Source organism: Uloborus diversus, chromosome 5 (assembly GCF_026930045.1).
Source record: "Uloborus diversus isolate 005 chromosome 5, Udiv.v.3.1, whole genome shotgun sequence".
Classification (NCBI taxonomy): domain Eukaryota; kingdom Metazoa; phylum Arthropoda; class Arachnida; order Araneae; family Uloboridae; genus Uloborus; species Uloborus diversus.
In genome coordinates, this window is record NC_072735.1 from 155,632,435 (window position 1) to 155,704,523 (window position 72,089).

The 72,089-nt window shown below is 32.0% G+C and overlaps 1 protein-coding gene across 1 annotated transcript; it reads right to left on the minus strand.

The window, feature by feature from the left end:
- Window positions 1–618: 618 nt before the first annotated feature.
- LOC129221956 (DNA-directed RNA polymerase III subunit RPC5-like) lies at window positions 619–42,750 on the minus strand. The gene is made up of 17 exons (XM_054856352.1): window positions 42,671–42,750; window positions 42,353–42,481; window positions 36,281–36,396; window positions 34,610–34,692; window positions 33,487–33,588; window positions 29,742–29,899; window positions 28,452–28,573; window positions 22,393–22,481; window positions 20,006–20,126; window positions 17,249–17,330; window positions 16,782–16,841; window positions 15,366–15,466; window positions 13,266–13,360; window positions 9,679–10,121; window positions 6,643–6,708; window positions 6,415–6,540; window positions 619–3,300 (listed from the first exon to the last, which is right to left on the minus strand). Exons 1-17 carry the CDS (start codon window positions 42,710–42,712, stop codon window positions 3,238–3,240), a joined length of 1,998 nt encoding a protein of 665 aa, XP_054712327.1. The 5' UTR covers window positions 42,713–42,750; the 3' UTR covers window positions 619–3,237.
- Between the last annotated feature and the right edge of the window lie 29,339 nt (window positions 42,751–72,089).

The following is a 72,089-nucleotide window of genomic DNA, read 5'->3' on the forward strand; positions in this document are numbered from 1 at the left end:
CACACAGAAAAAAAGATCTATGTAGTTTTACCTGTTGAAGTGAAGATAATATAGTGCAGTGTAGTTAAATTTAGAGCAACACATTCTAAAAATGCAAAATTAATTTATAAAAATAAAATAAACTGATTTTAATTAAGGATTTTGTTTAAAAAAATCACTTGATTCAAATCAATTGATTTAAATCAATGATTTTTTAAAAAAAAATCAATTGATTTAAATCATGATTTAAATCAAGCTGATTGAAATCAACGAACCCTACTTTTACGGAGTGCAAAAATGATTGAAATCTCAAAGAAAGCCCCATGCAATTTTCGCGAAGCATGTGTTTGGTGTTGGCATGTTTTCAAAACATTTAAATGTTTTTTTAAAAGTTGAAATCAAGGTAGCTGAAGATCACGGAGGAAAATAGGTAAAGCAAGGACACAGGAAATTAAGTAACAAATGAAAAACGGGAATCTTTTCAGATTTAGAGAAAAACATAGGAATTTGCAAGTGTTTGCTAAGACATAAAGAATCTTCATAAATATAGCCACAAATAGATAAATAAAAGTTAGTGATTTTACACTACTTTTTGAATGAGTTATGTTTGAAATTTTCAAAATAAAAAACATCTACTTTAAAAACAAATTTATTTCAACACTAACTTTATTACATTTTCAGCAAAATAGTATCAAAAGATTTATTGTTACACAGAAATTGTTTATCAATACTATCACAATGTAGCATACTTTCATTTAAACAGGATGATTTTACAAGTTGTATGTTTACATACTGGTTGGTTGGATTTGTATTTACTGTTTTTGTTTATTTTTTGTGAAGACAAAGCACTCTTGATTTTCTCCTTAGCAATTGTGCTTATTAGGGGTGAGTTCATAAACTTTTCAGCACCATAACTTTCAAATTTTTATTTTTATTATGTTTTAAAATATGATTTACTCCCTCAGACAGACAATTACATGAAACTATTAAGACAGTTGCTCACTTATCACATTAGGTAAACAAATATGCTTATTTCAATGAAAGCTAGTTTAGTACTCTCAGACAAGTGGTCTGTCTATAAAGAAATAAGAAAGAAATGATTTTTTTTTTTGCCACGGCTCCCAACATAGTTTAAGTTTGTCCCTAAGGCCCTTAATAACTTTTAAAGGTTAAAATTAGAGATGAATTGATTAATTGATAGTAATCGGTAGTCGACCACTTTGCCAAACTTTACAGAGCAATCGGCTGAAAAATTATTATTAAATTAAAAATAGTTTTGCCACAAATAAAGAAATATGCTGAATGAATTTCTTATCCTTGCTAACAGTTTTGAACTACTGCTATGATACCCCCCTCCCATTTGATTCAAAATTTACTAATTATCATGGTAGGGGGTGGGAATAACACATTCATATATTTTTTTCAATGTAAATATACAAGAGATTGCATGGAAAATACAAAATGAAAAAGATATTTTAAAGGAAAAAAGGGACCATATTTTGGAAAAAGATATTTAGGGACTTGAAACTTTAAAAGTGACTAGTCAGAACCCTGTTACATACTGCCCATGATAAAAAGATTAAAATTATACCGACTGACTGATGTGTCACTGACCGAAGGTATTATTCATGGAATTGTTAAAAAGTAAAACCAGAAGCACTGAAATATCCATTTCGGATTATTAGTTTAAAAATAAGAAAAAAGGAATTCTGGTTAACCAGAATACAATCACCCGTTTCCAACAAAATCAAACAAAATATCTATAACAAAGTGCTAAAATAAAAAGAATGATAATAATGCAAATGATTTTAAGGCCTCTTTTGATTCATACTGAAGCATGTAGGAACTAAAGTTATGAAGATGTGATGAAAAATCAAAATGTGATAAAGCCTCAAGGAGCATCTAAAGCAGCAATATTCAACCTTTTTCTTCTTCAGGACATGACATATTTCGTATGGGACACAACAGAGAAATTAATATGCCAATCTTTTCTAATGCTATGAAATTCATAGATTGTTTTATTTAAGTCCAAGGGAAGAAAATATAGTTTTCAAAGTGTACCCGCACAAAACAGTTGTCAACTGAGGCAATGAGAAGCAAAGGGGTGTAAGTGGACCTGTTCAAGTTTTGAGTAACATGCATTTAAAGATAGGGTCCTAGGTAGGCTTTCATGGAATTTTTTTCCAAAAGCATGCTGTATAGCAGTACTTACCAGATCTACTAGTACTATTTCTTGCCCCAAGACAGAGGAGAAGTTCATCTACCATTTGTACTGGTTATTTCCAAATTTTTAATTTTGTCACTTATGTCTCTTTGCTTCTCACTGCTTCAACTTTACCAGGATACTAGTAAACGCTTAATGGGTCTCGGGTTGAGTATCAGCGATTGAATGAAGGGAAATTCGTAACTTCACTAGTTTGATGTTGCATTAACTGTTTAAGTATTTTCTTTGTAAATCATTAATGATTTTTTTCCAGTTTTACACTATTCATTACTAAATAGTTGTCCAACAAAATCTTTTATCGATCACTTTGCAATAGGATCATTTATTTCAAATAATAAATATGGAAAACGAGGCATGTGAGTCAGCAAAACAAACAACTGACAGGACAGGAGCATTAAATAAAGAGGATACATGTGGGAAAAAGGCAGGAGAAAGAATGATTTATTGAAATTCTACTGTAAAAATTATAACATAACGTGCAGGAGCATATATAGGAATTTATTTTGAGAGGGGCCCAAGTCAAATAATGTGAGAACTTTCCAAATTTAAGTTAAAATATTTTAAATGCCATATTTGCAATGAGTAGCTTTTATTTCAAGAGGGCCCTGTGCTTCTCTGGAAGAGTTGACTCCTGGTTGAGAGACTTGATTCCGTATTTATAATTTAAAAAAAAAAAATGGACATAAAAAATGACATGGTTTTTTCATTTAAAAATACTTTTTATAAAAAACAACATAAAATTTCGCACTTAGTTACCTTACATAAAATTCAACTAAACTCGAAATTTGTCTCACTTTTTCTTGCTTAATAATTTTAATAAAAATCTCAGGAGTGGCGGTCGGCACTCCACACAAGTGTACCCTTGAGACAAAGCATTTAAAATTATTGAGGGGAAAAAAAATTATACCAAAGCAGTTGCTGATATGTCATAATCCTAATCCTAATATTTAATATTTTTTTGTCGAAAAATAAAAGAACATTTTAATTAATAAATAAATTTAATTAATTATATAAATAAGAGCAATGACTCAGTGCTACGTGTCAGTGGATACTGTTCCTTTCAAATAATAAAATCCTGATTTATAGATGCAGTAGTCCTAGAAAGCAAGAACAAAAGTTTGATTATTAGATACTTTTGCAACAAATTGTGAACAAAACAAATAATATAGTAAAACAGATATTGTTAAGGAGTACATACTGTATATGCTTTAACATATAATACTGTTGCAAGCAAAATATCGACACAGTAAGTAAAATTTATAAGCCTAAATGAAAATTAAGTAAAATTTAAAAAATGGCATACGTGAGGATGATTATTTGTACGCAGTATGCTTTTCTCAGATATTACTATTCACGCAATTTTAGCTAACTTATCACAGGGGTGTCCACCCCCCTAAGGGCAAGGGCGCATCCCTCTCAATACCATGGAGACACCCCTCCCCCTTAAAAAAAGAGAAATATACTTCTCAGCGACGCAGTCTACGCCATGACCCCCCCTTAGGTGGGTACCCCTGCTTATCAAACACAGAATCCATATTGTTACTGAAAGCTTTAAGAAAATGAATAACATTAAACTTACAAAAAAAGAAAAAGAAAGAAAGAATGTACACTGATAACTGCACCAAGAAAGCAACAGGCTAAAACAGTGATTTTAGGTTAATTACATCTTACCCGTTGAAGCTGTTATAAGTTTGGAAGACTTCATGAGATGTAACACAAATATGATTTGAACTCTAGAAACCAGCGTTTCCACTACTGTTGCATTTTTTGCAAAATGCGGAAACACAATCTAAATTACAACAAGAAGTTCCGTCTAGAACTAGACGAGCCTACTTTCCCGTATACCCATACTACTTTCTAGTACCTGATCAGAATTCTCAAAAATAGCTAAAATCGAAAAAATTTTCAAACATATTTTTTTTAATATTTTAAGCTGATTTCTAGGAATAAAATATTCCTTACTTTTCTTCAAAAAAACGAACAAATAAAATAGCAGCACCTTTTAAACAAAGCAGCTAATACACTTCTTTCCATTAAAATTTTTTTTAACAGCTTTCAAAACGAAAAAATAATAATAAGTTCATTAAAATAAATACATCATATAAAAAAAATCGTTTCTTTTTCCCCTGTTGCCAAAAATAATTTTTTAAACGAATTAATGCACTTACCAAAATAAAAAAAAAACAATAAAATGTCAACATAAAGAAATAATTTTCATTGTCAAAAAAAAAAAAAAATCGTCTGCGCATATTTTTCGAGTTTATTCACCGAAAACTAAATACCTAAATTAAAACTTTAGCGTGAAAATAAAAACAAATCATATCAACAATAATTATTTCACAGTTAAAACCACAGCAGCGGAGTCGGAGTCGGAGTCAATCTCATTTTGGGATAAAAGAGTCGGAGTCGAATATCCAAGAATCGGAGTCAGTCATTTGTCCTCCGTGTATAAATGTTTGCCAAAGCTACGAAGTCAGAGTCGAAGTCGGGGAGTCGGAGTCCGATTAATTGTCGGGAACAGGAGTCAGAGTCGGTGTCAGGTGCCCCTAAATTCTCGGAGTCGGAGTCGGGAGTAGGTCGTCAAGAGCTATTTCCAACAAAGTTTGTTTGAAGTAAATCCGCCTTTAAGTTCGGAATCTATATTGACTTTCAGTTTCCCCTTAGGCGCTAATGTTAAGAGATTTGAACTGTTCAAAATTGAACGAAAACTTGTTCAAATCAAAAAGATATTTTCGATACATGTTTTTTATCAAAAGTTTTTCCCTACAAAGTTTGTTTGAAGCCACTTCGCTTCTAAGTTCAAGATTTATTTTTGATTTGAATTTCCCCGTAGGCGCTAATGTTAAGTTTTTTTGAACTGTTCAAAATTGAACGAAAAATTGCTCAAATCAAAAAATGAATTATGGGAATGAGATGTCCTCGCCGAGATCTTTCTAACAAAAAAAAATTTGTTCGAATCGGACTATTCATTCAAAAGTTATTAGAGGGGGACAGACAGACAGACCGACAGACAGACCGACAGACAGACAGACCGACAGACAGACAGACCGACAGACATTTTCCCCCATGTCAATACCCTACTTTCCAATTTTTAATTTTTCAATATTTATCTAACTATTTTATTTATTTTTGACTTTTTTTTTGTTTTTCGGGATATGTTTAAGATGTATTAAGCCTTCTTTCATGCTTTTTTCTTCTTTCTCTGATTTTTACTGGGAAAGTAGGCTAAAAATGAAACAAGGTATTTTCGCTTTTATGCTCCAAAAAAAAAAAATAATACGCAATCTGAGAGCAAGCAAACATGGCCATATTGAACTTATTTTTTTAATAAATCTTAAATGATATGTTTAAATTATCATTAAGTTCAACAATACTTTGTCTTAATTGGCATTATGTTTCTCCCCAATGATTGCATTATGGACGTTTCAAATTTCAAACTTGCATCCTCTTAGTGCTGAGTATGATTCTGAATTTTTTATTTTCAATTTTTAAAAAAATATTAGTCAATGTGTATTTATTTCTTTCAAGACTTCATGGTCGAATTTTGAACTATGCTTTCAACTGGAGATGAAATATATAAAATCAGTGAAAAAGATATATAAACATATACATTAATCTTCAACATTTTAACATTTTGCTAAAGTTTTTTTTTTAAACCAATTTTAGCTTTTTCACTAAAGAATGTTTGAACTCGGCTTAAACCCTGCTAGAAACTGATTTAGTACTTAAAGGGTAAATGATCCTAATGTACTAAATGATAGTTGAAATCATGTTCATGTCAAATAAATATGAATGACATGTTTAAATAAAAATTTAACCAGTTTTTCTAAATTGTAAACGGCAAAAACTGCATGCAGGGTTTTTTTCCTTTATTTTATTTTTTTCAACAACAAATAAAATTAACCAGTCACTTTTTCTTTTTTTACAAATGAAAATTAAATAAGTGTTTGGTTTACATTCTATACTAAATAAAACCTTGGGAATTTTTTGTTTCCTGATAATGAAAAGTGCAGCCAGTTTGTTTGATATTTAATTATTATAACTTAGTTTATACATATAACTTAAAAGCAAAAAATAACTTTTCTCTTGCAAAATGGCTTCCAAAATTCATCTTAAAGTTGACACTGTAATCCTGATTATGTTCTTCTAGCTTCCAGTTAAAAAGGTTTAATTGCACAAACAAGGGGGGGGGGGATTAAAAGATATTTTACCTCAAACATTTGCCTGCAGTCTGCATCAGATAAAATTTCTCTTAGTTCATCTTCAACTTTCTTTACAAAAAAATTAGTTCTTGCCCTAGCTGTTGTTGAAAACAAATCCAACAAGGCATTCCTGTACTAAAATGACAAAAATAAATAGAAAATAATTCAATATGTATTTATAGTTAAAGTGCTAAAACAGAATAAAATTTTTGAAATTAATTGTTAAATGAAACTTACACGATCTGTTTTGTTTCCAAATTTAGTAAAAGCATATAGTGGTTCAGGAGTGGTATTCTGGGGCCACTAAAATACAAAATTAATTAAAAAAATAAGTGTCTTGAGAAAAAGTCACAAGACACAAACAATGAATGCAGAAATACTAAAATTATTTTCATTAAAGATGTTTCAAACTCAGAGGAAAACAAACAACATAGAGTTACAAAATTGCGCTGAAATTTGATTGCATTGCAATAAATGTTAGAAACAGTTCTGAAACAAATAAAAAAGCATCATTTCAGATGATACAATACATATTATTGTAGCATCTGAAACCTCCATATTGTCTTTTCAGATAATATAATAGATAATCAATCCATTGTACAGATCAATTATAATTTAGTACAAACATAGGGGTCTGTGTAAAGTTTCTTTCCTTTTCAATTCTATCAAGGAACTTTCTTTGTGGATGGTGTCTTTGTTCTTTCATAAATAAGAGATTGTTTTAAAGAAAACAAAAATATTATAATGACACTCACTAAAGACCATACATGCAAAGGAAATCAAATTAATTCACACAAGCCCGCAACAGCTTTGGCTATCAAAACAACAAACCTCAAGCTCTAGTAGTATTGTTCCATTTCACACTGAATCTCCTTTAAACTGAACTCTATTCCCTCGAGCACTTTTTATCAGTAGCCCAAGATCATGCAATTTGCCTGTGCTTAAAGTCAAATGCCATTTTTAAATTTCACAGATTTTAAATTATAAAGTTAGTAAATTGCATTAAATTACATTATATTTCAAATTCAATACCATACATACATTGAACTCATATTTTAATAGTGTTTCTTTATCTATTGGCATAATATTAAAGAAAAAATGTAAAGTATTGTCAAGTTGTTCAAAATTAAGAAATAATAACTCTAAAAACTGTCCTGAATGAATTATTAACCTGGTGCAATGCAATCCTGCCACTTAGACTAGCTTCGAACCATGTGAGAAATGTGTTGTAAATTTATTGATGGTGTCTCTCGTTCATGGACAATGCAAAGTAGAAGGGAAAAAGAAATGAATACATAGGATAAAATTTTCAAAATACATAAAAAGTCTCATATGGGGTCAAAAGAGCTGAAAACTGCAGCTGCCATCTTTGATACTTCGGGGCTGTAAAAGACTTCCTAGAGTAGGTCCTCAAGCTGCAGCATGCTAAGTCTTAGGATGCTAATGGTGATGAAAAATAAATTTTTTAATAAAAGTGGCGTAACTTTGAACTATATTTATTTTCTTTTAAATGTTTAAAAACTCTCGAATTTTATTTTATAGCATCACAAGATTTCTATAACTTATCTCACTGCATAGAATTCTACTGTGGGAAGGTAAAACGCAGAAACTATAAAAGTTTTATTTATTTATTTATTTTTTTGCAATTTTGTCAGCTGAATTTCACAAGCTTGCTCATTTGGTTTTCACTGAAAATAAAGCACAAGAAAATAAGTTTCTTTGAATTTCCACCACACAGAACATTATGATGTATGCAGAAATATTTCTACAACTTAACAAAAGTACCGTAAAGTGTTGCCAACTTATTTTGCAAATTCAAAAGTAGAAAACTCATATAACCTTGGTAGCAGAGTGCAGCATTGGGAATTCCGACAATTTACTTTGAAGTTAAATATGCTAAAGATATGGGTTTACTCACATGCACACCTTCTGTTTTTGAAAAAAGCAGAAATAGTAGATTTTGCTTTGAAAAAGAGTAGATTTTGCTTTGAAACTACGCTTTTACGTTGAAAATATTTGATGATTCATCTTTTTTATTTAAATTCTATTTGGTTCAGCATTTAACTTCATGATCACAGAACTTTGTTTGAACATTTCCGAATGAAGGTTTTCATGAAAATAAACATAAATTTATTTTCTAGGCTTTTAACAAAAAGTAATAATATTGAATGAAATTCTAAACACAATTGAAAAAATATTGCATTTCTCATGAGAAGTATAAAAATAGAAAATAAAAAGATTTTCTTAATGACTAAATTGATGTTAGAATTGTATTTTAATCTGGCCATGGTGAATAAACGATATAAGTAATTGCCAACACGATCGTTAGAATTTTATGATAAATTAAAAAATAATGGACCAAAAAATTTGGCTTGAAAATTTTTATAATGCTTATCTCTTGAGCGCTTTTAGAGGCTTTTAAAAATAATTTTTCTAAATTATTTTAAAGTTAGAAAAAAAATCAAATTTTAGAGGGAAAATGGAAGACATTTTAAAAAGCAGACAGCTCTTGTGACAAACAGTAGAATATGCATACACAGACACATACAAGTATGCACATGGTTCAAAGTTAACCTGAGTTGCTTGTACTTAAAATGGAAGGAGTTATCTAGATTTTGAAGAACTAGGGTTGCCCTGGCCAGTGTCAAAATGAGCTAAAAATTCTTCCTATTTATTGGATTTTCCACCCATCTAGAATTTTGCTGACTAACAATTTTCCTGTTACATGCACATCATAATTTTTGTGCACAATTTCTGCTCCAAAAAAATCAACTGAAAATTGTCAGTAAAAGTCTAGATGAATCACAATCTATAAGTCTGGAAAATATTTATGCTATTGTTACATTTTGCCTCTAATGCTTAAAAAAGCATTATTTAACATGACAAAATCAATTTTTCTTTCAAATGATTTCAGAGGAAATTTTAAAATCTTTTTTTCTAGGTATTTTAAATTATGAAAAAAAAATTAAGAAAAACTAAACGTGTAACTAAAGATTTTTTTAAACAAATAATACTTCTAATAAGTATTAATCCAGTTAATGTAAAACATATATTAAAATCATCTCAACAAAAACTCTACAATGAAAATCTAAAACAAAATACTATTTTAACATAACTGTATACATTACATATGTAGGTGTGTGAATTATTAGTAGAGACTTCAATGTAAAAACTACTACTAAATATTCAGGACTTTCTTTCTTGAATGCAAGTTATAGTAAAGAATTTCAAATACAAATAGCCAGGAAACAGAGAGAAAAAAGTAGCAAATACCTTATTTTTAATTTTTTGTGCACCACTTCTTAAGAGTGCTTCTTCCACCAATTTTTCGAAATCAGATCTCCCAACAAGTGAATTCAGAGGACTTTCAGAAACCAATTCCTTAAGATCGCCAAGCCTCATTATACATTGATTTTTGATGGCCTCACCAACAAGTTCACACAATTCAGCCTTTACATCGTCAGGTGGAGTAGTTTCCAAAAATGTTGGCGAAACATCAAGAGTAGCGATATGATATGGTTTCGCTTTTGCACCCGGTTTCGAAGGACTGACGTTTGAACGTTTTTTAGGACCGCTTGATCTCTTGGTTTTGCTTTCTTTGGAGCCAGATGCACTGTCTGTGCCACTCTCTTCCCCATCTTCGCTTAGTGAACTGCGAGAATGACGCTTCTGCTTCTGTCTTGCAGCAATTAGATGAAGCTGTTTTTGGAAGTCCCCTGTTAAGAGGTTAAAGTATTAGCACATATACATAAAAGTATTGTTTATATGCATCCAATCAATCCTACAGATGAAAATAGGCGATATATTAGCTAGATCTGAAAGGATTTCCAAGTTGTCGGGGTTCTGTTATTGTGAAGAAGAGGAACCGTATTGAACGCTTGTAGAAAAATATTACCAACCAAATAAACAAGTGCACATTACTTTTGAAAAGACCTTGTGTGAACTGGGGGTTTTTTTGAATAATTTTCTTCCTTCTATGAAAAAAAGTTGCAGTTCCACATTACAGTAATCTCCAATTATTTGAATTGCTTCAGAATTTCAAAAAAAAAAAAGACAGATTTAAAAAAAGATTTCATTATGAAGCTAATTAGGGTGCAGCACGAACATTATTGGGAGGATGAGTCATCACTTTATAGAGCAGTTTTATTATTGGCTTCTAATTTACAGCAATTGTAAGTATGTTTAACACGCAGGGTTGGCTTTCTGCCGGCAGAAACTAGTTTTTGCCATGCCAGTGGCAGAAACTGGTTTTAACCGGTTAAAACTGGCAGAAACTGGCAAAAACTTAAAATTGTCTTAAAAAATTAAGGTAATTACTAAATGATATTTGTTTAGGTAAACTAAAAAATTAAACTTCATTTCATCATTGTAAAAAATAAAATGTTATGCTAGTGCCCTTGATTTAGTTCAGAAAGGGAACTTTTCAATTGCTGATGCTCATAATATTTGGATCAATCTAACAAAGGACGAAAATCATGGGTGCTTTGGATAGAGGAGTGACATACAGAGTTAAACTGGCATTACTGTTTGTAATTTGCTGGCAAATAAGCTTCATTTACATTGCTTGTGATTGAAATTATCATGTGCTTCAACAAGAAAGTGTCAAATTTTACTTGCCAATATTAATCTAGATTTTGTAACTAATATCATAGCTTTGCAAAACAAATTGGCCCCACTTCTCGAAACTCATTTTTCTAGTCGAATTTTTACCACTACCCTAATTACTACATGATGGACCAGTTTAAAAAAATATACAATTTGAAAGTTTCATGAATATTGCTTGTTCCTTGATGCATTGCCTGCTAGCTTTTCTGTTGCAAGAATATTCTAAAGTTTCTCATTCGTGCATATTAAATTGAGAAACTATTTAGATTTTTGGAACCACCTTTTCCAAGACCACCTTTTCCCAACTGCTGGGTCCAAACAATGTAACATTTGATTCTGAATTGTGATAATATTGTGAATTAAACTGTGCTTTGGTTAACAATTAATTATTTTTTCCATGCATTTTTTACTGTCTGTCAATAGTTTTTTTTTTTTTGTCATTTTGAGAGTTTTTGCCAGTTTCTGCCGAAAATATGGCAGAAAGTGGTTTTTGCCATGCCGGTTTTAACCGGTTTCTACCAGCGGTTTTAACCGCCCCGGCAGAAACTTGCCAGCCCTGTAACACGTAAAAGTGTTGACTTTCCATTCAATTAATTACAAGCTCTATTTCTTTAAAAATAGTGTTTTTCTCCAGTTTCTAACTCACATACAGTGATTAATTAAAATAGATTCCTTAATTAAAAATCCAATTATCTGAATTTTTGATAACCAGAATGGGGTCTGGTCCCAATTGATTTGGGTAATTGGAGTCCCATTGTAATTAAATTTCAAACGAGCAAAAATATAAACTAAGCTATGTATAAAACCAAAAATGAACTTCTTGACCATGGTTTTTATTATTTTCTTCTATATCTAATATATAGAAGAAAGTATTGGATTCGTGCAAATTTTCGAATTTCGAAGGATTCGAACTTTTTGAGGTGTGCTGAGTCCATTTCGACTATTTCTGGAAAATATCTGTCTGTGTGTGTGTGTGTGTGTGTATGTGTGTCACGTCTGTGTGTGACCAGTTTTTTGTGGTCGCTTTACAGCAAAAACTACCGCATGAAATCGAACGAAATTCGGTACACATATGTGCCCCTATGTGAACTTGTGCCCATTGGTTTTTGGCACGAATTCCTCCAAGGAGGGTGGAGCAATGGGACGTTTTTTGAGTTACGCGTGATTGCTATTCCTCAGGAAGTAACTGGCGGAATCAAACAAAATTTGGTCCATATGTTGCCAGTAACAGGAACAGGTGCTGAATCAATTTTGGTGTCAATAACTCAAATGGGGGTTGAGCTATAGAACGTTTTTTGTCGTCAATTGTGACTGCTGTATCTCAAGAAATAATGAACGGAATGAAAGAAAAATTTATCGGCAAGTAGCCCTTAGTGGGTATAAAAGCTGATTTTATTTTGGTGCCAACAGCTGAAAAGGGGGTAGCGCAATCGCCCGTTCTTTTTTTCCATTGTGAGTGCCCTATCTCAAGAAGTAATGCTACATTCTGGTTGAAATTTATAATATATGTGAATCCATATATAAACAGGCTTCGGTTCAATTTTGACGCCAATCGCTCCAAGAGGTGTTGATTTTTCTCTCTTTTTTTTTTTTTGTGAATAAAAATAGCTTTATTAATGCAACAATAAGAAAGATAAATCGTAATAGATTGTCGTCTGCGTATTTCTCGTGATTTTAATTGTATGGAAATTATCGGAAATATTATCTCAATGATTTAAAATTTTTAACTGTTGCCATCTTATGTTTGTTAACAAATAAAATATTTGTAATTAATTCAAGCAAGGCTTTTAAAATAACTTTCAATTTTCGCTCTTTGCTTTGCTTTTGCAATAATTCAGACATTGGGATGGTCGTCAAGTTTTTGCATGTGTAATTTTGTTTTTGTTGGGAATATTGCTTCCTCGTCAAGCCTGGGGAGGGATCAGAAAAAAAAGAAAAATATAAAAGAAAGTTTCGTGATGGCCACAACATACTAGTTTTAACAAATGGAATTACTCCCCCTTTTTTTTTCGTGGCTTTTCTTACAATGAAACAAAAAGTAGTCTCAGTTGATAGAAACCAAGATTTTTATGAAGTGAGACTGCTAAAACAGTTAATTTTTGCAAGCAACTTTGGCAATTTTACTGTTCCATAAAAGATTGTTACTTTCTTGAAATAAATGTTAATATAAAAAATATATTCTGGAATATATACATATTTCTTCAATAAAATTATTTACGCTATAATATGATATCATAAGAATAAGACTTTAATACCTTCAGAATTGGATAATCCTAAGCTAAGTTCCTTCACAAGTTTCTTATACCTAAGATCCCACTTTATTTCCTGACTCTGTTCTATTGCTGGATGACTGAAAAAGAGAAAACATGAAATAATTTTTCAACTGCATGGGAATCAAAAACATTAAAAAGTTAACATATAACAGGAAGAAATTTGAAATTTTTCTGTAAGTTTCATGAGGAAATAGAGAATTGTAAAAGAATTGAAATTTACACAGAAAAACATATTTTGCAAATACATGCCTCACATGATAGAGGGTATTGTGTTAATAACTAGCATCAATGGTGTAGTCAAAGAAGATAGGGGTTATAACACCCCATGAAAAACTAAAACATAAATGAGCACATGTATGTATTTATGCATGTGTATATGTTATACCCTCGCGTCTCTTTATAGAACATTTGTAAAAAGCAAATTTACGGTTATAACACAATAGCTTCAATTCCCTATCACATTTTACAATGTGTAAATAAACTTTCTATGACAAAATTATGTCTGTGTTATAATGTTGGCATGCTTCCAAAAATTTATTTATTTATTGCTTATGAAAATAATGCATAAAATAAGTTAATAAGAGATAACATGTAACAAAACAATTAACAATTGTCAAAAATATCAATACATTTACAAGATGCAAAAGGATTGAAATCTGAAACAGAGGAAGTATTTTTCTCGACACATGTTTTGAGCACATCATACCCATCAGTCTTTCTTTTTTCTTTTTCAATGAATAGCACAATATTTGAAAAAAGTCGCCTAAACTTGTAATAAGTCACCAAATTTTTGTTTAATTGTTGCTTTTAGGCCTTTATTGATCAAAAAAGTCGCCATATTCGCCTACGGCCATAAATAGTCACAAAAATCACCTCTTTAGTCGCCAGTGGGAAACCTAAACTGGTAAATTATTACACAGGACTCTTTTTTTTTTAATACAATTTTGTTCATATGGCTTGATGAGGAATAGGATTCTACATACGATGTTCTAATAATAGGAAAGCTGCAAATTCTGGACTTACGCTAGTCTGGCTCTGAGTTATAGAACTCTTTCAAAGAAATTATTTTTTGATTTACCAAACATTTAAAATTAGAATTTTACAATGCAAGGTAATGATGAAGTACACATTGTATTAACCCTTACTTTGGTGTGGGTATCATAATCCAAAAGCTTCCAGCACTAAGAAAAAAGGAATGCATTTGATACCTCTTAATTTACTCATTAGAAAAGAAAAAGTGTCTAAATACTTCTAAGCATCATACATAGCCCTGGTCTTAAAAATGTAATATAAAATTCAAAGAAAAAAATAAATATATATTTGACCTAACTGGGCAATAGAAAAGAGGAGGAGGGGGGCATAAAACAGGAGAAAAGCTTTGCTCGGATAAGGAGTTGAGAATACCTATAGAAATGTTCTTGAAACATCATATGACTTCACAGCTTAATGCACTAGTAACTTAAAACTTTTAACCCAATGCTGTTAAACAGATGCAAAATATTTTCTTGCCCTTCCTTAATGAAGCTACAAGGGCGGGAGCCTTCATTTGATTAACCTGATCTTGTCTTAGTAAGAAAACATATTTTTGATTTGTTATGTGCATTACATAGTTCTGTTTCAAGGGCTAAAACATTTTTAAAAAAATAAATTTAAAGAATGTAAATTTGAGATTTCAAATTTATAATGCAATATTAATGAAAACTATTTTAGGAGAATAAATGCACTTAAAATGAACAAATCAAAATTTAGCCCTTTGCTCTACTTTAAGAGCAAAAAAGTATAGACATAAATGTATAATCTGTGGCTGAAAAATATGCAATTTTATATAACTAAGTCTAAATCATTTTGGGACAGGTAAAAATTGAGAAGCAAATTTTGAAACTTGCTTCAAACATTTCAGCCTACTTTTGAATTGGTCTAAGAAGAAATGTATAAAATAGGATTTTAGTGCACATAAATGTTCCTATTTTTTTGCTCTTGAAACTGTCAACCCAAATAGGATTAAAATGCTTATAAAATAAATATAAATTAATGCTTAATGTTTTCCATAATTAAAAATATTAATGAATGTATTCCATTTACCTTTCCAGGAAGTCTGCATCCATTGGATATTTAAACTCCCATCCTCTGCCAGACTGCACAGCAATCTGACTTAAAATGTTTTTAAGATCTTCATTTGGTATCTTGAAGGAGAAAAATAAAGTTTCAACATCAAATATACTTTTTATCTCCTCTCTTTTTACAGCATATTTAATTCTTGCCAATTGATTGCTAATTTATGCAATTTCAAACCAAAGAGGATTAAATGAAAACTGATCAAATAAGTTCTGGTCTAAAATATGACTGAAGAGAAAAACCAACATAAATAAAGCACAGTTTTCTTTTCTTGACAATTTGAGCTTTATTTACGTAGGTTTTTCACTTCAATCACAAAAAAGATTTGCATGCTGGTGAGACAACAGCAGTTAAAGTGCATAATACTCTGAGACGAACAACAAAAGAATGATAAGCATACAAATAGCATTAAAAATATTCACAACTTGACATAGGATAACGTTCTTTGCTGAAACATACTTTGGCCAACATATTCTTACAAATCTGACTAGATTACAGTTCTGATGGTCAGGCATTGATTCTTTTTAAAAAATAAACTTTGCTACAAAAACACCTGAAATAATGAAAAGAGTGTTCAAAAATTACTTTACACCAAACTTTTTAATTTTTAAAAATGTTTACTTTAAGTAGAAAATCTTATATTTGGATAAACCTTGCTATTAATAAGTACTGCTTACTGTGTGATTGTTGTTTACCGAATCCTTATTAAAGTTGTTCCAGTACAACTGGTTTATATCAAGCAGTTTTGAAGGTTATTTAGGTTTGCAACATGCTGTTTTCCAAGTCATTCTAAAATTAATCTCTGCAAAAGTTTAAAGAAATTGTTTTATCGGACAATTCTATTTAAAACAAACTAATTCTACAGAAGAAATCATAAATTATGGCTTTCCAATCTAATGGCTGTATAAACAGCACAACAGTCATGCAAATGGATTTTGAAATAGCAGAATAAGAACAAAAAGAGAGTGTTGATATCATTCAAAAATTAAGACAATGCAACTGTTTCCTTTTGAAGTTAGGAATTTCTTCCCACTGATTGAATTGTTGATAAAGAATAATTTTTAGATGTCTTGTGGTGTTTGTATTATAGTATTATGTTTTTATAAATGACCTGAATTCTTTGGAACAAAATTGTGCTATAAAATGATGTGCAATGAAAATAATGTCATTGTTCCAGCAATGATCCGGAATGAAAATTTAAAATTATATACATCTTGCATATAAGTATGCAACTATGTTTCAAGTGAAAATCCTCCCATGGAAAATTTCTTGCTAGGCTAATGGCATAGCATACAAAAAAAAAGGACACTCCTACCAAAATATTATTAAGCATATTACCATTAAAGTCAATTTTCAAAAACAGAAGTACTTAAAGAAACTTACATAAACGGACGCCAATACTTCATTCCGAGTAACAATTCTTGACTTTGTAAAAAGCCATACCTAAAAATAAAAAAAAAGAAAGAAAAACGTCATAATGTAAACATTAATAGTACATAAGATAAAGACGAGAATCAAATTGTGCAATTATCAGTCAATCATGTATGAAATAAAATGGAGTTTGAAGTACTAAGTGTGATATTTTAGTGAAATTTTATAAAGAATACAATTTACTCTCCTGGTTTAAAATAAGGTAATAAAATGGAAAAAACTTTTGCTTCAAACTTAAAAATTAAAGAAAGTAATTGTTTCCAGAGCACAGAATTTCCAGCAATTCATTGCATATGTCAAGTTAAATACTTCATAAAAGTGCAAAGCAGACAATACATAATTGAACTAGTTAACATTTATTCCAACATATTTAATGAAATGAAGGAAAATGCATAATAAAAAGAAAACTTGCAACTTACTATGTAATCACGAGCACTAATAAGCATTTTCGCATTCAAACCAGTTGCCGCACTAACAGAATCTTCATCATATAGGAGTTCACTGGAAAATAATGAATGACAACATAAAGGTTATGATTGATTAGTGAATGAATAGTAGATCTAAAGCAACCAAAGAATGGATAAAATGAAAATGTATTTCATAACAAAGGGTACACAATTGTCAAGTAAATATTTCATTTTATAGATAATCATAAATATTTTTACAATATAAGTTTCTAAAAGTAATTCTGCTCTCTTGAGTACTTGTTTACTTTTGATTGTATTAAATGAAAATAATGCACTTTGAATCTGTGCTTGAATATTTATATTACACGAGAAAATAAATGGGTTGAAGAAAACAACAGTAGTATTAAACCTTTATTAAAACAAACCAGCTTTTATTTTGAATGAAGCCTAAGGTAAACCTCTTTTAATTGCTTTCACAACACATATACCATTAACATGTTTATGATTTTAGTGTCAAATTCTTTCAATACAAATGTTCTTCAAAGTATACAGTTCTAAAATCAACAGGTCTTTTTTATTTTATTCAAACATAAAATAACTCCTAAAACCACACAAATGCATAATTTTATTTTCAAAACAACCATTTTTGGGGTGCAAACGATTCTTCAATATAGTTTTAACAGTTATTTCAACGACGCCTAATCGGTTTGTCTTCATGCTGTAAAATTTTGTTTTGGTCACTTAACAACTTTTCCATGTCAACTCTTTGATTATTTTTTATAATAAGCAAAAAATAATATTAAATTGAAAACCAATGGCCTAGATTGCCCACCTCATATTAAGATTAACTTTGCAGGTCAGAACACATATTAAATTTGAATTCATTTAAAAGTTTCTGGACGACATGGGAGACACAGAAAAGAGAAAGCTAATCACAACAAGTAAAATTTGCCAGCTGCAAAAGCAGAATCAAGAGAAAATATTGATAAAATCTTTTAAAAGCCTCTCTTATATGTTGAAGTTTGTACTTAATTTTATAAATAGAATGAAGGAGTTTTGAAGGAGTACAATGAGATTTTGAGGAGTACTAATGGGCCGTCCTTAAATGATGTCACACTTTTTTAAACATTCGGCCCCTTCCCCTTTGTCACAAAGTGTCACGCTTCACCTTACTACTCCTGGTGCCACATCATTTTTTCATTAACATATTCTTATAATAATGACTGTGATGTCACTTTTTGTCACCCTCCCTCTTCCCCTTGTCATAATTTCATGAACCTGTCTTCCACTCAAGGCATGACATCACTTGTGGATGTGGATGACCCATTTTACACTATCATAACTGCAATTTACTAAACAATTGTTTTTTTTTAACACAATCACTTAATATAGTACATCTAATTATGTATTTTTAAATCTTTAAATAATAATTGGACAAACTGGTTTTGCTGCTGAGAGTGTGGTGGAGAGAAAAGCAATAATCATAAAACTTAAAAAAAAAATAGCCAAGCACCATTTGATTTAAGCATGTTTTACTTCATTTATAAAATGTCTTAGTCATCAAATAATATTTTCACCTTCAACTTTTACGACTTCTATGATCAATTTGTAAAGCACATCTTTATGAAAAAAATAAATAGACGAAATTACTACATCAAAATCCTCCTTATACCTTTGCCCTTGTGCCAATGTTAAGTTATCGTTCGAAGTATTTTAAGTAACTGTCATAGAGGAAAATTATGCAGTCTTGAACTAAAAAAGAAGGAGTTTTGAAGGAGTTAAAACCAAATTAAGGAGTTTGAAGGGACCTTCAAAAAAATTTCCTGAATGAAGGAGTATTGAGGAGTTTTGAAGGAGCGTACAAACCTTGAAAATATAAATATTTTATTTGTTTTTAAATAGATACTGGCAACAGTTTAAAGTTTTAAATCATTGAGCTTTCCTCCGTTGTTGAACAACAATGACAGTTACCAATCGCATGAATAAAGCACATAATTCTAAGTGTAATACTAAAATGCTTAGAATTATACTTAAAATTTACCAAAAAAGGTTATGTAATTTCAGTTCTATGTAATTTAAAAGTTCCAAACAAATTCCATCAGATGCAAAAGAATTTTTTCGGTACAAAAACTTTATGGAAGTAAGATTTTACAGCTAAAATGCGATAAAGTGGTAACTTTTATGGTTTTTAATTAATATTTTCAGTAATTAAAATCCAACAAAGACAAGATCAAGTTAAGAAAACTCTTCATTGAGTTCTTGTTCTCCTTCTAAACAAAAAAAGAATTATCAAAATCAGTTCATTCGTTTAAGAGCTATGGTGCCACAGTCAGGTACAGATATCGTAGACACTTCAAACTTATAATCCCTTCCCTTAGTGCATTGGAGGTAAAAATATCAGAGGAAAAACAGAAATTTTGAAAGTCCAAAATGAAAACAGTGAGAGACATCTTAACAGATCCTCTCAACAGCTGACTCTTGCAGTCAATGTGCTGAAAAGTTGTCCCTGGAATATATTTTATTTATGTATTTCATGATGCTCTGAATGATGAGTAACTAATGGTTTCAATAAGTCAATTTAGAGCAAGTGACAATCAAATGAAGTACATCATTTGTTATACCTAATTTTTATCACACATTTTCTAAGGAAAAGTAGTCATATTTGAAAGTAAATTATTCTTTAAATAAACAAATGAAACAGCAGTTGGACAAATTAAATGATAAACTGAAATTATTTAATTTTAAAAAATCCAATTAAAAAATATTTACCTTTTAACAACCCAGCAACCTTGAACTAGCACAGCAAATTGTTGAACTAATCTTTCCACACTTACAGGATCTACTTTGGCTGCCAACTTTTCAAGTAGTTGTGAAAAGTTTAATACATGTGCTACAAAAAAGGAAGATCAAAGTTTTTTTTTAATTAGTTAAAATAATACCCACAAAATATTAAGCAATGTCACTATGATATTTATAGTATCCCTTGTAGTATGCAGAAGAGGGTCTCATTGAATTGATTTTGTTAAAAAATGGCACAAAGTATAATTAGCACCGAGTATGCAACTTGATTGCAAATGCATTTATTTTTTTTTTAACCAGAAAAATCATATTTGTTTCAAGTTTCATTGTAACTAATAGTAGTCAATGCATTTCTGATGAATTTCCTTATCAATCTTAGACTTTTCATATAAGCATGTTCACTGAACCATATTTTAAATCAATGAAATGATTTTTGAAAAAGCATGAAAAATAAATGGTAGAAATTATAATATTTGTCAGCTACAGGTGTTACATTGGTTTGGAGGTTTAACTTATCCTCTTTGAGTTTATCTAGCATTCAACAAATATTTTGTGAATCATTGAGCAATTCTTTTACTCCTAAAATGGCAAAACAGAAATTATATTTAACAGTTTAAGAACACATGTGATAAATAAATGAGTCATTTTCAAATGAGATAACATTTTTCTTATTCTTAGAAAAAATAAAAGCGATAGAAATACTATTACATTTATAAAAGACTATGTTTAAAAGATATATGCTCACACACACACACATATCATTGTATCAAAGTTTATTACTACCAATGCGTTGAGTGAGTTGTGTAATAGAATATGGCTGTTTGGATATTTTCGGAACATATTTGTTTGGAGTGAATCAAGAACTTTACTATTCTAAAACTTATTTAATAGTAATTTTAAGGAAAATGTAATGAAGAAAATGCTTCAAAGTTAATTCTAATAGTCTCCCTGTCCTATATATAATGTAGAACACATTAGATTAATTAAAATTCATTAAACCTATACATTTTTTTAAAATAATTTAAATCTTAGTTTTGTTTAACAGCACAATTTGTCTGCCTTGAGAGCAGTTAATCAGAATGCTTTCAAGGTGAGTACTTTATCCAGAGGTGCCCATACCAAACAGGTTAAGAAGGATACAATTAGGAATAGTGATGTAAAATACCCGGGTAGTTATTTTTAGGGGTAAATACCCAGGGTATATACCCGGGTAAATACCCAAAATGGGTATTTACCCAGGTATTTATTTCAAAAATTTATGTTCAACTAAAATACTTTTCAGTATGTATATTCCACTATATATAACCAACCATATACAAAACAATAAATTTTTGCTAAAAAATTGTATTTTGATTACATATTTAAAGAATTATTGCGTGAAACAACTTAGCAATCTAATATGATATTCACATTAAATGTGCTGGATATGCCCATTCAATGTTGATAGCCAAATTTCAGATATAAAAAGCCATTCTATAAAAAATAAAAAGCTTAACTGGTTACAAAAAAAAAAAAAAAAAAGCAAATATCAAATTTTTAAGGTCCTAGTCTTTTATAGCCTGGTAATATGTCCCCCCATGACATCAAAAATATAACGAAATGTCAATAAAAATAGTTTGAATAAATTTTCATCATGAAGTACCAGGGAGCAAATGCAAATGAGCAAGGCAACAGAAAACAATATTTTGTTTTTATTTATTTATTTATTTTTGCTTATTAATGTGAAAACTGTTTCTATATTTGCCTGGTTATCACTTAAACAGCAATAAATTAAATTAATAACATCATAGTCTTAATAACTTCTCAGTTTATTCTTCCAAACATCCCTCATGCTTCCTTTTTTTTTTCCATTTTGAATATGACTAACCTAGATTGTGATTTTGAAATCCTGAAGTTCATCATTGAATTGCTTATACTTCTCCAATTATGACATTGAAAAGAAAGATTCTTTGGTTCACGATATGTTTTTTTTATAATTTTATCAAGTCTTTCAATAAAAAAATATTATGAACTATGTAATACATATGTATGTATCAGTTTTACCAATTATTTCATATTAAGATTTGTTTTTAAAAAAATCCCATTCACTTTTTGCATTTTTTTTTTTTTTTTTTGTAAAATACCCAGTTTTTGGGTATTTACCCAGGCCTTGGGTAAATACCCAAAAAATATTTACCTACCCGCTGGGTATTTACCTGATCCATATCACTAATTAGGAAGAAAAAACTTCAACAGTAATTTATTCCTAAAGAATAAATGAATTCAGTTTTAAAGCAAATTATCTATTAATTTTTTTAAAATTAATCTTGATTGATTGTACAGATGTATTTATTTGTAATGAAAAAATAAAAGCTTACCATTAATTAGTAAATGTTTAATTTGATCAGATAAAGGTTTGTCTGCAAGAACAGCTAATTCTTCAGCTTTAGCAGCATGAAATCCTGACCTATAAAAAAGCAATAATACACAAATGGATACTTCAATTTTGAACATACATATCTTTTTTCATAAAATGAGAAAAAGTGAATTTTTGTAACAAAATAAATGCCTTTAGCTCTTCTTTTGCTCCATGCAAAAAACAAGGCTATTAGTGATGATACAAAAAGAAGCGGTTGGTTTCTTGCATGTAAAACCAATATATATTTGTGTATAGAAGTTAAATATATTTTAAGGATATTGACCATACAAATTTAGAGAGAAATATCAGGGATGTGCAATTTTACAACTGTCTTAGTTTTTAGTATCCAAGTAAAAAAAATAATACAACGGTAGAACTGGTTTGACATATGATAAAATCTCCATAAATAGTCTTTCAAGAGACCAAGAAATTATTATATCTGACTGAAAATGACAAAGTATCAAGTGCCATCAGCTTCAATATGCATTGTAATAAAAATCATATACATTTTAAGTACAGTACAACTACCTTTATCCGGACTAGAACTGTTTACAAGACATTAGAAAATGCAAAAATAATTTTTCACATCATTTCTTAGCAAAGTATTTGTTCATTGTGTTCTGTTTCAAACAGGTGTGATGCTTGAATGAAGTGTCATGCAAACGCTTTATCATTAATGGGCAGAAGTGAAAAGCGGATGTTTAATGTACTTATACTTACCACATTCTTGTTACCATAACCTAAAATTATCAACGTAAACATAAATTTTTCTTCCGGAAATTCGGATAATTACAGTAGTATCCTTATATATATATATATATATATATATATAATGATCAAAGTTGATGTAAAATATTCTACATTTAAACAGCGCAATGTTGCAGCTAAAGTAGTTAAATGTATTGAAAATATAGTAAAGTGTGTTACACACTTTACTATATATATATATATATATATATGTTACGGCCAAAGCCCGAAGTCCGGCCAGTTCGCGAACTGGCTGGCCAATTCGCGAATTGGCCAAGAGGTTTGGCCAAAGCCCGAAATACTTGCAATTAATATTGCATTTTCTACTTTGGCTAGCCATTTCGCGAAGTGGCCAGAAATTCTTGGCCAAAGTCCGAAATGATTACGAAATATTTTAGATTAACAGGTAAACGACGCATGTGTCGCTTCCAGTGTGACGGCGCGGCGTGCAAGTGGTAGAAACTAGAAAATAAGGGTTGGTTCAGGGCCCTCGAGAGCCAAATCGAGTCCCTTGTCAGTTTCGCCACCAGACCCGCCTCCCTCTATAAAACCAGTCAAATTTATAGTACTTTAATACAGAGTCGGATCCCTAGTTTCCCACTAGGCTGATATGATGTCATCTCGTTGGGCTTGGAGGGTGCAACCATGTCCCTGTGAAGGTCGTGACAATAGATATTCTAAACTTCGACCTCGTTTTTCTTGGTGTTAGTTCTTCGACTGAGCTATGAGTATGTATTTCTGATATTTTCACTTCTATATGTGAATACTTTCAGTTGAAATTACATGCGATCGCTAATAAAGTGTCATTCAAGTATTGTGTAGGCATTATGTTATTCATTTTGTACCTCCCCCCCCCCCCACCCTGTGAGAAAAAATAAGCATGCGCTATACTCCTTCCCTTTTTGCTTATACAGTCGGACCTCCATATATCGAAGTAGCAAATTGCCGGAAAAAATTTCGATATATAGAAATTTCGATATATAGAAACAATCTTATTTTATCATAAAAATATCCTAAAACATTAAAATTAAAACTAATTTTCGTGCATGAAACCCAACTGCTAATTTAAACGAGCATCGGATTAAATGAAAGTTAATAATTAAAAATTTAACAGAAATTACATTTTTGCTCCTTCATACACCTTCATTCTTCGGAAATTCAACTTGAACCGCCACAATAGGGGATTTTCGTTTTAACAATGTAATCGAGAGAAAAGTAAAAAATCAATCTACTTAACTTGAATGATTTTTACTGAAGCTAAAAATACTAGGAATGATAATCAACAGACAAAAGGGATAACTTGAAACTGATTTTAGTGTTACTGGTTGCAACTAAGATTTGAAATAAACTTGAGGGAATGTAAAAACTCCAGAACGGAACAACGACCCTATCTACATACCCCTGAACCCCATATTCCTTATGAGTTTCGTAACAACCTTTAGTGACTATAGTTTTCTCCGCTAACCTTCATTTTTCATAAGACAAACAGTCTAAAGTGGAAAAAAACCTACGAATGTCTCGAAAAAAATTTCGATATATAGAGATTTTTTCGATATATAGAAACAATTTTTCTATGTAGTGAACATAGAAATTTGCTGGGATTTCGATATATAGAAAATTTCGATATGTGGAAGTTCGATATACGGAGGTCCGACTGTATAAGATTTTATGCCATATTGTGCGTCACAGGATGCTCTTTTCCCACGTTTTTTGTTTTTCATTATTTAATGCTTACCCAAGAATTTTTGTGACCCCACTTCCCTTGTCAGAGAAAATAAGCAGCCCTTAGTCTCCCCTTTCTGCCTACATAATACTTGACCGGTCCCAGCTAAGGTTAAGCCTAAGGCTGTGTTTCTCAACCTTTCAGTGTGTGTGACACAAATTTTAAATATAATTTTCATTCTGAAACCAAACCTAATCACAAGTAAGGAATTTAGCGTGTGCTCCCCTCCCCAGAATTCCATTTAAAATCGGTTCTATTTAAAATCCCTCTGAATCCCGAATTTCTACAAAACCACATCTCAGAGAAAATCTCCAAGCCAAAATCAGTCATGACTAAAAAATTAGCTATAAAGTAGTGATGAAAATCCAAATATAGCAACTTAATCTTCGGCAACACACGTTTTGGAAAGGACTTATTGCACGAATAATATGAACTTGTTTCCATTTAGAAATTAATTAAATAATTATGTCTGATTTTTTTTTTCTTGAAATATGCTTTATTGGAAGTAGAATGTTTAAAATTTGAGAAGCTGCAAATGTTTTTTTTTCTTTCTGCTTTCATTTGTGTAGAATTGACAATTAAAAAACGAGATAGCAAAGATGGGAAATTTAGCACGTTTTGCGCTGAGTCCATGCGATTAGTCTGTACTCACGGTCTATTCACACCGTTGCGTTGGTGCGACAAGCCATTTCGAAAAGTATGAGAGTACTTTTATTAATTACAAGCTATACCCGCATGACGATTCCCGTGCTTAGAATTTAAAGGAAGGTTCTTAAATAAATCAAAATCCCCCCCACCCTCCCATCTCTGATGCAAAATAATCATTTTCTTATACTGAAATGCGTATACTCTTTAAGAAAATCTATTTTAAAAAAAATCTGCAATTGTAAAATATTTTGCTACATGAAAAAGACATTAAAGTACATAAAAAGTTGCTTTAAAATGTAAAATAATTAATAGAATGTAGTTTTTTCTCCAAACTCGCCAAGTTACCACGCTTCGTTATCCAATCGATTTGCAAGCGAAGCGAACTCCGGTCGATTAGCGATATAACCTTTCTTACAAAAGCGTTTAAAGGATAATCCCGCTCTCTCGCCTTCCTCGCAGAGAAGGTAAATAAAAACACATTGTATCTAGAACCAAAGGAAAATCTCGCTTATCCATCCCCCGTAGAAGAAAAAAGAATTTAGCTCAAATATACGCAACGTAAATTATATAAATGAATTCCGCATCCTCAAGAAGTAAAAGTTTTGAATTAAAACTTCGCATTGCAAATACAGCAAGACGAAGAGAAAACCAACTAAAATACACGCAATCAATTCAGCCTTAAAATAAATGCAGTAAAACATGCGTGAAAACGTTCGAAAAAAAAAAAAGAATTAAAATAAATACTATGACAGTAAGAACAACCTTTCCTAAATGTAAGGAAAATATGCTTAATTTTCTAGATTGCTTTCTCTTCCGAAATATTGATTCAACAAAATTTGGACTGTTTTATAAAGGAAAAAACAATGCTAAGAGAAAATTAAAATAAATATAATGACATTTATGTATAAAGTATTAATAAGGACATGTTGTAGGGGAAGTTTGACAAAAAGCGGCATTAAAGAAATGTCCTTAAATAACATTAACAACACAACTATTTTCGCTTTTTATTTGTTTTAATGAGCCCTTATTATGGAGGCTTTCCAAAATAATTTAAAATTTTTTGAAGCGATATTTTTTGGTACAATGTGATCCAGGATCTTAAAAATTAAGTCTACGGAGCAGAAAAAGACTGTCGATCGTCCTTAATTTCATTTACCTTTGCATTCGCACACTTTACACAACGCATTTATTTAAGATATAATTCGCTCACTTGAAAGGCGCAAATGTACTTCTTTACGCTATCACGTTGTTACATCATGTACTTTCACTGAATAATATCTATCATGGCTTAAATACGAGAAGAATAACACGAGATATTTTTATGCATTTCAAGCTTTTCAACAAAGAGGTATCACATATATTTGAACTCGTTTTTGAAGCAAGTGTACTTTAGAAAAAAATAGTACATCGAAGTACTCATTTCAAAATACTTCATTTTTTAAATTGTGTAAAACAGTCTGCTCCTCATTTCTTTTTTCGTACTTTGGCCGATCGTCCATAGCCACTTCGCGAATTGGCCGGCCAAAGCCCGAAATGAAGAAAATTTCGAGCTTTGGCCGGTAAGTTTTCAGCAATGTTGGCCAGTTCGCGAATTGGCTGGCCAATTCGCGAACTGGCCGATTTCGGGCTTTGGCCGTAACATATATAAAATAACCAAAATCACTGATTGAGTAAAGCTCTGACATCACCAATAATAAAACTCATGATAAAATGGATGTACTTATGTCTGTCAATTCCTACTTCATTAGAAAACCACAGGTTATAATTGATCGGCGTGAGGGCATTATTTCATTGTTAGAGCACCTAAAATTGTGTAATTTCGCTTTAAAAAGGTAGAATCCCTGAAAACTAATAGACGTGTACATTTCTTGACCAGTTCTATAAGAGCGTAAGTACCAACCTTCGGATGCAGTAAACTAACGTTTTCACTCTCTCCTGAAACATAGTGTAAATGTGACTTACGTTAGTCTTGCTTTGAGGTACAGATATTTACTAAAACAAGTCAAATTTGAAGACACTCTCTCTGATAAAAAGGCAATTTGCCCCCATCATACCATGATGGGTTATTTTCTAGTATTTAAATATTCATTATGTACTAGGCTCATCCCAGTGCCATTGGGTATACATTTCTTTCTACATACAAACAAGGAGACTTTACAAACAAAAAACAGTTACTGTTCATTTCCAAAAGCAAAGACTAGCACTCGTGATGGATGCCATTTTAAAAAGGGGCGATAGGTTGAGAATGGACACTTTCTGATCACACTTTCTATCTCTGTCTTTTTCAAAGCTACTTTGGAAGAACTGCTGAACACGTTATTTTGCACCTTTTACTTCCTGGTTTCCCTCCCTATTTTTTTAAAATCAGAGCAGACCTGACGCATGCCGCATGCACAATATGGCACGAGGTCTCAACTAAGGAAGACAGACAGTACATACACATCTGAGGAATAATGCAAGTGAAAGCAGTCATTTAAATCAAATGAATCCTGCAGTAGGAAAAACTAAAGTATAGTAAAACTTACTATGCCAAATAAAGCTTGATTTTTTCATTCATTTGTTTATTTAATTTACAAATTCAAATGAAGTTAATTGAACCAAGATGAAACTAGGGATATTGTAAGAGGATCAAGGGATAGGCTGAAGTTTGCTGATACATTTACTAACTTTACTATTACTTTACTGTAACTTATTAAACTATTGCTTTAGTTAAATTATCTCTTCATGCATACAAAAATTTGATCTTTTGTAATTTTAGAGTTGATCAATATATTTTTAAATAACAGCAGACACAGACTCATTAGCAAGTGAAAAATGTGTCATTTATGATTTTAATTCTTATATTTCAAAACAAACTTCATGTTATCTGTTGTAAATAAAAAGGCAACAAAAAGACTTACTGACGAAGAGCTTCAGGAACTAATACTTTCATATACTCTTCAGAAGAAACACAACTGGATGTCACATCCTGATACATACATGAACAAGAGAGCATTTCATATTCCATCTTAGAGCGAGAAGACTGAAAAAGAATTTTTTTAATTAGAAAAAAAGCAGAGCATCTCACTATGATCGATTTTTAAATAGCAGCATTATCAACACATTGACTGAATTTTAGAATTTAGAACGGTTCCTCGGCAGTTTAATGTATTAAATAGTTGGGTGATATACATCAACAATAAAAGTTGTGTCAAGTGACTCATGTTCAACAATCAGACTTACATAAAAGAGGAAAAAATAGGGAGAAATTTCCCATCAACATGTAGAAAAGAGCATTTTTATGACTTAAAATTCAAATTTACACGTCTTTGTTGGAGTCTTTTTTGATTTAAAAAAAGTCATATTGGCATACACATTCTGTTTCACTGATTATCTGGTGAAAAACTGATTATGCAAACTGATTGTTTAGAATTAAACGTATATTATGGCAGCATTTTACAAAATGAAACACTTTATTAATATCCCATTTCCTAAGAAGCAAATTCTTTCCTACAACTAAAGAAAGCAGATCAAATATAAAAAAGTGATGATCTGAGAAATAGAGTATTTTATGCACATCTGTTCTGCTACAGCTAAAATAAATAAATAAATAAATAAATAAAAAGTTTCAAGAAAAAGAAGTTAGCTTTTTGAGCCTTTTGACCTTGATCTGTTGTTTGTGTTAAAAGGTATGCTTGCAAAAACATTTCTTGAAAATTTGATCATATTTCAGGATAAAAGCCCACACAAAAAAACAAAACCATTTTTCTAAAGCTTAACTTATAATAATCTTTCTCTGCAAATAATATATAAACTGAACATGAGTAAAAAGTAAATATTTTTCAGGGGAATATGAATTTTTACCTACAGTACTTTTATTTCACAAAAATAAGATCTTGATAAAGCAATTTTTAGTATGGAGAAAACTTTGAAAACCTATAAGAGTTAATTGCACAAATCTCTCTGTTCTTGGTGTACCTTTCACAGTGAGACACGCAATCCACTCAGCCCTCTTTTATTCTTCCAATCATGCCTCATTTTAATGCTAAATTACAGCCAATAAAAAAATATTTGAATAGAAGAAAACAAATTCGTGAGAAATAAATATGCAATATTAATTGCATCCAGCTAATATTGAGAAATTTCATGTTTTACTAGAAAATGAAATTAAGTTTTTTTGCACTAATACCATCTAAAAACATTCAACTTACCCCTAAAGGATGGTAATTTACATTAATCCAAGGTTCTGTAGCATTTTTCTGTTGCTGGTATTTAAAAGATTTTTGCCTCATCTGCCTTTCTCTTTCAGCATTAGGTCCTTCAAACCTCACAGTGACGGCAACAGCTTCTTCTTCCTCTTCCTCCTCTTCTAAACAAGAAAATGCATTCTTCATTTTTTAAAAATTAAAATCAAGCAGTAGTAAGCAAAAATTTATCATCACTTTTGAATATTTATCATTGTTTTACTTAAATGTGAGTTGTTAAAAAGGGATGCTATTTATTTAGCATTCATTAGGACGTGGGTTTCTGCAGAGAATGTAAGCTTTTGGCTGCACTAAAAGCTTTGTGGACCAAAAGATTCCTCCCTACTATATTTCGATTTATGAAATGTATGGAATTCTTTACCAACTTCAAGTTGACACAGATTCCCACAGGACATGCAAAATTTAAAAAGTTATATCTTTAAATTTAATTTGTAAAATCACCGTATTTGTTTTTGTGGACAGAAAGCTGAAACTAGAACAGGTTTAATTGTTTCGTAATAATTATTCAGGTCCAAGAGACATGGCCATTTAGTTTATCTTCATTTGTTGAGAGCTTTAATAACCTTAAAATGTTTCGTAATTTTATTTGTCATTTAAATTTGAAAGCTGCGTATTTATCTTGTTTGTTAACTTTCTTGAAAGTTTGTGTTTTCGTTATGTTGTTTTCATATATGCGTGCTGATACTTTGTGGTTTGTCACTGTTGGATCTAGTTTTGAAAACAATAAAAAATTTATTTCCGCAAATATGCTTGCTACTTAAATTTGTAACCTGTATATTTCTTCTTCTGTCATCTTTTTAACTGTTTTTGTTTTTACAATATTGCAAACATTATGTGTGCTGTTTACCACTTACATCGGTAAGACTAATGATATACTGTGTGGAGCATGAGGAGTTGGGGTCAAATGACATCAAGGTACGAAAAGAACTTTTGAAAACTATGGAGAAAGTGGAAAACTGAAAGCTTAAAATAATTTGAACTTATTTAGTTGTTGAGACCCATGAAATGCTCTTATTAACTCCATCCCCAGTAGCAGAAAGAGTATGACTCTGCCCCGTATTTTGCAGATTCTTGAGAAAGTCAACAGACTATTTATCAGTTAGAGCCAGGAGGAAAAAAAAAATAAGATACCAGCAACAAAAATTTGCATCATTTCCAGGAATATAATCTACAGGTAGCATGTACGTATAGTTTTAAGAGTTTAGCGTGTTATTTTTACTCATCTCTCATTGCTGATTTAACTTTTATGAATAATCTAATGTTGGTTACCTTGCAATTTTGGGCTTTTTTTAATCTTTGTCGCTGACTAAAGAAATGAATTCTGCTGCTGGGGCTAAAGCTTTAGACTAAAACTTACACATCAATCATAAACTGTATTTTCCTCAACTACTCGCATGAACAGAATTTAACTTTTTGGGGGAGGGGCAATCGTAATAGTCGTTACATTTCTATGATATACTGTGCGGTCAAGGCTAAGCATAAAAGTAATATTACAAAAATAGCACAACAGTAGCCAAACTTAAAACAAGAAACTGCTTTTTAAAGTATTACACTTCCATATATTTCATTCAGATTCCACTTTTTCAGAAATTTTTATATAATATTTGCCATTCACAAATGACCATAAAACACGTTATAAAGAACCACCAAGTGATTATTTTTATAAAAGGTGCAGATACAACTGAATTGATTATTACAGAAAGGGCATAAATGCCATTTCTTACAAAATTGAGTTAGGTGTGGTTTTACCATATTTTTATGTAGAAACATAGACTAGTATAGACTAGTATAGAAGGGAAGTGAATAGTGAAACAACAAAGCACTAGGGCCACAATTTTTGATTAGTGCAGAAAGGGCATAAAGACCAGGACTTATGCTGTTTCTGTTCTCAAAGCGCAAGCAAGATGCACGCAATGTGAATATGGCATGATCATAGAAGAGCAAGATTTTTCGGCCTTTAGTAAAAGGCGAAAGATTAGCACAAGTTTTAAAAGGAAACTAGAGCATAGATTTTTTTTTCTTTTTTGGCAGTAAAAACATATATAATACCTTTACTCCAGCATTTATTATGGTAGAGGCAGGGTCATTATTTAGGGGGTCAGGTGATTTTAAAGTTAATTATTATTCGTTAAGTGGGCATGGTTTTCATTGCTTTCAAATAAAATTTGCTTTGAGTACACACTTCTTACCTTCTTCCCCTCCCTCTCCCTGAAGAAATTTAAAATTTTGGGCCTGGGTAGAGGTAAAGGAGGAAAGTATTGGAAGAAAATTTGCGGATTTCTCGGGGATTTTATCAACATCACTCTAGCAACTGTAAAAAAATAGTACTTTTTCAGTGAGGTATACGCTGGTAGAACAACACTGTAGGAGACTTTTTCTACAAAAAAACACTGAATAAATTTAACAGGATAGCTCATAACTTTCCTCTGAGAAGACATTTGTTTGCCCTTAGCGACCGGATTTTGTGACAGTAAATACAATGTTCAACAGATATGACAAATTATTGCCATGTGAAATCTCATCTCTTATGAGTAACATTCTGAAATTACATGAAGGTTCACCATCAAATCTGTTGAAATGAATGAAATTTGCAACTGATAAAGTCAAGAGGACTTATCTCTCCAATTGAATTTCAGAAAAATGGTTCTACGGGATGAAAAATTTTCAATTCTCAACATTAATGCTGTTTAAATATTCGATAGAACAACAAAGAAACGGTTTCAGGCTCGCTATTTTATTGACGGTTTTTAAGAGCATACTGCAAAGCAACACTTGCAAAGTAATGCTTGTCAGCTGAACTATGCCAATATTGAGTACAAAGGGAAATTTTTCAATGTAGGAAGAAATAACTGATACCAAGATGACTACTCAGTGCAAATTTGAACACAATCAGATTAATATGTACATCGAACTCGGTCCACAAAACTAGACAAGAGTTAGAATAGTTTTGCACACATATGAAACTTTTGCTTTTTTCTCAGTTTGCTAGTTTTTATTTTTCACTATTATTTTTTCTCCAGATTTCATTACTTTACAAAGACAAGATGAGAGAAAGATAAAAATACAAGATGTATTTTCCTAAAATAATGATTTGATGCTTATGGACTTCACCAATTATTTTTGTCACTTTGTTATATAATTTTCAAATATCATAAATCTGTTTAAACTAAATCTGTTTCACTATATTTACATTTTCATCACTCTAAACTAGACTTTCAGGTTGTTGATTGCAGAAAGGGTATAAGTCAAAATTTAAAAAAAAAATTAATTTCAGTGACAAAATGAAACGTAATAATCATATATTTAGTTAGATCCCAAAAAATCTTGTAAAATTTAGTTCATTTATGAATGAAATAAACACTTTTTATTGAATCCTGAAAAGTTTCATTTTTGGACTTATGCCCTTTCTGAAATAATCGATTCAACTTTTGAGCTTAGCACGTGACTATACTATGATTGGCAAAATGGCTTAAAACCAAGGGTCATGGGAGTTGATCGCTGAAAACCTCTCTCTTGCTGCATCTCTGTTTTCATATTACACCACTATAAATATAAATCTTATCAGAAGGTAGATCTACATACTCCATTGAAATGAATATTGTAAACAGCTTTTGGTTGTTTTTAAGAATCATTTGACAACAAAGAATACATAAAACTTTCACAAATTCTTAGTTTACAAAGATATATGTACCTTGTGCAAAAGATTTCTTAACCAATGCATCTATTTTATCCATGTATGTAAAACCAGACTTTAAATCCACAATTGAATGCACAGGCGTGATATGAAGACCATCTGGAAGGAAAAAAAAACTTAATTATCGCAACAGTAATTTATGTATGAATGCATATACATATAGTGATAACAAAACAAACAAATACTGATGACAGAATAAGTACTAAAAGAGAAAAATGAATAAAGAAATGGAACAAAAGGATAAAACTCGACTCAACAACAGAACAAAACTAGACTCACCAGGAAGATTCCACAAATGGTTGTGAAACAAACTCCTCTCACCCCAAAAGTTTTCTCTGGTTATGTCACTGATACACAGCAGAGAAATTGAATATATCTAATAATAATACAGGATTCCAAAACTTTTTCTTTCCCATTGCTTTTCTTTTTTGAAGTGATATTAAAATATCCTTTTAAGAAAAGACCGTTTTTACATGAAACAGTAATCAATTCAACATATATATAAGCAGTTATCATGCCTTTGAAATTATTGCACTCAAATAGGTAATTTTAAAACTTTTTATACCTGTTCCAACCCCACATTCCTCATAGAAATTGTTCTACTTAATGTTAGTACATGGAAAAGTAGTTTTGTTTAGTTTTAGACAGAACTTTACATAATGTGTTTGTCAATGCATTGCAGGAGTAAATTTATTCCAGAATCCAGATATTCCTGAATGTCTACAGAAAGTACTAACATAGATGTCTACAAAAGAAGTGAGAAAAGCTACAATTTTAGCAGAAATTTTCAACAAATTTAGCCTGAGTAGAAAATTAGGAGATTTTTTTTATGAAAGAAATATTATCTTCAAGAAAACATGCCACCTCCCCCCCCCCCCCTTCCTCACCCTGAAAAAAAAATAACATGAATTAATTTAATTTCCTATGAGCTTGAGTAGGCATAAGAGCATTTAAAATACATTTTTACACAAGACATTAAGTAAGAATTTCACAATTTATCTTAAAAATGATGTGGGTTGGACACATTTTTCACTCCTTCTTTCTCAATCTCCACCATTTGCAAGAAAACTCCTTCAGCTATGAGAAAACTGCATTTTGTTACTGTTATGAATAAACTAACCTTTTCTCAGTAAGCCAACAGCATATCTATCTGCAGGTGAACCAGCTTTTTTGGCAGTAAGAATACATTTATCCATATAGGAACTGAAATTAAAAAGAAAAAATATAAATAAAAATGCAGCAATCATTATATACCATAATGTGAACAAAGAAAATTTTCAAATTAAGCTAACAATAAGATGATATGGACGTGTTTTCTAGAAAGAAATTTGAAACATGGTTTTCAATATATCAAGGGTGATGAATTCAGTTGTAGAGGTTTAGTTTTTGCAACTTTCACGTTTTCAAGAAATACGAAATTGAAATATAGCATATCAAGGTATATTTCAATGCAACAAGTCACAGTAGTTAGCTATGTGACGCTTATGAGAGTTTTACTAGTCATTGGTCATTCATTTGTTTTTAATTCCTCTTTTAAATTCAGTGCCCATGTATGAAGAAGACCCAATTTAATTCTAATATTTAAAAGATGCTAGAAACTTGACCGAATCCTGTCCAAGACGCCGAGATGTATGACATTGAAACATACCATTATACGCTATATTTCAATCACATATGTCTCAAAAATAAGAAAGAAGCAAAAAATAGATCTCTATCATTGGGTTCAGAGCCCTCGATATATATAAAAACCAATTTCCAAATTACTTTTTGGGAAATAAGTTCATGCCATCCCCTTGTAAGTAATTCTTTGTTTTAACAGATACTTATATTTGCTGAAATCTCTTGTAAATCATATGCAAATAAGAGCAAAATTTAATTTGCCTAAGAATTTTTATGTTTGCAAAGTGGAATAAAGGGTTTTTTTAACTGCAAAACCTATTGTTTACATCTAAAAAGTTGTGTGGTTTATAGAGAATTGCATTATATAGGTCGGCATTATAAAGGTATTCTACTGTAATAGTATTTATTTTGTAGTAGCAACTACTCCCTTTTTGCCTCATACCTTAACTCGCCTGAAGATGCCCAGGCAAGAGGTTTCCAAACTTTTCTGATTTACGGCACCGCTTGTGGAATTGGGAGTTTTTTTCACGGCACCTTTATCTATCTCTATTATATACAAATACAAGGTGTATGATTTTGAAATGCTTTAATTTATTTAAACTTCTGGTCCAAGTGACTTCATATTTTACTAAAACAGTTATGACAAAATAGAATTTTGTTTGGAAACAAAAAAAAAGGGGGGATGCGATTGCTGCCGCTGCCTCAGTTTACATTGCAGCTTTGGAGTCATGTAATTATTAAGAAGTTACATATTCATTGCAGACGTAGCTGTGATAGAAAAAAGTAGCAAATAGCTTCTGATTTTTAAATGAAATTTTACTTCAAAAAATAAGTAAAAGATTTGTTCTATTGCTAGTTCGCATTTAATCAAATTTATTATAGCAACATGGCCATCTTGATTGGAACATTTTTTTTTCTTCTTTTGCCAAACCAAATTCCATTGCTGAACTCTTATTCTAGTGAAATATTCATTCTGACCATCATTTTATAAGTTGGAGTGTTTTGAAATCCTAACTTTAAAAGATAACCATTCTGTATATTGCTACTATGGGCCCTTTGCGACAGACACCCTTGCCTTCTTTTGCAGCATTCAGTTAGGAAAAGCCTATCCTAGATCATTATACCATCAGTCAACATTACATGAATAGAAATTACAACATTAAACTCATACCTCTTAAAATAAGTATCACCCGTAGGATTCAAGCCATCAACATTGATTGCCATTTGTTCGCCTCTACTTCTATCATAATTGGATGAATGAGTATTTATGGCTATTTCCATTTCAAGCTAAAAAGAAGAATCAATGATTAATTACATGAAATTGCTTTAAAATATGTTAGCCACTATTACTGCTATTTAGAATGTAATATTCAAGTAAAAACAGTATGTATCATTAGAATGTATTATTCAGTTTCAAATCGTTTTTCTCAGAACCAAATTCCTGAAAAACCATCAATATTTGTAGACATCATTAATTTAAATTACCACAGTTGACTCTCGAAAATGAGTCTCATGTCCATTTAAATCTAGGAGTTTTATTTACATTTTGAAGTAGGGGAAAAGGAGGCACATGTGAACATTTTTTTTTTTCATTTCTTAATTTCTTAGAAAATATTTTGAATTTCTCACAGAAAAAGGGTCTCCATAATTGAATAGTCTTTTCTTTGTGCCATGAAATTTTTCAGATTTTTAAAAATATTATATCTATACTTTATGGAATTTTTAAAAAATGTCCCCAATAGTTCATATGCCCCTATGGGAGGACAGATGTGAACAAGCTTGGGGCACATGTTAACACGAATGAAAAATGAAGGAGGAGCATCATATTTAAACGAAAAACTCGTTATATTGAAGCATATACGTATATACTAATTACATTCAAGAGTTCGTAACCTATACTGTGACAGTTTGAATTGTACAGTAGCTGTCGTTGTGAAAATATTTTTTCCGAATTATAGAACTCTGCTGAATGTCAAATTTTAAAGTTTGATAGCAATGGCTCAACAAGAAAAAATCTTATAAGACTAAACAATACAAAGAATATTTTATTATGCAAAGTATATTCTTGTCTAGTGCATTTAAGATTCATACAGAATATGATGATGAATTTTAAAATTTTTCTAAACTTCAGCTTTTAGTTAAAGGAAAATATTTTGTCTTTATTTTCCTTGCAAATAATATATACCACTAAATTTTTAGCCAACTATTTGTAATTAAACGAATTAAAAAATAATAATAATAAAATAAATAATTAGTAATTATGTAATAATAATTAACAATAAATTTACAAAATGATAGCAGCAAAATAATAATTATAAACTCTTCCTCACTTTTAACACTTATAATAAGCCAAAACTAATATTTATACTTGTGGAGAGGATATGGGAGCTGTTCACATGTGCCCCAACATGTTGCACTCCTAGTAAAACATGCCATGTTCCCATGTGCCCCGTGCTCACATGTGCCCCCTTTTCCCCTATATGTTAAAAAACTAAAAAAAAAAATGTGCATTAAAATTTGAAATATTTTGCTACTGTAACACTTTTTTACCCATATTCAAGAATGTAAGAAACAGGTAATGAGAAGTCGATAACAACAACACTTGCCAAGTAGCATGAAATATTCAATGACAACCGGAAAATTTTTCTGGGAGGGGTTTTCAAAATCGAAAATTGATTGCTTTCTTTTCTGTTCATTTACAATGCGTAATTATTCAATATCAAAGAATTTCTACAGATTAGTAATTATTCATTCAAAGAAATTGCGTAAAAACAATTAATTTGTATTGATATCACTATGAAACGAAGAAAGTGGGAAAATGCACAGAATATTTATTGTTAGTTTTACTTTAATCTTATATCCCCCTTTTTTTTTGTGTTCTTCGCAAGATCATTTAAAACTTCCTCCTCAAATACATTCATGTCTTTATGAATGTCAAATGCTAGCTAATAACGGTTTCAATCTTTCGATGAGAATCGGTTAAGAGCTTCAGAAAATCCGGTGCGGTAGGCATCCTCTCTCTAGATGTCCCTAAAAAGGATTTGTGCAGTGATGGAAGTGCTGAGGGACCATGATACTCTGTAGAGCTTGATTGACACCTTTTTAGCTATCTTATACCAGGGTGGGTTGCTCATCATGAAATACAACTTTCAATAAATTTTGGCCCCCTCTGCAACAAAATGTGTAGGGGCTCTAGAGGCCAACAGTGTATATTTGTAACATTAATAAGAATTAGTGCTATCTTTTTAAAAAATTTTCTTTAAATTCTTGACTTGTTGGGCCCTTTAAGGACCTGGGTCCCACTGCACTGCAGGGTTTGCGGGTACGCAGATCCAGGCCTGTTAACTACTAGAGATAGATTAAGAGATGCTTTGGAGACAGTGGCATAGATAAGGGGAGGGTCGACTGGACCCTCTCTGAAAATACTCTCTGAAAACAAAGAAGTTCATTTCTTCACACATATATTTCCTATTCGTATGCTTGTATGCATAAGAAAACTTGAATTTGAGTACATGCAAATTTCACTGGATCCCCTTTGGAATGAAATCCTGGATACACAACTGTTGGAGACAATAACTTGATGGGCGAGTCTTGAAAAAATGTCCCATGCGTAACGTTAATTTTTTTTCAAGCTAACCAAAGTTTTCAAAAAATAATGCTGTTGGGGAATAATACATGCTTTAATATACTATCAAAGCATAACAGTTAATTCCATATTCAATTAATAGTTACTTGAGTAAAATAAAAAACTTAACATTTTTTCGAGATTGCTATTGAGATTGCGAGATTGAAAAAAAGGGCATAAAATGGACATTGTTCTGCCACAGAAAACAAACAAACAGCATTTTTGTAATTTTAAACTTTTTGTATTATGCTACAGTCTACCACAAAAAGCTGTATTTAAGTACTTACATACATATGCACATATATGCATACAAATGTTATGACGAAACTCATCAAAATAATGGATTCAGGGAGTCAAAAGGTAGTTTTTGGTTCCTCTAGAGATAAAGTGGAAATTTTGGGTTGAAATTCGAGTAGTAGATTTTTTGCAAAGACAATATATCCTTTTCATTTTACAAGGAAATAAAAGGTGCACTTATGCTGTCAGAATGATGCATCATTTTAATCGCTAAATACTTATAAAATTATTCAAGTTTTCGGTAATCTGAGATAGCATGAGCCCTAATTATCTCCGATTTTTGTGACTCTACTGTACTTTTTTTTTTAAATGCAAAAAACATAAGATACTTGTTACATGTTTTGTTTAAAGTATCATCAAATTAAAGCTCAAAACTCGCGGTCGCCAGTCGCCAAATGCGACCAATTTTCAAATTTTGGCGACCATTATTTTCACTTCAGTCGCCAATGTGGCTACCATTCGCCAATGCAACCTTCCTGACCTATAGTCTTGACATATGACCTTTCCCAAATTCTTTTGTCCACTAAAAGTTCGGCTATCGTATCGCCGGGGTGAAGGAGGGAAGGGGGGGGGTGGGAGTATTGTCCAAGTGTGGCTAATTGTGCTATGTGTTCTTGTTCTGAATAGAAAACAAAAATCGCAATCACGACAAATTCGTTACAAAACTTCTATTTCGAAAACTCGGCTTTCTTTACACGCGATCGTAAAAATAGACAAATTTCATACACCAATTTAGTAAATTATGCTTTTTTGATCTTAAATTCATTTTTCAACTTTATTTCTCCTTAAGAAATGGCTATTTCTTCGTTTTGAAGTATTTTTAAACTACGCGTTTTCAAAATGGCGTCGCGTTGTTATTGTTCATTTTTACCAGTTAAGACGAAAATGTCCTTTCCGAAATAAAAAGAATTGAAAAGAATTAATCTTGTACATTTGGTTTACATATGATTAAACAAAAATGGCACCTTTGAGTCAAAATTCACCGAGACAAGGTAAAAACGATATCGCTAAAAAAAATTTTCTTTTCGAAGATTTTTGATTTTTTGTTTTAATCATATTGTTTGTTTTTCCTTTTTTTTTCTTTTTAAAATATAAAACCTACTGGAGGAGAGGATATATCCGTTTATTTACTTTATTTCTCCTTAAAAAAGTTGTTATTTTTAAGTTTCGCGGTAAATTTTCAAAATGGCGTCCCGCGTTTTCAAAATGGCGCGGCGTTGTAGATTGTCCATTTTCACCAGTTAGAAGAGGAAAATGTGTGTTCAAAAATAAATAAAGAGAAGTACAATCGTATTTATTAAACACATAAATAATAATAAAAAAATGGCACCCTTGCGTCTAGAGAAGGTGGAAAGAAGACGGCTGAAACCCTTTTTTTCTTCTGCTGGATCTTTTATTTCATTTTTTGTTTTGTTTTTTTCGTTTTGTTTTATATTGTTTACCTTTTATTTATTCATTTTTTTGACACCCAGGCTTCCATTTTTATAAAATTCTGCATGCATTTGCAAAAACAAAAAAAAAAAATATTTTTGTAGAATCGCAAATGGTTTAGGTTTTACATTCTGTTCAAGTTTTTGGTATTTTGTTGTTTTCTTTATCAAGGAACTAACTCGTGTTTTGGTTGAAAGCTGTGATGTTTCTAGAAGTTTTGAAAGCTGAAAAAAATTAATAATAATAATAATCTTTTTTATTTATTTATTTTTTTATCGTGATGTGTTTTGCTTAAAGATAAATTAATGCAGATTATAGTTTGTAAAAGATGTGTTAAATAATATCTGGGTAGGGGTGCCCGTTCTCCCCAAGTTCAATTCCCCCCTTCCTCCAAAACTTTTCCTCAACCCTCTTTTTCTTTTTTATTTTTAGCTCGCTTTTTATTTTATTTATTTTTTTTAATATTTTTTATTTACTTATTTATTTTTAATTATTATTTTATAAGAAACGTTCTTTGCTACGCCAATGACATATACACTCATACTAAATAAATAAACGGAATAAAATAAATTAAATAATTTAAATTAAAATAAAGTTTGGCTATCATTTTTTGAGATTTGGCTACCATTTTGTGAGGATCTGGTAGCCATTGGCTACCAATTCAAAATTTGAGTTTTGAGGTATACATCAAATATCAATGTATTTATTTGCTGGTTTGACCATAATCAACATCAAAGAACAAAACAAATGCAGACTGCCCAGGCTGCTAGTAACAAAGCCTTTGTATTGCTAGTAACAAAGTCAACAAAATGCTTGGGTTCATCAATAGATCTATTTCAAACAAATCTAAGAAAGTTCTTCTGCCTTTATATAGGAGTTTAGTAAGACCTCATTTGGAATATGCTGTTCAGTTTTGGTCGCCTTATCTGAAGAAAGATATTTTTGTATTGGAAAGGGTTCAAAGAAGGGTAACTAAATTAGTAAGGGGACTCTCAGAGTTAGATTATGATACCAGACTTAATAGGCTTAACATGTATAGCCTGGAGCAAAGGAGAGTCAGAGGGGACATGATTCAGTTATTTAAATTTATCAAAATGAAAGATGTAAATGGGTTAAATTTTTGTGGGGAAAGCAGGACAAGGGATCATTGTTTTAAGCTATTTAAATCTCAGGCTAACTTGGAAATCAGGAAAAACTACTACTTTAGTAGGGTCTAGGGCACTTGGAATAGCTTACCGGAAGAGGCGGTAATGAGCAAGGGAGTGGATAGCTTTAAGAGGGCCATTGATCTTCATTGGGGACTAATTAATTGACTACGACCAGCCTAGCTGGGCCCAGAGCCTGTTGCTGGTCGTCACATTTGTATTTGTATTTTTGGACAAATGCTTCAATTTATAAATACCAGAGCATTTCACAACACTAGGTGGCATGGATCCCTCTCAGTTTAAAGTGGGTTCCTAGAGGTTCATGCATCATTTTGGGAATCATTGTATTAGACCAATAAAGACTGCAACACACATCAACACATTGGTCCCAATGGACTGTCAGTGCACTTAGAGTGTAAACAAAGGCCAAAAAGTATGAGGATAAAACTGATCTATAAATATTCACCTTTTTACAGGTTCCATTATACAAGTTTTATCACCACATGAAGATAATAAATATAACATGAAAAAGTAATTTGTTTGACTTAAAAGAATGAAAGAATTAGCAATAATCTCCTCACTACTTACTTACATATTTTAAACAAATTATCTGACAACAATAGATAAACATCGGAGCACATTATAAAAACATCAAATACCAATAAAATAAGCATCGGATTTTAAAGCCATAACAGTTTGAAAGTGGTATGAATAAAGAAAAGTGAACAAATGAAAAATATGAAACCTTTTGCTGCTTGGGTTTGATTCTAGCTGATAGGCATTCCACATCATCATTTGGAATATTAGAACTTTTATGAGGGTAATGAAACACATAAAGAGTTTCTGCCAAGCGCTTTGAGAGGAACACATCAACCTTTAATTTAAAAAAAAAAAAAAAAAACATGAGTAAAATGTAAACACACAAGCAATCTTACGACGCAAGTAAAATAATCATCTACGTTTTCTGAAACATATCATATCTTGGCTCAAGATTGAAACGAGATTTTATAAAGCTAAATTATTTGCGATCGAAAAAATCAAATTAAAGGACTAATTATAGTACCTCCGAAACGACTTCGTCATCATCTGCATCAGTCTCCATCATTTTACATGTGCTCGAAAGATTTTGTGTACATCAACAACAAACTTAGAGACAAACGGTTAAATACAGCCATGGATATCAGTCGCCGAAAATTGTTCGAAATTCATCATTAATGCTGCCATCTAGTAGATAGTTTTGCAAGTAGTTTAATTATGAAGAAATAAATAAATCATGCACCAAAAATATTATTCCAGTGGAAAAATTCGTAATATAATAGTGAACAAACAATATTTATTATGAAAATGGTTAGCAACATTTTAGGTAGCGCTGAGTCTAAATCTGAGTATAAATGAATAATCTGAGGCTTTGATGCCTGAAATTTTCTGCATATTGACACAGCAGGGGTGCCCATACCCCCTCCCGCCCCATGGATGATGGAAAAACTCTCGAATATGCTACGGATCCCCCCTAAAGGACAAGACCACCACCACCCGCAAAAAAGGAAAAAAAAAAGATACATTTACTCCTCTCACCCCTAAAACAATTTCAATGGCGCTTGGGGTGCCCCTGTTCACAGAGCTATTAGCGATGTAGCGAATGAAAAAAAAAGGTTTTATTATTTTGCTGTTGATGTGGGACGCGTGGTTGAAGGTTTACCGGGCAGGATGCATATTGTGAAGGAAAACATTAACAAAAAAGCATAAACCGGAAACTTTGCATCAGACTGTCCCAGTAAGCAAAATATCTTGCCTCAGTATTGCATAAAGGTTGACATGCAAGAAAAATCATCTTGCATTAATACTGCCTCAATGTTGTTATGTTACTCCCTTTATGCTGTCAGCAGGCTGCCACAATATTGACTGACAAGGTGTATGCAGCATAATATCAGGAAAATATCAAGGTAGGCTGCTTTTGTAACATTGCATACGTATTGATATGACAGGATAATATCAAGATGTTGTCATGACAGCATGAAATCAAGGTCTAGGCAAGATGATCTTGCTTTTGTAATCTTGCATACGTATTGATATGACAGGATAATATCAAGATGTTGTCATGACAGCATGAAATCAAGGTCTAGGCAAGATGATCTTGCTTTTGTAATATTGCATACGTATTGGTATGACAGGAAAATATCAGGATACATTGACATGACAGTATGAAATCAGCACGTTTGCAAGGTGTTTTATCCATTTATTTATTTGTATTATTTTCACTTCAAACTCGAGAATTAAATTTCATTCTTTAATTATTTCTGTTATTCTTCAAGATAGTTTTCTAGTCTGAGAATATTTTCTTAAAGCTGACATCTGATCGGAAATTCATATAAAGATATTAATAGTACTCGCAATTTAATTTAAAAAAATGAAAGTTTCTTCGTTTTGCGTAATACTTGACTTATTTTTTAAATTCTTGCTTCTAATTGTATTATAAAGACATAAAATGCCTATTTAGAAATAATTGCGGAAGTTTTTATAGCACATTTAAGAGTAAAGGTAGCAAAATAATAAATAAATACAATAAAGTACATTTTCAAATGGATGTCAGCATTGAAAATATCCCATGGACAAAACATATGAATTTATCTCAAAGAATAACATAATAACCATTGAATAAAATTAATCTTACTTGTGAGATTGAAGTGATAATACGAAATTCTGGACTTCATGTCCTTTGTTATTTTCGGCCATTTCTAACATTGATCGCACATCGTCTGCGATATGACTTGTTTAGTACTATATTAATAAACAAATGCAAATATCAGTTATTCATAAGTTATTCCTAAAACAATACTATTCCACACTAATAACTAAGCAACCAACTTAACGAAGCCTAAAAAATGCAAAGCCACGTGCAACTCCTCTGAACCGACTGAATCAATGTGCCAGCAATGCGAGGGACGCTGGGTAGAAAGAACTGTGCGCATGCGCAAGTATCAACGAAGGTCCACCTGCTCTATTGTGTACTAATTACCTTGACGGCGACAGCATGAAATCAATATCATCTTGACGGCATCAACATGTATGCAATGTTGTTATTTTAAGGTAATATCAATATTGATATTTTAAGATGAATGCAATGTTGCATACGTGTTGTTATAGTAATATTGCTTTTTAATCTTTATGCAAGCTTTATGCAGTATGAAACACGTCAATATTGACGCCGTCAGTATAATATCAAGATCTGTCAAGGTTGATGCAAGAAATTTTGCTAGTAGGGGTCCCATAGGCAGCTGGTGCACCAAAATGGTGAGAGTCAAGGGAAATTGCAGTTAGCCTCTCTAAACTGACCTTTCTTTTGTTTTTCGAAAAAGAGACAATATTGGACTTTGACTACCTTGATTAAATGATTTTATCAAAAAAAGTTAAAAGACGGCCTCAAAAATAGCGGGATGAGCGGTTACAGAGTAGACTCTCTACAACAAATTCAAAGTTCCATTTTAGTTGAAATGATAGTATAAGAAAAAATATAAACCGCGCTTTTAAGAAGTTCAATTCTTCGTTTTTTAATCACATGGAATCGACCAACTCTACCATTTTTTGATCGAATGTTAATTTTTGAACTTAAAGTGGAGGGACAAAGCCCTTTCTTTTGAAAGTAGGGGGACAGTTGCCCCCCCCCTCCCATGCCCCCATCCAGGTCCTGATTGCCCAAAAGGTTCAGGAAGCTTGAGCCTCACCTCAGAAGTTTTAGGGGGCCAAAATATCACTGCAAAACTGCTCCAGTTTCTGCTTTTAACTGCATTTTTTGAGGCTAAGAGCTAGATTTTCAAATTTAGGATTTGATTTAACTCTGTTACAATGCACTTTCATGACATTTAATTTCCTTTGTAAAGATTCAAATTTAATTCAGCGTATTCTTCCCATATTTGCTGAGAATTCAAATGCAATATATGTAATAAACAAAAGCTCTGACAGTCGATAAGGTGGAATTAACTTAAATATGAATTCTGCTGGGCCACTTTGCATCAGTCAGTGCTGTATCAATATGCATAGAATGTTTCGAAAATTTTCCTCAAACAAAATGTGGGGGGCCCCAAAATGAGACCAACCTTCCCCTAATTTAAAAGTTTAATCGGGTCTGCTCCCATCCCCCGTATGAGTCATTTACGAGACTGAGTATTCAACATGTAGTTAACAAAAAATGTGTTAATATCATAATGTGTGTGTAATATATAATTCCACCATGTGGGACTGTACATATATTTCGAGAAAATGAAAAGTTTAGATATTTCTAAATAATAATCATAAGCATTTTAAAGATTATAGTAAAAAAAATTTTTTTTGCAGCAACGAATGAGAACAACGCAAGCGAAGAGAATGCATAGGAGAAGGATAGGCATACCGAACAAATGCAGATGTACAAATGGATTTTTAACGAACAAAATTTCAAAGTATATGAACACTATAATTTAAAAACAGAAACGTTGAAAATTTTCTGAAATATAAGAAAATGTTTGGAGATGTAATTTTATTTGCATTTATTCAGTGCATAAGAAAAGTACACTCTACATACAAATTAGCACAAATTATGTTAATAAACATAAAAGTGAGAGTTATAAGGAAAGTGGATGAATACGTCCACGACAGTTCTGCATTACTGCATAGGCATGTAATCCCTATAGGGGGTTGTAAGGCCTGTAGGTTGGGTTACATGCCCAGGGTCTACAGTAGATAGGGAAACCCACATTTATAAATTGTAACTGTTGACTTTGCTTTGTTCAAAGAAAACACGTTAAGAAAGACTTGAAACAAAAGAATGTGTCGATCCCAGGAAAAGTTTTTTCTAGATCAACATTTCAGTTTTTTTTTCTTTCCACTTTTTTTTTGAACAAAAAAATATCTTTGAATAGAGTAGAGCGTCGAAATTCAGTGGGACTATAGGCAGTTAGGATTTTCAAATTGTTCTGATTTTCGAAAATAACCAAGAAAATATATACTGTTTAGGAAAATAGTATGTCATTTTATTAAATAATATTTTTATACTTTATGTATTTACATAACATACAATACAGTACATAATGTTACAATATGTAAATACATTTTTAAACTAATTTAAAAAAAAATCTGCTATTATTGTTTACTGAACCTAAAGGCTAAAAGAAAAATATTTACAGAATTGTATGCACTCAGTGAGGAGCTATTACAAATAAATTAAGAAAAGAAAATTGAATGAACTTCTAAAAAAACATTGCGTTTATGTGAGCTTGAGATTCACAGAAAGAAAGTTGAAATAATTTCTGTAAGGAAAATTCGACTTGAACTCATTTTTAAACGAGCTGATGTGTGCCTCACATGACTTCCTTTTACTCCAATTTAATGTCATTTTCCCATTATTGGTAATTTTAATGTGATTCAACATTTTACTCTATAAATCACCAACAAGGGCCAAATTAAAACCAGATTTAAAAAAAAATCGCCAAATTTGTCGCCAAATCGGCAAAAAAAAAACTTGGCGACCAAAAGATTAGCGATATATCGCCAAGTGTCCGCCAAATTGTAACACCACTTGAGTTTATATCGAAATTAACAATGATTTCCCCCCAAAAATGGACAAAAGACCCCCTTAGAAACATCCGAATGCAACCAAAAGAGAAGGTGCACAACTAGACCCCACTAGGAGTCTACGCACCAAATTTCAACTTTCTAGGATATACCGTTCTTGAGTTATGCGACATACATATGCACATACTCACATCCGCAGATACGCACATCTGCACATACGTACATACAGATGTCATGAGAAAACTCGTTGTAACTAACTCGGGAATCGTCAAAATGGGTATTTCGCGTGTCTATACTTTCTTAGGCACTTATCCACGTGTGGTCGAGTTGAAAAACAAACTCAACATTCATTCAGGGGTGAGCAAAATGGAAATTAAGGTCGATTTTTGAGTGAAAATTTTTTCGCGAATACAATACTTCCTTTTTTGTAAAAAGGAAGTAAAAAGCACTGATTTTCGGCTGAGAGAGCTTTGAAATTCTTTTCAACTTCTTGTAAGTGCATTCGGATTTTTGACATTCGGATTCCTCACTTTCTGATTTTTGACATTCTGTTGTAGATAAAAATTAAAATTTGGTTCTCAGTTTGCTGTGTTGTTTTACTATGTACTAGTGCCAGATTTTTGCTCAACATTTTCGCAATATAATTTTGTATATGGGCTTGAATTTTTTTCTCTAGTTATCAAAAGAATGTGTGAGACGGGGAGAGGAGGGCTGGATAAAATGTCTGCCCCATTCCGGATCTCATTTAAACACAAGTTTCGGGGTTGCAAGGAAGCCCTTTTTCAACCCAAAATAAGTGATGGATAAAATGAAGGTATGGATAAAAAGAAGCTTTTGTTGGATGTTTTTTCGTTCCCATGCTCACTTTCTATGACAATATTTCGGGGCTAAATGACCCCCCCCCCCCATTTTTCAATGCATAAGAAGTGAACTTACTGGCGAAAAGATATCTAACAGAAACTTCTTTTTATCCGTAAACTCACTTGTACGTTGAAGAAGATATTCCTCTTAACCACAAAACACGTGTCTGCAGTTCCTTGCAAATTTGTGCAATTTGACATTGTGATGTTACCTTTTACATATTTTGTTTTTTTATTTGCAGGATCGGAAAAGCTAGCAAACTAGCAAAAATAATAAATGGTAAGCGGTGAAAATACATAAGCATGAATGGATAATTTAATGAAGATAAGCAATAAATGTTATGATTTTCAAAATGTTTAATATAAAGTTATAAAATCCAACACGTCTAAATTCAGTACTGATATTAAAAGGTGTTCGAAATTAAATAAAATTACAGTAACACAAACGAGAATCCGGGCATTCAAGGATAACAAGCAATATCAATCAGCTCATTAAGGATTTTTACCCTTATTTGGGATCATCAGTCTGGAATAGTCACAATTGAGCTGGAGACAATTAACCTATACTGTATAAGCTGATATTATCTTTATATCCGAATGAAACTCCAAATTTTACCGAGTGATGAAATATGAACATGAACACATACCTACCTAACATAATGAGAAAACAAGTTAAGCATAAAAAAAAGACAAAATTTGCCGAATAAGGATATTTTTGGCAGGTCACAGTGACCTCCCGTGACTTCTCAATAGGGAACCCCTGTTTATAGTATTTTGATGATTTAAAATGAAATTAAACAAAAAATTACAGCTAAAAAAAGTCTATATTAATTTTTGAGTGTATAGACTTAGACATTGACACATTAAATCACTGAATTAATTTATGATAGCGCAACATATATGCATCTAAAAACTGAACTAGAAACAACTAGTTCCTTAAGTAAGCAAATAAAGCAATTGTTTTAAACCTCAAATAGAACTTCATACATTTTTATTACTTCCTTTTACAAAAAAGGAATTATTTTATTCGCGAAAAAAATTTCACTCAAAATTCGGCCTTAATTTCCATTTTGCTCACCCCCGAATTAATGTTGAGTTTTTTTTTTTTTTTTTCAACCCGACCACACGCGGATAAGTGCCTAAGAACGTATAAACACTCGAAATATCCATTTTGACATTCCCCGAGTTAATTACAACGACTTTTCTCGTGACGTCCGTATGTACGTATGTATGTAATGTATGTATGTGCGGATATGCGGAAGTGCGTATGTACGTATATATGTCGCAAAACTCAAGAACGGTGTGTCTTAGAAAGTTGAAATTTGGTACGTAGACTTCTAGTGGGGTCTAGTTGTGCACCTCCCCTTTTGGTTGCATTCGGGTGTTTCTAAAGGAGTCTTTTGCTCCTTTTTGGGGGGAAATCATTGTTAATTTCGATGTAAACTCAAGTGGTGTTATAATTTGGCGGACACTTGGCGCTACATCGCCAGTCTTTTGGTCGCCAAGTTTTTTCGCCAACTTGGCGACAAATTTGGCGATTTTTTTTATTTTTAAATTGGTTTAAATTTGCCCACTGTTGGTGATATTTAGAGAGTTAACATTTGAATCACATTAAAATTGCCAATAATGGGAAAATGACATAAAATTGGAGTAAAAGGAAATCATATGATGCACACATCAGCTCGTTTTAAAATAAATACTGTAAAATGTTTTTAGTTCAATTTTGCTCATGTGTGGAACAAACTTTCTACGCTACATTGTACTTGAAAATTGTTCAGTAATAATAATGTTTATTGTTTCACTAATTAACAAAAGTGAATGTTTGAAATTGTCAAAACAAATCATTCTTCTCCTAAAGGGAAACTAAATATGAATTCGAGATTCCGAATTTGAGTCATATATTTAACAAGGTGGAACGTTATTTCAGAGAGAATTTTAAAGAAAACATGGTCACTAATTGGTAAGATTTTTCAATTCACCCAGAAACAAATTTGGACGTAGTTCTCAAAACATCTTTTTATCTCTGATTCGGCCCAACTAGTGGGAAAGACACTAAAGAAAAATTTCAGGGTAGTAAGAGTCAAAGGGTTACACTCAATGCATATTTATTATATCGAAAAGTAACAAAACCAACTCCCAAATGTAAGGGAAAACATTGATTTCCCAAATTCAGGGGTGGGAGAGGGGTATTGCCCTTTTCTGACCCCGAAATGACGGGCCTCCTCCAACAGTTCAACATCACCTCTGATTTTATTTTTTATTTATTTCAGCATCTCTCATCTTTTAGCTGCTTACAAGATTTGACGTCAATGAGTAGGAAACGCGGCGGAATTTAACCGTTCGAAGGGTGACCACAACAGCGAAAAATAACACTGCCAATAAATAGTTCAATAATAATGACTATAATAAAGGCTTAACTGGGCAGAAAACATACACAAAATCAAGAGAAAAATGATTCACTGTTCTGGAACACCTTGTGGTGATTTAAGAAACTTACCAAAGAGGTAAAACATTTTAATCTTGCGCCGACAAATTAGATGCGTCATTATGCGGGTGTAAGTGCGGATCAGTTTTTATTTTACCTCTTTCAGAAGCCATTGCCCAGAGATTGCAGGCTTTCTAAAAATTTATTTGAATTGCGAATGAAGGAAACAAAGCAGAACGATTACTTGAATTCGTTTCTGATAACTTTAAGTTTTTTCAATCAAGGATTGTAGCCAGTTGATTACTTTGTGTTTCTATAAGTTATAACTTTACATAAACATCAATTCCTTGACAGATTTTTAAATGTCAAACAAAAGGAACACTAATGAATCATAATATTATAAAAGTTGGCGGAATTGCAGTAACGCGTGTCCGTAACAATATTTTGAAAAACTTGGATATTTTGAAAATCTAGCAAAAAAATTTCATTTAAATATGAAAATTCCACCAAAAATGAATTAAACCGCAAAAATTTCTAGAAATCTTTTAAAAATCAAAATACACCTCCATATTAAAAAGAATCGTTAAATTAAACTATAAATTCCATTAAAATGTAAAACAAATCAGTCAACTCTTTTCCCTACCTCAAATCTGCCAGGACTCCACGTTACTGTAACTCAGTCTCATTCATAATTACCGTATCTAAGCATAGATGTAGTTTTACATAATACTACATCTATGTATCTAAGCGTCTAAAATTACATAAAATTGCATTATTTTAAAAGATTTAAATTTTTTAAGCAACTGAAAAACAAACTGAGACATGTTCGTAAAACTTTCATGTGTTGATAGAACGAAATTATGCAAATTTGTTGAACTATTTTTTATTTTTGAATTGTTAACCGGTGAAAAGATATTATAGGCAACATTTTACCTTTTCCTTATGACGTTACAGGAGTGGCGTTTTTTCTTACGTTAAATGTTGAAAGATAGCTAATTTTTTCAAAATTTTCTTTACAGAATGATTAAGAAAAGTGTTTATGTCAAAAAAATAAAGCTGATTTATCGATGAATTTAAGCAAAGTTGTGCGATTTTTTTTTTTTTTTTTTTTTTGGTGGAAGTTACTGAATGAAAATAAAAAGGATCACTTGGTTAGTATCTATCAAGCACAGAGACGACAGATTAAGTGACATATGTACCGGACGATCAATAAGCAATCTCAAATAAATAAATTTGTTTCTGATGTATTAAAAATTTCGCAATCAATGACTGCAGCAAGTTTACATTTTTTGAAAATTCTCCATCCCCTTTCTTTTCGAATTCCAATGTCTCTAAAACTTATGATTTAGGATAAAAATCTGTCTATCTTTTAGATTTTTTATTCATACTGAACATGATCCAAAAATCTTAATGTTTCAGAAGTTTTACCATAAAACTTTGAGCAAATCATCACAAGATAATTTATCAATGCTGTAAGAAAAGGAAGCTGCTGTAACATAAAAAGTTTTGAAAAATTGTTAAAAAACGGCGATGTTAAATTAAAAAATATTCTAAAGTGGACATAACGAAAATGAAAAGGACAACATTATGTCGTATTCGTATAAATATCCTTAGAGTAATGTGTTTTCATAAAACCGATTCAATTTAAAGAATAATCATTCATAATCACTGTAGGTACCTAATAAGTTAAGTACCTTAAAAGTTAAATTATATTCCAAAACTAAAATCACCTAACAATAAAAAAAAAAGAGTGTAAGAAATAGCCAATCCGAAATAAATTGCGAATTGAAATAAATAAATAAATATAAAAGGGGAGGTTAGATGGGAAGGGGAAATAAAGACGCTTTATTCACGTTCGAAAAAGCAAGCGACTATCTTTTATATGAGAAGTGAATTGTGAAAATATTTTTTCAAGCAATTTCAGTGCACATAGAACGTACAGATGTTGCTTTTTTTGCATTGACACTACGCTAGCGGGGAAACAACTTTTACAGAATTCATTTGGTTTTATGAAGCAAGTACAGGCAAATTTTTAACATTTATCCAAAATGGAAAGTTCGGATGGCAACCAGGGGCGGACTAAGCCGCTGCCCCCTTTTTTTTTTCTCTCCCAAGGTTGGCACCCTCTCGAGGGATTCAGTCCGCCCCTGATGGCAACTGCATAGGGGTGGCAAATTAAGCCCGCAAAAACTTGTACCGATGCTTCGCGATATTTTTCGTTCTTTTAATTTTTACTTCCTTTTACAAAAAAGGAAGTATTGTATTCGCGAAAAAATTTTCACTCAAAAATCGACCTTAATTTCCATTTTGCTCACCCCCAGTTTTTTTTTTTCGACTCAACCACACGCGGATATATGCCTAAGAACGTACAGACACGCGAAATATCCATTTTGACAATTCTCGAGTTAGTTACAACGAGTTTTCTCGGGACGTCTGTATGTACGTATGTATGTGCGGATGTGCGTATGTGCGGATGTGAGTATGTATGTCGCATAACTCAAGAACGGTATGTCCTAGAAAGTTGAAATTTGATACGTAGTTTCCTAGTGGGGTCTAGTTTTGCATCTCGTCTTTTGGTTGCATTCGGATGTTTTTAAGGGGAGGGGGTCTTTTGCACCTTTTGGGGGGAAATCATTGTTAATTTCGATGTATACTCAAGTGGTGTTACAATTTGGCGGACACTTGGCGATCTATCGCCTGTCATTTGGTCGCCAACTTGGAGACAAATTTGGCGATTTTTTTTTAAATCTGGTTTCAATTTGGCCATTGTTGGTGATATTTAGAGAGTAAACTATTGAATCACATTAAAATTACCAATAATGAGAAAATGTCATTAAAATGGAGTAAAAGGAAGTATGTGAGGCAAACATCAGCTCGTTTAAAAATATTTTTCTGCTTCAATATTTCGATAGAATGCTGATCAGTCATTTGGATAAAGGAATGAACGCATTGAAGGAAATGTTGACTCCTAAAGCTGTTGCAGGTTTAGCATTAAAATAGAGACACAAAAATTTTAAAAGGACATAAAATGCGGAACCAATGCAATTTTAGAACTGAAAGAAGAATTGTTATTATGGAAGTAAAATCAATATTGAAGCCAGAATTTCCAATAAGGGATTCAATATCATATAAGTTCGTAGTCATGCAAGCAAATGCAAGTTTTTTTTCTCATATAAGTATCTTCCCTTTTGGGCCCAATAATTATTTACCCTTTTGTCTAACGAGAAGACATAGAATTAAGCGCTCTGTTAAAAAAAAAAAGACCTATATTCAAAGTCTAATGATGGATGGATAGCATTTGTAGATTGTCCAATATGGGTTCATTAACACTTGTGCTGTAGTGAATAGTGACAATGACAAAACAATTCTTTTTTGCGAAAACAGTGCACACGATTGAAGTGCTATGCTTTCTTCGATAGATCCATTAAAGTGTAACGTAACAAAATATTCAACTCCTCAACTAAAACTAGGGAGCTCCACACGCTGTCCTCTTCGCTCGTCAACCCTTTCATCACCAGCTGTGGTTCAATGCCTGCTGCGATGGGTGGCAATTGTTGATTTTAATGCTTTGATCCCTGGATGTTTTGTACCCAACAGTACCAATATTGACGTGGTAGACATTAGTAATCTGGAGGACATATGTATACGGACACACTGTTATGCAGACGCGCACAGGTTTTAATAGCACAGGTAAATTTAAGATATCGTAAACGCGAGCTACTTTGGCCCACATTTCGGAACTTTCTTCATCTTTTCATAATAATTTAGTAACTATTCATATTCCCGAGCTGTGGAAACCTTTTTCTAAACTATAGAGTTATCTTAAGATATTTTTGAGTATTGATCGCTTTGTTTCAAAGTATTATTTGGATGTATCCAATAAATATTTTTTATGTACATGAGTATACTACGTATAAATTTAGCGTTCAATTTTCAATGCTTTTATTTTAAGTGCCTTCTGTTTCATATTTAATTTTTTTTCTGCTTATTGAACATAAAGTATTCCATTCCGCCCCACATTCTCCTATATGTCACGGGTAAATATCATTCAAAAGTATTGGGTGGCTTGAATTGCGTCTTCAGAATGAAAATGTAAGATATTTTGGAAAAAGTAATGATATAATTTTAAAAAAAGATAGTTAAAAACAAAAATTACTAGAAATATTATCAACGGGAGAAACAAAACCCAAGTGTTCCATGCCTCAAAAAATATACAGGTAAGGAATTGGAGCAGCTTAGACAATAGTTGTCTAAGTATAATTATTAGAAAAGTTCATACTACTATTTGCTTACATGTTAAATGCAATTAATTCAAAATGTTATCTTGGGAGAATAAATTATTTATGAGTTTTTAAGGATTAAAATATGAATGGTATCTGTATGGAAGAATAGTGATTTATATTTATTCTGTTGCGTTAGTAATTACATTTTTAATTTTTTGTATATGGTTAGCAAAATTAATCATAAATCTTTTTTTTCACAGGACCGAAAGTTGGGAAAAACGGAGTTTAAATTTTCGCGATAACGAAGGGCTACCGAAAATATTGAAAATTGAAGCCTCGTTAAAATAAGTGCACTTACAGTGTACTATTTTGCAGCGAATATAGGTGTTGTTTTCTTTGCATTGACACTGCGTTTGTCAGAAAACAACTTTTATAGAATTCATTCGTGTAGCTTGCAAAAGTCTTGGCGACAAAGTTGGTCTCCAAGCCAGTGGCATAAAGGGAAAGAAGAGAAGGAGGGAAAGAAGAGAAGGAGAAAGCGAGAAGGAGAAGCGGTATCATTACCTTTATTCCTGGTTTTAAAAATAAAATATGTTTACGAATGCGGGTTTGTTTGTTTTTTTTTTTAGGAAATGATTAATCCCGTGGTTCTTAAACTTTTCCGACTCGGGGCACCCTTTGAAGAATTAGAATTTTTTCACGGCACCCTAGTCCATCTTCATTTTTTTGAAATGAGTGCGTAAGGGTGCCAAATAAGGCTACCCTATGTTTCAAAAACTAATATCTAGCTCCTTTACGATTGAATTGCTGCTGCTTTTGCATATTCATCAAATGACTCATAAAACCTAAGAAAAAACATATAAAACCTAGTGAAAATTTTAGTTTCAAATATGTCTTTTTCAACAGTTTTAGCAAAGAAAAGCGATTTGGCCTTATTAGCAACAATGGTCCTAAAAAAGAAAACTCTGGGCTTCACGCAGAATGGAAGACAAAAATGCCAAATAGTATTATCAAAAACGAATTGAAAGTCTTTAAAACAATATACTATGTATAAAACCACATTTCATAACAAACATTACAAAAAAAATCATGTTTACGTCCCTGAAAAATAGAAAGATCAATCGTCACATTCGGGGCAGCTGATAATTCGTTACTTTTTTAAAATCTTATTTTGTTATTATTTTTTTTTTTTTTTTAATTTTACACATTTTTTATGTTAATTTTACACATGGTATTTTTATTGAATATTTACACCAGGGCTACAAATTTCAAGCACCTGGCTCAGTTAGTTTTTTATTATTTACTTAAAATAAAATCTTTTGCTGAATACTGGTACTGAGGAGATTTTTTTTTTTTTAAATCTGATTCTCCTTCACCTTACCCTTATTTTTATGTTTTAGCCGTAAAGCTTTTAAGGGATTAATAGAGATAGTTTAAACAATTATATATGTCTTGCTGACGTATAAGAATTACATACAAATTTAACAATGTACTCATAAATACTGAAGTAATAAACTGACACTGAGTTTGACTGAAACCCAAGAAATCTCTTAGTGATGTCGAACTTTCCCAGTTCGTGATGAATATGCAAATATAATATAAACACGCTATGTACAGAAATACTTTGGGACTGACTTATGTGGAAGCAAGCACAGGAAAAGGGATTAAGCAAACAGCATCCGCGCATCCCTGGGATGGCAAACCCTCTAAAGGCTGTCATTAGGTTCTCCGGCAGCGCTGTAAGAGAATGTCTGCAATCTTCCCGAAACTATTCAAGATTATCCTTGCCCCCCAGTATTATCCGTTGCCATTCTCTCTCCTCCCCCCCTCTCTCTGTTCGGAATCGAAGGCATTTCAGGCTTAGCAATGGAGCGAAGGGGGTGACCTCGAACAGAAAGGGTCAGTCGCTGCTGCAGAGGAGAGAGACAAAGATTCTGTCCAGTCATCCATCTTCGCGACAAGAGAAAACTATCGATCTGTGCCCGCATGGAACAGGGTTGCCAGCAGAAGGGCAAATGCTGCCAAATTGGCGAGGAATTTGTGGGGCCGATAGTTGAGTTTTGATGTTTACAGGTTGATAGATAGAAATTTGTTTGCAGGGTTCTAATTTGGAAAATTTTCGGTATCGAATATCTTGAAATTTCGCTGATAAGTTTCGAAATAGTTCTGAGTATAACAACTGGAAGAAATACGAAGAAATGAAATAATTTTCATAATAAGACACAGGTATATCTTAAGAAAGAGTAATAAGTGACTGATAACTAAGATGGCAAAAAGAGAAAATCATATAAACCCAGTAGGATTTCCGAAAAAGGAGGGGATAAGTTTTTTTTTCCTTCAAATAAATGTCTTATGCTTCACAAATCTTTTTCCAATTAATTTTTAAGATAATTAACTGAAAATAAATAAATTCATGTAAAAATGTCTAATCTAAGCCATTAATAATAAAATAAAGAAATAGCTTTAATATATTGTTTCAGGTCTTCTATTAAATTATAGTGATGATATTACCGTAAAACAATGTTTTGGAAACATTGCATACAAATAAAATTACTATACTTTTGACTATCTTTCTTCTTCTACAGAATTTGGTACTTTTTCGTCGTTTTCAGATTAAATTATCATACTTATTAATAAATATTTTTTAAAAACCTTGGTAAATAATGTTAACATCTATTTTATTATTAATAGTGCTTCATAAATAACACTAACATCAAAAGAAAATGACTACACTTTCAAAGACCTTTGTCTCTCTACATTATTCGAGGAGAATTCTTTGGATCACTAAAAAAAATGTAAAAAAAATCTGCAACGTTCCAGGAAATAATGGACATTTAATTTGCCTAATTTCTGCCAGTAACATAATAACATAAATCCATAACTAAAATCCATAAACAAAAAAACCCAGGCATGAAACAGGAAAGTTTCCTTTTAAAAGTCAGTAGCCTTCTTGACATAAACCTGGAACCTTTCTTTAAAAAATCAGAAATGTTTCCAATAAAAGTCAGTGATGTTTCAGCAATAATTTGGGAAATTTCAGTGAAAACTTAGAAATGTTTATAGTAATAGCTTGACACTATCTTGAATTACTAGGAAAGTTGCTGAAGCAAATATGGCCAAAGCAAAAGAGGAATTGTACGAAAATACCGAACAGCAAATTTGCTTGCAATTCCTGCAATATTCAGAGACTGACATTTCATCCTAGTTTGCAAAATTTGGGAGGCTTGCATTTTAGCTGAAGGTGAAACATCTTATAAAGAAACTGAACAAATTTTCTAACTGGTAGTTTAAAATGTTTTTCACAGCAATGTGATATTGGCATTCATGAAACTTGTAGCAGTTAAGAAAACAATTCCCTCCAAATATTTGTTTTTCATTTAAAAAAAAAAGAAAAAAAAAAAAAAAAAAAAACTTCCGTAAAACCTATGAAATCCCGGAAAACTAATTAGAAATAATCAGTGACATTTTGGATTTTTTTTTTGAAACTGTGGTGACTCCAGATTATTTAATCAACCTTAATTATGAATGTTTTTAAAGCTCTTGGTAAATACTAATAAATAAACGCAGCTTCGAACGTCTTTGTCAATCTACAAAACTCGATATTACGTTGGAGTGACTTCAGATTAATTTATCAACCTTACTTATTAATATTTTTCAGCTCCTGTTAACTAATGTTAACATATGTGGAATGACTACACTTTCAAATGTCTTTGTGTTTTTTCAGAATTCGATATTTCGTTACATTGACTTCAGATTAAGTTACTTAAAATTAATATAACAAAAATAATTGTATCAGACAATGTTGCAAAATATTCCCCATAAAATTTGAAGAATTTTTCAAATTGCACTGTTAAGGAGAAAAAATGGAAGCGGTTGATTAAGTATAATATTTTCTTGTAAATTCAAAGAACTAGAAAAATGTCATTTTCCGTAAATTGATAGTTAAATATACAGAACATTAATTAATTACTTTTTTTTAAAACTATTTCACACTACAGAAAAATTCATTTACAACAGCATGACTGTACGTAGAAAGAGGAAAAAAAATAAAGTAGCAATTAAAAAGGAAGCATTTAAAAAGTACAAGCATTTAGTTTTAAATTTAATAAAAACCGTATAAAAATTTTCTGACATTTGTTAAAAAATTAATAAAATTCACGTGAACAAAATAAAAATCTTTTTATTTAGGAGGAAAACTAACATCAAAGTACAAAATTTCTGATAAATATTCCAAGTAAAAGAAAAAAAATTAACGTGTTTTCAATAAAAAATGTTAAATGAAACAAATTTGAGATTAACGTCTAATTATTTTTGGAGCAGAAATCTATTTAAAAAGCATTTCAGTGGCGCCGCCTGTTGGGGTAAATATCCTGAAATTGAAAGATGTATTAAAAATATTCCCCTCCCTCCCTTTTTTTTTTTTCTTGCATTCCCAAACATTCTTGAATATCGCTCGTTAAAACAGGGATAGCATTTATTTTTAAAAATATTCCGTAAAGGTAATGAAATCTTAATCAATGCTGGAAAAATGAACTATTGAAATTTAAGTATTCATTTGGAAAAGAAAAATATGGGCTAAATATGCAAACATAGAGAAACTGCTTTTGGGTGCTATTCTCCGAAGGATAAATTGCATTATTTATTTTCATAATATTTTTCAGAAACATATGTAATTCAGTGATAGCAGATCTTAGTAGGAAAGAATAGACTAAGGTTAGTTAGTATCTTCAAATTTTTCTCAATAAAGTTATTTTCAAGTTAAAAACAAGGTGAGTATGGGGAATGGGTTGTGTCAAAATAAACGCAGCTGATTTATTCTTAAAAGAGTGGTTTACTGCAAAATATTACTTACTATATTATTACACTGCATTTTTTAAATTATTTTTACGAAGGCTGCTTTTCTGTGACTTCGTTTAGGTATAGTCATTCAAGGAAACTGTGAGCCGCTCCGGTTGATTTTGTGCGACTTCTTTTCTCCTTTTTTTCCCCAGCTTTATTAAATTGAAAAGAAACGAGTTGATGTGTGCATCACATGACTTCCTTTTACTCCACTTTAATGTCATTTCCCCATTACTGGCAATTTTAATGTGATTCAATAGTTTACTCTCTAAACATCACCAACAATGGTCAAAGTAAAACATTTTTTTTTAAAAAAATCGCCAAATTTGTCGCCGAATTGGCGACCAAAAGACTGGCGATATATCGCCAAATGTCCACCAAATTATAACACCACTTGAGTTTACATCGAAATTAACAATGATTTCCCCCCAAAAAGGAGCAAAAGACCCCTTTAGAAACACCCGAATGCAACCATAAAGGGAGGTGCACAACTAAACTCCACTAGAAGTCTACGTACCAAATTTTAACTTTCTAGGACTTACCGTTCTTGAGTTATGCGACATACATCCGCACATACGCACACCCGCACATACGCACACCCGCACATACGCACATACATACGTACATACAGAGGTCACGAGAAAATTCGTTGTAATTAGCTAGAGAATCATCATAATAGATATTTCACGTGTCTATACGTTCTTAGGCACTTATCCACGTGTGGTCGAGTCGAAAAAAAAACTTAATATTCATTCGTGGGTGAGTAAAATGGAAATTAAAGTCGATTTTTGAGTGAAATTTTTTTTCGCGAATACAACACTTCCTTTTCTGTAAAAGGAAGTAAAAAGATTGAGAAGGCACTGCTGTGTTCTGATTACAAAATTACTAAATCAGTTTTCGTCTCTTTGTTTTAGAAAATAAATTCACAACATTACTCTCAGTAACTTGCAAATTACAGCGAATCTCAAGTTACTATTTGGAAGCTCTGTTGGAAAGCGAATTTGGAGTTTCTGAAATCCTTCAAACCTTTTAAAGTAATTAACATTAGACTCATTTATTAAGCATTTTATTTCCTTCATATGGTGAATTTTTCAGTATTTAGTAAGTTTTTTTTAGAAATATTTAATAAATAAAAGGCCAAAAACGGAGACCTTGTGATTTTACTCCATTTTACAGGGCAACATTGTGCCGGATCTAAGTTAGGCTTAGCTTTGATGTTTACTTATTATGGAGACACTCCACATAAAAATTGAAATGCTAACTTTATTGGCATTTGTTTCTCAAAACGTACTTTCTTTACTTCGTTTTACAGCTGACAAACTCAGTCAAAAGATTTTCAAAACTGCAAATTTAAGTTCACAAAAATTTTTTTTTACCGTTGTCATAGTGTAACATAAGCGATAAATATTCTTAGATAAATAAATACCGTAGAATAGAACTGTCAGGCAATAGGATTCAACATTGAATATGGGACATGCTTATTCTTTTCTTCCCTTTTTTATCAACTTTATCTACATAATTCTGTAAAAAGAGGTGAAATTTTTACTTTAATAATTGAAAATTGTTTTCCTCTGAATTTTTACTTCTTACACAAGTATGAAAAAGTTTTTAAATACTGATGCTTTTTTTCTTCCACTCTTTCTACATGTAATATTTTATGCAGTAAGTTACATTATAAAGAGCTTGTGCGATGCTGAAGAGGAAAATATGGAGGTTTTTTAAATGCCTCTTAGTTTTACATTTATGATTTAAAATCGCACAACTATGATACTTTCTTTGCATAAAAATTTATTTTGCATCGCATTTCTAATGCTACTCAAAGCTATCCTAAGTGTAAGGCTAACTTTGAACTAGGATAATACACTAGTTCATTTTAAATGGAATTAATAATTGGTATTTTATAATTTTCCAAAATTATAGAATATTTTAAGATTTTTTTTTTTTTGTTTAGGCCTCTAAATGCAAGCTGATTATCAAAATAAGAGTGTGGTTGTCAAAAGTAGAGAAATTGTGGCTCAAAGTTCTCCCGATCGACGGTTCGTAATTAAACTTTTTGCATGCCAAAACATCTTATGAAATCACGTGCTAATAAAAACGTAACAAAATATACATTTATAGAATCGATTTTTAATGGGGTTGTTTCCAAAATTTTGAAAGTATTTTTTTCTCAAAGAGCATGCTTAAAAACATAGGATCTGGCCATTTTTTAAATAATTTGTTTAAGTTTAATATTTAAAAAAATACTTAAATCGGTGCAATTTCATTGTTTACATTTCTTGCCGATGACATCACAAATGGTGAAATGCTATTCTGTGTTGCCATTCACAGAGCAAGATATTTAATTTGCATCTTTACTCGCGTGTTTTGGCAACGATAAGGCTGACAGCAAGCGTAGAGTGCAATTTTAATTCGCTTCTAATTATCATAGCGTGGAAACGCAGTAGAAAGAAGCGCCAAAGAGCATCATTTGTGACGTCATCAAGATCACACCTTGTTTGAAATTTCGGACATTTAAAAACTAGTATGTTGTGGCCATCACGAAACTTTCTTCTATATTTTTCTTTTTCTTTTTTTTTTCTGATCCCTCCCCATGCTTGACGAGGAAGCAATATTCCCAACAAAAACAAAATTACACATGCAAAAACTTGACCCAATGTCTGAATTATTGCAAAAGCAAAGCAAAGAGCGAAAATTGAAAGTTATTTTAAAAGCCTTGCTTGAATGAATTACAAATATTTTATTTGTTAACAAACATAAGATGGCAACAGTTCAAAATTTTAAATCATTGAGATAATATTTCCTATCATTTCCATACAATTAAAATCACGAGAAATACGCAGACGACAATCTATTACGATTTATCTTTCTTATTGTTGCATTAATAAAAATATTTTTATTCGCAAAAAAAAACTAGTATGTTGTGGCCATCACGAAACTTTCTTCTATATTTTTCTTTTTCTTTTTTTTTCTGATCCCTCCCCATGCTTGACGAGGAAGCAATATTCCCAACAAAAACAAAATTACACATGCAAAAACTTGACCCAATGTCTGAATTATTGCAAAAGCAAAGCAAAGAGCGAAAATTGAAAGTTATTTTAAAAGCCTTGCTTGAATGAATTACAAATATTTTATTTGTTAACAAACATAAGATGGCAACAGTTCAAAATTTTAAATCATTGAGATAATATTTCCTATCATTTCCATACAATTAAAATCACGAGAAATACGCAGACGACAATCTATTACGATTTATCTTTCTTATTGTTGCATTAATAAAAATATTTTTATTCGCAAAAAAAAAAAAAAAATCAACACCTCTTGGAGCGATCGGCGTCAAAATAGAACCAAAGCCTGTTTACATATGGATTCACATATATTCCAAATTTCAACCAGAACGTAGCATTACTTCTTGAGATAGGGCACTCAAAATGGAAAAAAAGAACGGGTGATTGCGCTACCCCCCTTTTTAGCTGTTGACACAAAAATAAAATCAGTTCTTATACCCACTAAGGGCTACTTGCCGATAAATTTTTCTTTCATTCCGTTCATTATTTCTTGAGATACAGCAGTCACAATTGACGACAAAAAACGTTCTATAGCTCAACCCCCGTTTGAGTTATTCACACCAAAATTGAATCAGCACCTGTTCCTGTTAATACCAACATATGGACCAAATTTTGTTTGATTCCGCCAGTAACTTCCTGAGGAATAGCAAGCACGCGTAACTCGAAAAACGTCCCATTGCTCCACCCCCCTTGGAGGAATTCGCGCCAAAAACTAATGGGCACAAGTTCACATAGGGGCACATATGTGTACTAAATTTCGTTCGATTTCATGCGGTAGTTTTTGTTGTAGAGCGGCCACAAAAAACTGGTCACACACAGACGTGACACACATACATACACACACACATACATACATACACACACACATACATACACACACACACACAGACAGACAGACATTTTCCAAAAATGGTCGAAATGGACTCAGCACACCTCAAAACGTTCGAATCCGTCAAAATTCGAAATTCGAAAATTTGCACGAATCCAATACTTTCTTCTATATATTAGATATAGAAGAAAGTAAAAAAAATCAACACCTCTTGGAGCGATCGGCGTCAAAATAGAACCAAAGCCTGTTTACATATGGATTCACATATATTCCAAATTTCAACCAGAACGTAGCATTACTTCTTGAGATAGGGCACTCAAAATGGAAAAAAAGAACGGGTGATTGCGCTACCCCCCTTTTTAGCTGTTGACACAAAAATAAAATCAGTTCTTATACCCACTAAGGGCTACTTGCCGATAAATTTTTCTTTCATTCCGTTCATTATTTCTTGAGATACAGCAGTCACAATTGACGACAAAAAACGTTCTATAGCTCAACCCCCGTTTGAGTTATTGACACCAAAATTGAATCAGCACCTGTTCCTGTTAATACCAACATATGGACCAAATTTTGTTTGATTCCGCCAGTAACTTCCTGAGGAATAGCAAGCACGCGTAACTCGAAAAACGTCCCATTGCTCCACCCCCCTTGGAGGAATTCGCGCGAAAAACTAATGGGCACAAGTTCACATAGGGGCACATATGTGTACTAAATTTCGTTCGATTTCATGCGGTAGTTTTTGTTGTAGAGCGGCCACAAAAAACTGGTCACACACAGACGTGACACACATACATACACACACACATACATACATACACACACACATACATACACACACACACACAGACAGACAGACATTTTCCAAAAATGGTCGAAATGGACTCAGCACACCTCAAAACGTTCGAATCCGTCAAAATTCGAAATTCGAAAATTTGCACGAATCCAATACTTTCTTCTATATATTAGATATAGAAGAAAGTAAAAAAAATCAACACCTCTTGGAGCGATCGGCGTCAAAATAGAACCAAAGCCTGTTTACATATGGATTCACATATATTCCAAATTTCAACCAGAACGTAGCATTACTTCTTGAGATAGGGCACTCAAAATGGAAAAAAAGAACGGGTGATTGCGCTACCCCCTTTTTAGCTGTTGACACAAAAATAAAATCAGTTCAAACCCACTAAGGGCTACTTGCCGATAAATTTTTCTTTCATTCCGTTCATTATTTCTTGAGATACAGCAGTCACAATTGACGACAAAAAACGTTCTATAGCTCAACCCCCGTTTGAGTTATTGACACCAAAATTGAATCAGCACCTGTTCCTGTTAATACCAACATATGGACCAAATTTTGTTTGATTCCGCCAGTAACTTCCTGAGGAATAGCAAGCACGCGTAACTCGAAAAACGTCCCATTGCTCCACCCCCCTTGGAGGAATTCGCGCCAAAAACTAATGGGCACAAGTTCACATAGGGGCACATATGTGTACTAAATTTCGTTCGATTTCATGCGGTAGTTTTTGTTGTAGAGCGGCCACAAAAAACTGGTCACACACAGACGTGACACACATACATACACACACACATACATACATACACACACACATACATACACAAACACACACAGACAGACAGACATTTTCCAAAAATGGTCGAAATGGACTCAGCACACCTCAAAACGTTCGAATCCGTCAAAATTCGAAATTCGAAAATTTGCACGAATCCAATACTTTCTTCTATATATTAGATATAGAAGAAAGTAAAAATAATTAAAAAACTAGTATGTTGAGGCCATCACGAAACTTTCTTCTATATTTTTCTTTTTTTTTCTGATCCCTCCCCATGCTTGACGAGGAAGCAATATTCCCAACAAAAACGAAATTACACATGCAAAAACTTGACGACCATCCCAATGTCTGAATTATTGCAAAAGCAAAGCAAAGAGCGAAAATTGAAAGTTATTTTAAAAGCCTTGCTTGAATTAATTACAAATATTTTATTTGTTAACAAACATAAGATGGCAACAGTTCAAAATTTTAAATCATTGAGATAATATTTCCTATCATTTCCATACAATTAAAATCACGAGAAATACGCAGACGACAATTATTACGATTTATCTTTCTTATTGTTGCATTAATGAAAATATTTTTATTCGCAAAAAAAAAAAAAAAAAATCAACACCTCTTGGAGCGATTGGCGTCAAAATAGAACCAAAGCCTGTTTACATATGGATTCACATATATTCCAAATTTCAACCAGAACGTAGCATTACTTCTTGAGATAGGACACTCAAAATGGAAAAAAAGAACGGGTGATTGCGCTACCCCCCTTTTAGCTGTTGACACAAAAATAAAATCAGTTCTTATACCCACTAAGGGCTACTTGCCGATAAATTTTTCTTTCATTCCGTTCATTATTTCTTGAGATACAGCAGTCACAATTGACGACAAAAAACGTTCTACAGCTCAACCCCCGTTTGAGTTATTGACACCAAAATTGAATCAGCACCTGTTCCTGTTAATACCAACATATGGACCAAATTTTGTTTGATTCCGCCAGTAACTTCCTGAGGAACAGCAAGCACGCGTAACTCGAAAAACGTCCCATTGCTCCACCCCCCTTAGAGGAATTCGCCCCAAAAACTAATGGGCACAAGTTCACATAGGGGCACATACGTGTACTAAATTTCGTTCGATTTCATGCGGTAGTTTTTGTTGTAGAGCGGCCACAAAAAACTGGTCACACACAGACGTGACACACATACATACACACACACACACACATACATACACACACACAGACAGACAGACATTTTCCAAAAATGGTCGAAATGGACTCAGCACACCTCAAAACGTTCGAATCCGTCAAAATTCGAAATTCGAAAATTTGCACGAATCCAATACTTTCTTCTATATATTAGATATAGAAGAAAGTAATAACTGTTGGGAAAATGAAAGTATTTTCTGAGTCCATGTTTTTTTTTTTTTTGCTTATTCTATCAATTTCAGTGACAAAAGTTACTACTTTTGACTGAAGGAAACAACCTCGTTAACTTTAAAAACATGATGTCCTTTTAGTTTTACTTAATTCCCTTTTAGAAACCACTTAATGTGATCACGTTGTCATTCGCTTAATGTTATCAGAATCACGAAGTCCCGGAATATTTGTAGATACACTAACATGTGTTTAAAAAAAAGCCGGATATTGTAATAAGTGTCTTTGTTTATTGTAATCCCTTTTTCATAAACTTTCAATGGGATTGCCTAAACAGCTGTTTTTATGCTAAAAAACAGTCTTTTTTCTTTTAAAAAGTTAATATTGGTTAAACTATTAAAAAAAACAAAATTGCGTTAAAATTTCACTTCAGTAGATTCTTAGAATTCTCTTGAAAACACTGTGAAGTTTCTACCAATAAAACATTTTGAGAAAAAGATCATAAAGTTTATACACTTCAATAAAGTACAAGTAATACACTTCAATAAAGTAAAACTATTTAAAATAATAAATAATTGCATGAAATAATTTACGAAACCTCTAAAAAGGAATGGTGATATTTCATTGCTAGTAATCATACACAGTAAAATTACTGAGAGAAAAATCATGTTATAAACCTCTCTCCTTTTAAGCCTACTTTCCCAGTAAAAGACAAAGAAAGAAGAAAAAAGCATGAAAGAAGGCTTAATGCATCTTAAAAATATCCCGAGAAACAAAAAAAAAAGTCAAAAACAAATAAAATAGTTAGATAAATATTGAAAAATTAAAAATTGGAAAGTAGGGTATTGCGATGGGGGAAAATGTCTGTCTGTCGGTCTGTCTGTCTGTGTCCCCTAATAACTTTTGAATGAATAGTCCGATTCGAACGAACTTTTTTTTGTTCGAAAGATCTCGGCGAGAAAACCTCGTTCCCACATTTCACTTTTTGATTTGAACTTTTTTTTTGTTCAATTTTGAACAGTTCAAAAGAACTTAACATTAGCGCCTACGGGGAAATTCAAGGCAATTCCGAACTGCGAGGCGAATTTGCTTCAAACAAACTTTGTAGAAAAAAGCTCTTGATGAAAAACTTGTATATAAAATATCTTTTTGATTTGAACAAGTTTTCGTTCAATTTTGAACAGTTCAAATCTCTTAACATTACAGCCTACGGGGAAACTGAAAGTCAATATAGATTCCGAACTTAAAGGCGGATTTACTTCAAACAAACTTTGTTGGAAATAGTTCTTGACGACCTACTCCCGACTCCGACACCGATAATTTTGGCGCTCCTGACTTCGACTCCGACTCCTGAGCCCGAAAATTACTCGGACTCCGACTTCCCGATTTCGATTCTGAGTTCGTAGCTTTGGCAAAAATTTATGCACGGAGGAAAATTGGCTGACTCCGACTCTTGGATATTCGACTCTGACTCCAAATCCTGTATCAAATAATAAGTCCCACTCCGTCTCTGCAAATATTGGCAGACTTGCGGACTTTTTGGGGAAATGACCGATTTCAACTCCGAGTCTTTGAATTTAAAACTTTCGGCTCTCGAATCTAACTCTTATGTCCCAAAATCAGATGGACTCCGACTGCGACTCCACAGCCATGGTTTTTACTGTAAAATAATTGTTTTAAATATGTTTTGATTTTGTTTTCAAGTTAAAGTTTTAATTTATGTAATCAGTTTTTTCGAAAATTCGGAGTCCTTTATGTTTCTAAGATATGTGCAGACGATTTTTTTTTTCAGCAATGAAAATTATTTCTTTAAGTTGACATTTTATTGTTTTTATTTATTTTTGAAAGTACATTAATTCATTCTTAAAAATTGTTTTGGCAACAGGGGAAAAACAAAAGATTTTTTTTTTTTTTTTTTTTTTTTGATATGATTATTTTAATGAGCTTTTAATTTGAATTATTTTTTTTCCCTTTTTGAAAGCGGTTGAAGATTTTTTTTTTTTTAATGAAAAAATGTATTTAGCTGCTTTGTTTAAAAGGTGCTGCTATTTTATTTGTTCTTTTATTTATTTTTTACGTATCTACTTCTTTAGATGAGCGAGGCATATTTTATTTCTCGAAATCAGCTTAAAATATTAAAAAAATATGTTTGAAATAATTTACGACTTTAGCTAATTTTGACAATACTGATCAGATACTAGAAAGTCGATTTTGGTATACGGGAAAGTAGGCTTGGTTAGTTCTAGACAGAACTTCTTGTTTTTATTTCAAGACCTGGAGCCAAGTAAACTTTTGTCTAGAGCCCTCGGAGGTTTTAGCTTGGAATGGGGGATTCGGAGGACTTTGTGGTCATTACATATTTAACGTGCCCCAGTCACCATTAGTGAACATGGAGGACCTTGAGTGGCCAAAATCGAATCCGTGATCTTCCAGTCACGAGTCCAACACCTTACCAATTAAGCCATCACGGCCACCTGTTAGGGGGGCCTATAAAGGGCACTGAGCATCTCGGATAAGAAAACTTATAGAGTCTACTCTCAGTAAATGTAAACAAATATGTACATTGACGTTTGGCGAACTGTTTACTTTCTATCTTGTCGAAAACAGAAAACTATCGTCTACGTTACCTCCATTTTTGCTCCTCGTGCTTTAATTTTACATTTTATTACGGTGCGTTTCATATTTTTAATGACACGATAGATTTATTTCGAGGGTTATTGGAGCTTTTATTGTTATTTACTTTTGGTGGATTATTTTACATTTCAGCGACCATTTTAATGCAATGACTGATTTATCTATTTGGTGAATTATTTCACTATGTATTGAATTTTAACGGCTTAAATTACTTATTTCGCTAGTAATTTTACATTTTAGAGGCACTTTTAATTAAGATTGTAGAATGTCTTGTTTGATTTAAAAGTTGCATGCTAAGGCAAAAATAATGTGTTATATCGCCAAATATGCAGTTTCCATGCAACTCTGACCTAACAAGGCGGAAAATTGGGGTGCCATACAGTGGTAGAATTTTGCCACTTAGAAACTTGTTGGTTTCCAAGAGCGATAAATCTAATATATTGCCCATGATCTTCTTCTATAAAACTTCTATGTTCTTCTTCTAGATGTTTTGTCGTCAGATATCGACAAGGGAGCCCTTTCCATCTTAATTCTTCGAGAGCAAAAAATAACTCTGTAAAACTTGTTTCTTAGTTAACATAATGTTGATGCAGAGAAAACCACTAGCAGCCAAATCTTTTAACTTGTTTCTCATTTTTGAACTGTCGTGGCTAAAACGCACTACATTTTTAAAAATTTGTTCTTCTCATTTTAATTAATTTTTCACGATAATAATAACCCTTTGATAACTACACAGGAATGGAGTCGTTTCGAAAATTTTAAAAATATTTTTTTCTGAAAGTACATGCTTAAAAACATAGGATCTAACAATTTTTTAAATAATTTGTTTAAGTAAATTATTTTTAAAAAATTGCTTAAATCGGTGCGCTTTCATTGTTTACATTTCTTGCCGATGACATCACAAATGATGAAATGCTATTCTGTGTTGCCATTCACAGAGCAAAATATTTAATTTGCATCTTTACTCGCGTGTTTTGGCAACGATAGGGTTGACAGCAAGCGTAGAGCGCAATTTTAATTCGCTTCTAATTATCATAGCGGGGAAACGCGGTAGAAAGAAGCGCCAAAGAGCATCATTTGTGACGTCATCAAGATCACACCTTGTTTGAAAAATCGGACAGTTTAAGAAATTAATTAAAAAAGAACTGTTGGGAAAATGAAAGAATTTTCTGGGTCCATGTTATGTTTTTTGCTTATTCTATCAATTTCAGTGACTAAAAGTATTACTTTTGACTGAAGAAAATAACCCCATTATTAAAACTATAGTTTTTATCTTTTGTTTTTTACTAGAAAGGTCAACTTTGCTGCCAAGAACTGGAGGTAAATTTTTTTTGACCCTATTTGTATTAATATAGCAATTATTCATTCAGGATTCAGGAATTCTCTGATTATCCTCACACTTCGTCGTTATTAACTTATTCATAATTTTAAGAAACTGGTGGATTACGAATCAATCGATTTATTTTCGTTATTTATTTACCGTGGATTGTTAAAGTTTCCCCTTTGATTTATAAACATTTGATTGTAGCTCTACTGCTATTTCTATCAGGAAACTTTTAAAGAGATTTTTTTTTTTTTTATTATCCGTAAGTACGACTTATAAGCTTTAGAAAATGTTGTCATTCGATTGTTACTATTTTGTTGTCTTACTGGATGTGAACAAATAAAATGTTTTTTTTTTAAATAGATTTTTTGTAAGTTTTGCTTTGATACTTTTGAATATATTTTTTATTGTGAAAGCATTTGAAAAAGTATTCATATCATAGAGTAAGGAATTAAAAATAAGAAAATACTTAAATTTACTTACCCTATGATTCAGATACATTCAATTTATATTCAGAAAGCATTGCAATTTAATCAATGCAGTGTTGGTACTTCACACGATAATTCAAATGAACTTTTCATTTGAACGATTTGCAAGTACAGTGACCTCTTACTTATACCCGACCAAAGGGGACAACGAAATTTTCGCGCACAAGTGAGTTTCGCGCATAAGTGAAACACCCCAAAAATAAGCTTAAATACAGTAAGTTGTCAACAGTTATAGTAATACTAATAGTACACTACTGATACTAATGAATAAATACGCACATAATTACCATTTATGCATTGTAATTTAATAAAAATGTAAAATTTGAAGTTGCACGTTTTGTCATTTTTTATACACTGTACAGTATGTAAGCGAATTCCACAAAACCTAAAAACTGTCGCGTGATCAGTGTCATCGTCTGTGAGGATACAAAAGATCCTCGATAGGCTATGTCAATGCTTTCCGCTTCACCATGACTTTTAGGAAGGTCAACCTTTTCGCATGTAACCCGTTCTCCCCTCTCGATGTCAATCACAAGACTAACTGCACCCCCAATCGCACACTTGTGCGAAAAAAACGCGTTCTTGGAAACATTTTCAACATTGGAATAAAGGTGTGTGAAAGCATTCCAAGAAACATCAAGAAGGGTACAAATCTTCCGATAAGCAAAGCGTGAATAGGCGATTTAACTGAAACTTGAAATTTTTTTATCGCGCATAAGTGAAAGGTGCATTTTAGGTTTCGCGTATAAATGAACAAGAGTTAACATTGTTTTCCTATATCGCTGGCCGGGCCCGTGAGAAAAATGCGCATAAGTGAAAAACGCGTACAACAGAGGTCGCGTATAAGCGAGAGATCACTGTATTATGGTTTCACACCAACCATTTTTTTCGAAGACTTTCAGTGCTTCTCATTGGCTATTTATAGTTAAATTCACACGTTCTTCTGCCTACTGATTGGATGTCATTTATTCCATCACTACGAATTACTTTTACTCATAAGACCATGGTTTGTTGATTCCGCTATGAAATAAAATGGAATTTGAAAGCTGTGGGAATAAAGCCACAATAGCAGCATTTGGAAATGGAATGAAAACTATTTTGCGTAGGAGAAGGATGTTTGAAATCGGCCGAAGACAAAAATGGTAAAATCTGTTTTGTGCTTACTTTTATATTCACGGAATTTCAACTTACTAATTGAAAACTAATTGAAAACTAAATATTATATAGAAGGATGTTTGAAATCGGCCGAAGACAAAATTGGTGAAATCTGTTTTGTGCTTACTTTCATTTTCACTGAATTTCAACTTA

What these genes read in the sequence shown, in the direction of transcription:
- LOC129221956 (XM_054856352.1), bottom strand. Translation starts at nt 42,712, where the DNA reads ATGATGGAGACTGATGCAGATGATGACGAAGTCGTTTCGGAG. An exon ending in TGTTGGCTTACTGAGAAAAG is followed by an intron (nt 33,589 to 34,609) that starts GTTAGTTTATTC and finishes TTTTCCTTCCAG; the next exon opens with ATGGTCTTCATATCACGCCT. An exon ending in AAGTATTGGCGTCCGTTTAT is followed by an intron (nt 15,467 to 16,781) that starts GTAAGTTTCTTT and finishes TTCTCCTTCAAG; the next exon opens with ATACCAAATGAAGATCTTAA.